The 72,089-nt window shown below is 42.1% G+C and overlaps 1 protein-coding gene and 1 pseudogene across 2 annotated transcripts; both read left to right on the top strand.

Moving 5' to 3' along the window:
* The first annotated feature begins 14,894 nt into the window (after window positions 1-14,894).
* Window positions 14,895-15,905, top strand: LOC144463589 (uncharacterized; annotated as a pseudogene).
* A 27,996-nt stretch (window positions 15,906-43,901) lies between these two features.
* Window positions 43,902-59,756, top strand: dnajc24 (DnaJ (Hsp40) homolog, subfamily C, member 24). Of its 2 annotated transcripts, none has more exons than XM_078168273.1 (5): window positions 43,902-43,983; window positions 45,576-45,679; window positions 46,761-46,896; window positions 57,567-57,635; window positions 59,032-59,756. In XM_078168273.1, the coding sequence occupies exons 2-5, from the start codon at window positions 45,578-45,580 to the stop codon at window positions 59,217-59,219; spliced, it is 495 nt and encodes a 164-aa protein (XP_078024399.1). In that variant the 5' UTR covers window positions 43,902-43,983; window positions 45,576-45,577; the 3' UTR covers window positions 59,220-59,756. The 2 variants fall into 2 exon arrangements, with proteins under 2 accessions (XP_078024399.1, XP_033491596.1); XM_033635705.2 differs by having other exon boundaries at window positions 59,010-59,756.
* Window positions 59,757-72,089: the final 12,333 nt, after the last annotated feature.

Raw genomic sequence — 72,089 nt, 5'->3', positions numbered from 1 at the left:
GGCAATATAAATCTGTTTTTATTGAAACGCAGACGTATTGGATATATACTTTAGACACTCTGTCCCCTAAAGGGCTCAATGAATGATCTACGGCCATTTTTGTAAATGAGCCCTGTAACTTGGTGTCTATGTGGAGCAACAGGGATAGATTCCAATTTTCCAAATTTTCTCTTCTCATTCTGTTGCAGTGCTCCTCATTCATCACCAGAGCGCTCCATCTTCACTCCTTTGGTTCTCAATCTGTAAAATTCCAGTGGTATTTAAGATTTCAGCATGGCTCTGTGTGTGCACGGTGAAATGACCATCCCTTTCGGTGGTAGACTTCCAGTTTGTACTCACTGAGCTACTGGAATACTTTTCCAGGGTTCTTTGTACCCCACGTTGATAACCATTGTTTTATTGCTGTGGTCTAATTCTATTTACACCTAAGTGTATACTTATGGGCTGAAATATGTGCCACCAGAAACTGAATTTGAATCATTTATATTTGAATTTGAATTTCTAAACTTGAATAATTGCATTGAAAAACTGAATTTGAATAGTATAATTTGAAATTGAATTTATTTATTATATATATTCACATTCAGTTCTCACAATTCAAATTCAGTTCTCAAAATTCAATTTCAATTTATTGTGACAGACATCCGGGTAGTTTAAGGATGAAGGAAGAGCAATCGAGCGCAGATACACAGGACTCCTCTTCGGCCAATCAGCACCTATGATTTTGAGCACGTAGGAAGAAGCGCTCGCCTTGATCCATAGACCATAGACAATAGCGCCATTATGTAAACTGTCAAGCTACTGCATCTTCCACAGGAAGTTCTGACAAATGTTTCAGAATAAAAGCCTATTTAGAAAATGGAGGGATTCTCTAGCCGAGGTTATAAGGGGCTTTTAATTTGAAACAAGTGTTGAGTTTGTAATGACAGTGCGATATGTTAACTTTACAAAGACAACAGAGAGGATAAAAAGTAAATATATAAACACACAGAGGGATTAATGAATAACGGACCCTCTATAATGTAGTCTGTTTCAAATGAAGCTGGTAGCCTCTGCAGTTGTGGTGAGTAAAAGCCCCGCCGCTATTTGTTAATGTTATTACTTTATGTCCGACCGTGAGGATGTACCATTGTTTGCTAGCTTGATGCTAATGACAGTAACGTTAACTCAGCGGGTTGACAAAGTGCCTCTGCTGTTTCACACCATCATTTTGTTAGACTAGAGCAATTTCTAAATCAAATTGGCTATCAGAAATAATTAATAATTATTAATAATACTTAATTATGTTAACCAATGTGACTTAATTTACATTAAATCACCTCGTGGGGCAACATTCCCGAAAAGGGAAAAATAATAGCCAGTTAATGACATCAGTCTCCTAAAGTTTACTAAACTATCAATTTGGAATTTTGATTAATAATTAAATAAAAAAACAAAATTAATAGTAAAGCCTGAAGGATTTTGGAGTTCTTGATGTAGCAGAGGTTGACTATTCATTCACTCTTGTGCAACATTAAACAGACAGCAGGTGATGATTCCAGAAATAGTTTTGTTCATAAAGGAAGCAAAGCAAAACAAAACACACAAATTCTAACTAACTAACTATCTACAAGCAAGTGTGTGTGCGAGAGAGAGACAGAGAGAGAGAGAGAGAGAGAGAGAGAGAGAGAGAGAGAGGGAGACAAAGGCAACCGGGACACTGCTAACGTTGCTGCCGGGATACAGCTGAGGAGGAGCCGGCTGCTAATGTTATGTACTGGGACACTGCTAACGCTGCTTGCCGTGTTGCTGTTGCTCAGTCGTAACTGTAACTGATGCTGAGACTCTACTGACTGCGTGACTGGTAGACGGCGGTGGGTGGAGCAACAGGCCAAAACACAAATTCAAAACATAAACATGATTTGTGGACTGTAAAAATGTTTTTTAAATGCGAATATTCTGGCAGTACTATTGTTGTCGGTCAGATCAGTACGTAATATGAACATTATTCCTTAGTCTCTGGGATCTGGGCTGGTCAAGCGCCCAGACGGAAAGAGAAAGAGTGTGTGAGAGAGCACAACTTTTCCTGAAGTTTGCTTGGAGACATCACAGAGGGGCATGTCACTGTAAAAGTACTGTCCAATCAAGTTTGACGACTGGTCTCACTTCGGTGTGACCATGAGGCATCCTGTGGAGATGAGTGACATGAGTGCTGTCTCTGTTTGGAGAACAAAGAACATGAGGTCTCTTACCATTTCAGATAACAAGAGGAGAAGCCTTCACATGTCCAGTTTAGATTTTTTTTTTAAAAAGGACAAATCATCTGTGGTCCAGTGAATCTCAACAATTGTCAGCATTTAAACTCTCAGTGGTGTTTATTAAGCTCTAAATTTACCGTCAGTAGTTCCAAAGCTCAACACTTAGAGTTTGCAATTTCACACCACAGTGGTGTCATTTGTAGTTGTAGTTGTACATACAGACTATAAAAAAACGCTGATTTGAATTTCATTTTTATTCTATATAGTGGCCAAAAAATACTGTGTTGAAAAATATTTTTACCCTTTATAGTGGCCAAAAAACACTGAGTTGAATTATATTTTCACTCTTTATAGTGTCCGAAAAAAAAAACTGTGTTGAATTATATTTTTACTCTTTATAGTGGCCAAAAAACACTGAGTTGAATTGTATTTTTACTCTTTATAGTGGCCAAAAACACTGAGGTGAATTAAGTTTTTACTGTTGAGTGTGCCTTTGAGAGTACATTTATACACTTAGAGTGGCAGTCATTTAACTTTAGATTATTGTATGTATTTAACTCTGAGAATAGTATTAAACTCTGACTCCTTGGACCCAAATACACTCCGAAAATAGTGTACATTATACTCCTATAGTGTTTTAAATACTCAATCAATTTTGTGGTGCAGTCACTGCCCGTGAACTTCGATCAAACTACACAATGCTTATCAAATATGAATTAAGATTCTGTTACTGCATTGCCGATTTCTCTCCTTAAATGTTTTCAGAAACATTTTTAGTGTACTGTTTAGCTGTAACATGAGAAATGTAATACCCTTACCCTATCAATCACCTCCACAAATCTCGACATATATATATATATATATATATATATATATATATATATATATATGTACAGTGTATATATTTACAGTGCCCTCCAAAAGTATTGGAACAGTGAGTCCAATTTGTTTACTTTTGTTGTAGACTGAAAACATTTGGGTTTGACATCAAAAGATGAATATGAGACAAGAGATCAACATTTCAGCTTTTATTTCCAGGTATTTACATCTGGATCTGATACACAACTTAGAAGATAACATTATTTGTAATGGAACACAAATTTTTTAGGTGAGCAAAAGTATTGGAACATATAAACTTAAAATAGATTAAAGTGAATGAGACTTAATATTTAGTTGCAAATCCTTTGCTTTCAATAACTGCATCAAGCCTGTGACCCATTGACATCACCAAACTTTTGCATTCTTCTTTTGTGATGCTTTTCCAGGCTTTCACCGCAGCCTCTTTCAGCTGCTGTTTGTTTTGGGGGGTTACTCCCTTCAGTCTCCTCTTCAGCAGGTAAAATGCATGCTCTATTGGGTTTAAGTCTGGAGACTGACTTGGCCAGTCTAAAACCTTCCACTTCTTGCCCCTGATGAACTCCTTTGTTGTTTTGGCAGTGTGTTTTGGGTCGTTATCTTGCTGCATGATGAAGGATCTCCCAATCAGTTTGGTTGCATCTTTCTTTAAATTAGCAGACAAAATGTTTCTGTAGACTTGTGAGTTCATTTTGCTGCTGCCATCATGTGTTACATCATCAATGAAGATGAAAGAGTCTGTCCCAGAAGAAGCCATGCAAGCCCAAGCCATGACATTACCTCCACCGTGTTTCACAGATGAGCTTGTATGTTTGGGATCATGAGCAGATCCTTTCTTTCTCCAAACTTTCACCTTTCCATCACTTTGGAAAAAAGTTAATCTTTGTCTCATCAGTCCATAAAACTTTTTCCCAGAATTTTTGAGGCTCATCTCTGTACCTTTTGGCAAATTCCAGCCTGGCCTTCCTATTCTTCTTGCTAATGAGTGGTTTGCATCATCTGGTGTAGCCTCTGTACTTTTGTTCATGAAGTCTTCTGCGAACAGTAGATTGTGATACCTTCACTCCTGCCCTCTGGAGGTTGTTGCTGATGTCACTAACAGTTGTTTTAGGGTCTTTCTTGACAGCTCTCACAATGTTTCTGTCATCAACTGCTGATGTTTTCCTTGGTCTACCTGTTCGTCGTCTGTTGCTTAGTACACCAGTGGTTTTTTTCTTCTTCAGGACATTCCAAATGGTTGTACTGGCTATGGCCAATGTTTGTGCAATGGCTCTGATTGATTGTCCATCTTCTCTCAGGTTCACAATTGCTTCTTTTTCACCCATAGACAGCTCTCAGTTTTCATGTTGGTTCCACCTCTAAATGCAGTCTGCACAGGCAAAACCTATCGTACCCAATCTGAAACTTAGCTCAGACATTCAGTGCTATTTATTGTTTGAATAATCAGTGTAATTGGGAAACACCTGGGCAACAAAACACACCTGTCAGTCACATGTTCCAATACTTTTGCTCTCATGAAAAATGGGTGGGTTCAAACAAAAGGTGCTATCTTCTAAGTTGTGTATCAGATCCAGATGTAAATACCTGGAAATGAAAGCTGAAATGTTGATCTCTTGTCCCATATTCATCTTTTAATGTCAAACCCAAATATTTTCAGTCTACAACAAAAATAAAGGAATTGGCCTCACTGTTCCAATACTTTTGGAGGGCACTGTATATATATATATATATATATATATATATATATATATTTAAATATATATATATGTATGTATGTACAGTGTATATATATATTATCAATACACCATGTTTTAGATTGAATTTATTATTAAATTGGTCATCAGTGTAGTAATTGCAATTAATCCCACTATTAAAGAAATTACTCTCTGGGTCAGTGTCTGAGTTTAAGTCCTGCATATTTAATAAAGAAGATCTGAATAACTATGAAATATAAATGCTCAGTATATGGGTCAATGACGTGACGCTACTTTTTTTGTGTCCATATGGTTTAGTCAAATTTAAAAGGGTTAAAATTTGAAAATAAATGTATGATTAACTTACAAACTTTAATTTTGTGTGGATCCAGTATAAAATTTCTGCTTTTAATACGTTTTGAGAGAATATATTAGAGGAAAGGCAAAAATGTCTAAGTGGTGTAACCATAAAAACTTGCACCAAATAATTAAACTTGCTTAAAGCAGCTGTGCGGAACTTTTCGTTTTTGTTGATTATAGCGCCCCTTTGGTCGAAGCGGTATGACACCCACAGCCTGGTGTTGTAAAATTCCGACTGCAGCCGGCAATTACCGCATGCATTTGTTTTGGAGAGCGAGAGGATTAACTAACGTCAGGTCAGTCCAAGTAATTAGTAGAAACAGCAAAATTACTCAGTAAATTCTCCTGTCGTGTTTCTGTTCTGATCTAGTCTAATCTGTTGTGTATTTTGAGCTACTAAGGCTACCGTAGTAGTGTGAGCCTCAAGTTATTCTGGGTAATGTAGTAACCATTGTTGTGCTACTGGAAACAATGAGAAGCAGCCGTGTACGTTCGGTGTAAGGAGGAATAAACAGTTAACAAGTCATCTGCTGAGTCCACATTAGTATGTGAAAAGAATACTCCAACGATTTGGGAGTTATGCCCTTTCTCTATCATTTTCATATTGAGACAGCGGTTAGCATGGCACTTGTAGGGGGTCAGTACATCCTGCGCGGAGGGATACACCGGTGAGCAACAGCTGCAGCTGGCTCTGGGACAGGTATGCTAGGTCACTTGGTCAAAGCAAACAAAGAGACGACACGGACGATATTACTCACCGACTGAAAGCTGTCCATCAGCTCCTGCAGGCCTGGAATGTTTTTTCCAGTTCATCATAGGAACATGAAAAAAAAGTTTCAGTCACGCCAGGATTAGGAACGATGGTAGCACCGAATCCCATTCTGTGCAGCAAAATGGGAGCGGAGGATTCAGCCTCTCTTCTTGCCTGCTCAGCATTCAACACATGGAGTTCTTCATCTGTGTACTCCGGCTCAAACAGGTATGGCTCTGGATCTGTGTCCTCTACAAGAAACTTCAAAATCGCGTTCAAAGTCATCCATTGCAGCTACTATAGTCTGGAGATATCGCTAGGCTAAATAAACAGCTGAGTTTTGTTTACAAGGTACGTCTGTGCCTGCTCACCGGTGTATCCCTCCGCGGATCACAGCACAGGATGTACTGACCCCCTATAAGCGCCATGCTAACCGCTGAGACCCAGCCACTGGACATACAGACACAAAAAAGATATCGATCATGTTGTCTCAATATGAAAATGATAGAGAAAGGGCATACCTCCCAAATCGTTGGAGTATTCTTTTATGTGAAGATACACAGTGAAGACATAACATAATCCTAACACAGCAAAGCTGTTACCTGCAGCCTTCGCTTGCAAAGCTAATGCTACTAACGTTAGGTCAGTCCAAGTAATTAGTGGAAACATGCTAACGTTACACACAAATTAGTAGTAAAGTAAGACCTGTTCATAAATGTTCTGGTGTAGCTCTGAATTTCTTATAAACTGAGGACAACTGCCTGCTGTATATTTGTATTCATGGTCACAGTCACAGATAATTTTTGATGATGCTCCTTCGTTATCCACCATGACATCAAAAGTACAACCAAGTCCTCATAGATACATCTCTGGTAAAACTGTTAGGTGTTATGTGTTCAAGGGGGGGGGGGTTGATATGAACTAGGGACAGTTTTATAAATGGTAAAAAGTTCAGCACAGCTGCTTTAAAAACACTAAAAAATTAGGGATGCACCGAATATTCGGTAACCGAATATATTCGGCCGAATATTGCAAAAAAACACACATTCAGTATTCGGTGGAATAAGTTAAAAGCAAGGCCGAATAATAGCAGCGCGGTTTTGATAACGCAATCAAACAGCGTGCCGTGACGGGCGGAGTAAAATGTCGGCAGTTTGGCGATCTGTCCATCACCGCACTCGCATTTGCGACTAAAAATAGCTTTGAGCAAGCAAAATAGGCTTAAATCATTCAGCACGCTGTGCGAGCAGCCTACAGATTTCAACCACCAGCAGAAACGAAAGACGAATCCCATTGGTTGTGGGTTGAACGGGGGTCACAGACACAGACAGTAATGCATTCCTGTCAATTACGGTGGCCATCGGCTTACCAGGCGACAGAGAAGTCGGCTCCAATAATATCCTTTTCTTGGCGTGTGGACTGCCCAGAAGTACCTGAACAGCCGAGCCAGCCCAACACAGACCGTACGTGATGTGTCAGAGGAGAAACGAGCCGTTCACGGCCCACAAACCTCACCGCACTTTAGGGACTGTTCTTTACTTATGAAGGGACTTGTCAGGGGAGGAGGGTGGCTGGTTGATTCTTATTTTATTTATTTATTTTATTTTGATCCCCCCTATGTTCATCACTCATTGATGCTGTTTTTGAAGTATGAATAAGTCAATAAGTAATTTATTCCATTGAAATATCATTGATGTATTATAGAAAAGTGATTTATCTTTTTATAAATAACAAAAAGCACATCTGCCCCTTTTTTACTGTGGTATCGTGATAAAACTCAGAACCATGATATTTTCATTGGTATTGTACAGTGGGTCCCAATTTTGGTACCGTGACAACACTAATCTGGAGGGGGTTCATCTGCAAAAACTAATGAAAAACTAAACAACGATATTTGGTATTCGGTACTCGGTATTCGGCCAAACGCTTAATATTATTCGGCTTCGGCCACAAATTTTCTTTTCGGTGCATCCCTAACTAAAATTCTCAATAAATCACCATGTCAACTAGTTTAGCATGATCTTTAAATTATTACTTTTTTATATTCAATAAAGGTAATGGAATACAATTGTTCTAAATATGAAATTTAATTTGGGGAATCATGAAAGTCAAGTAAACTACATGAAGTGTCAAGTGGTGTAACCACCATTTAAGAGGCCGTTTTGTTAATATAGTAAGGAAGGCCATGTGACAGGAAATGGTATTACAGAGAAGGACCTCTGATGATCACAACTGCTGCATGACAAGGTTAGAATCTCTTAAAATTACTAATAAATTGACGTTTTTAGACTCTGGTCAGGTTTGGTAAGTGTACATGTCAAATGGTATGACCCTAGAAAAACATTAATAATTCATAAAAATCATTAAAATGAATATTTATTTTAAAAATTATGTTTGAAATCAAGACCAAGGCCATGTGCTTACACAGGTGTCCATGGTAATGCCTGTCAAAATCTGACTTTAAAATGAAATGTCAAATGGTGTAACCGGTTACACCATTTGACTCCTATTTCTGTTATAGACAATTACTTCAAATATCAGCAGTTTATGATGGTAATTTGTTAGATATCAGTAGTTTATGATGCTAATTAAAGATGTATTATTTTAAAAAAAAAACAACTTTTGATCTTGTACAGTAGCTTTAAAATACCTAAAAATCCAATAATTCACTGAAAGTAGAAATGTTACTCAAACATTAAAATTTCTGTCTGCAAAATACAATTATTTACATTTCTGCTATTTCATTACTAATATATGATACATTTATAGAAAACTATAGTAATCAAACTTAATAAATAAAATCAATTTTCCCCATTAGATGCCAGTTTCTAGGAGGGCCACCTGACAAGCCCTAAGGGTTTTCTTTTGGCTCCTCCCGCACACTTTTTTTTTCTCTTTTAAGTCATCGTTTTTTATATGTGTGAATACTGTATATATTCTGTTTCTTCTTATTGACATCCTATACTCTTTTCTTGTGTGCAAATAAAAAAACAAAAACAAAAAAAAACAAGGAAAAAGTGTCTCGTCACATGCTAATGAATGCTAATGCTGCAGCAAGGGCCAATTACGTCCTTACGAGTTGTTGTTGTCAGGTGACTTTTTCCCTTATCAGAATTTAAAACACAAAACATGAAACATGAGTTAAATTTTAAAATTAAACGATTGTTGTTAGCAAAGAATTTACAGTAGAAGAAATTAGTTAATTGTTGTCAGCTGTTCCTTTTTCTGAACTGAAATAACATAAAAAAAAAAAACAAGTTCACTTAATCTTGTTGACTGTCATATTTGATTTTCAGTGTCAATTCCTTTACCATACAGTGGTGTTTGACTGTAGAAGGAACATGGTCTGGCAGTGTATCATATTTTTATGAAAAATACCAGTTACACCAATTGACACAACCCAGTGTCATTTGGTGTAATTGGTATTTTTTCATAAAAATATGATTATATACAGGAAAATAAATGTGGAGTAAAATGTGGAATAAACATAATCCACTTTTGCAGTGCAACACTTTTTTAATTTTACATAATTTGTCACGCGTTATTTAGATAAAAAGGGGTGTTTTCAGGAAATGTCCTGCTCAGTATTGCCAAAATGCATTAAAATTTAAATATAGAAATTCTCCAAAAATATCTTATTTCAATTTAATGCTCATCTTGCCAACCCTTATTTGTCACTGACCCATATTCGTATTTATTATTTTATTATTTAACCAGTACTCGTGCTCAGCTTGTGATTAGTTCGCACACACACACACACACACACACACACACACACACACATCTGTACACACCCAGCTGCTAAGGGATGGGACCCACCCAGAATGGTTGGCATAGGGCAGGACAGTCCTGATCATGAAAGACCCCCAGAAGGGAACCATCCCATCCAACTACAGACCATTAACCTGTCTCTCCATAACATGGAAGCTCCTGTCAGGCATCAATTAGGCATATGCATAGCACCACCTACTGGTTGCATAGCACCACCTACTGGTTGACAGAGCAATCGCCCGAGACTGCAAGAGCAGGAAGACCCACCTGTGCACCACGTGGATTGACTACAAGAAAGCCCACGACTCAATGCCACACACGTGGATACTGGAATGTCTAGAACTATACAAGATCAACAGGGGCCGGTTGCACCAACTGGTCTTTACTAAGCCTGGTTGTAACTCCTAAGACGGTCTTTGTTAAGGCCAGTCTTAAGGAGTGGACTTACGCCGGTTGCACCAACAGGGCTTACGCCTGGTCTTAGCTACGCTGGTTTTAGCTGTGCGCGTCCATGTGAATGCCCCCTGGAATGCCGCACCTGGCCTGCCAAGAGGAGCGCGGTGACGTCAAATGACGCGCCACGGATTCACCCCGCGAGCTTGACAGTTGACAGTTGACAGCCCGTTTAATCTGTGTTGACAGTTAATTTAATTTGAAGAAAACATGGAGGATCAATGAAAAAGAAAGGGTAACTTCACCGACATAGAAATTAGAAAAGTAATTGAGCTATACAGCCAGCACAGAGACGTGTTGCAGGAGAGGGACTGCCAAGCAGTCAAACGTCATCACGAATAAGAAGAAACAGTCGCTATGGGCAGAGATAACAGGGATAATCAATACATGTTCAGACTCTGGCTGCCTTCGTACAGAGGCTGACATTAGAAAAAAATGGAAAGATCTCCTCAGCAAAGCCAAAAAAGACGTCTCCTCCAAAAAAACCCATCCAACTGGCGGGGGTCCTCCCCAGAAAACCTCGATTTATAGCGACATCATTGTCGACGTATTTGGGGAGGACTCCCCTGCCTTCACTGGTTTGGATGGCATTGAAAGTGGCAGCAGTCCAGCAATCAGTCCACCACCATCACTGGACAAGCCAGAGGCAGAGCCAGAGGATGTTCTCCACCTTCATGAGGAGAGCAGTGTTTGCGAAGGTGTGGATTCTACATAAAACTATATCTATTTAGCTAGGGTGCTTGTTATTCTTGTTTTTTGTACCAAAGTAAAAAACACAGGGCCGAATTCACAAAGAATGAACTGCGGCCGCTGCACCTTGAATTGCACTTCACTTGCACCCGCAGTTTGCTCCGTCTTAACGTCCTATTCACAAAGGATATTGCGCTAATGATAGGCCTATACCAGCACAAACACGCCCACAAAGTTTGGCAGCTGAGTGCAGTTTGCCCCTGATTTGCCCCTGATTGCAGTTAGCCACATGGCAAAGTATAAATGCCGGCTTTGCGCCAAGAACACCGTGACAGAACAATGGCAGACTTTGTTTGGCAAAGTACTGAATACTGTATACCCTCATGTAGTGATGTCTGCTGGTGAGTTAGTCTAACAGTGTCAGATGGGTTGAGGCTGTGGATTTGACCAAGTTTGACCACTTTATCACTATTCCCTCTCACTTGTAGCTGTTTTTTCGTTATCTTTTGAATTTAATATGAATTATGGAACCGTTTTTGTTCACGTTTGTTTCCCCCGTTTCGTAAAATAAATTATTGAAAGTTGCTTTTGAAGTGCGTGACAGAAGTGCGTTTTGAGAACGGCCGCAGACTGTCACCTGTTCAACGCATCAATATCTTGGGATGCCATTAAAGTAATAATGATTACAATAATAATAATAATGATGTCAAAATATTATTTACAGACTGATTTAACAGACGACTGCTGCCACGATCGCTGGAAAGTCTGGGCGAGAGGCTTCCACAGAGGAGCGCCCAGTTTGCACCAGCTTTCTAAAGACATTATTTACTTCACTCAAACTGCGTGTGGCTATTAGCGCTGGTACTGGTATGGTGAATTAGACGTGGTTTATCAATGAGGCTCATTTGCATAGAAATGGGCAATTTTTCCGCCAAATATATGCATATTACCTCATTTCAATACGTGCAAATAACACCGGAGCACCGAGACGCAATCTGCTTGGCAGCGCAGTTAGTGGAGCATTTCACCCTCTGCGCGTGCTTTGTGAATTAGACGGTATCTGTTTGCTCCATTTTTACCAGTTTAGCGGCCGCAAAAGCCACGCAATCCTTTTGTGAATTCGGCCCACAGTGTTATAGGCATAATAAAAGCAAAAACAAAACAGAAATGTTCAAAAAGGAGTAGGAGTCAAACTGAGGCTATATATTCCTGCCCCTTTGTCACTTTTTCTTCTATTAACTTAAATTTATAGAGGAAAATAGGCTACTTATAATGCATTTCTAAATTATTTACAAACCGGAAATTCACCTTGTGAAACTAAATAAATGCGATTTTCCCTAATTAGCCTACTTATTCACTTTCAGACTCAAGCGATGCCAGTGCCACTCATGCCAGCAGCCAGGCACCACCACCACCAAAAAAAAGGAGCAGGCGGGATGATCTTCAACAGGTGCTGCTGGAGAAAGAAATAATCATAGTGGAGATGGAGACCAAAAAAATTACAGACAGAGCAGGAGAAGTTAGAGCTAGAAAAAGAAAAAATTAAATTAGAAATTCAGTTGCTCCAGCAACAACGTAATATGCCACTCTCTTCACCTGCACATATGTTGGAAGAGGGGGCATGGACCTATGTGTAAAATGAATTTGAATTTCTTGTATGTTGTATTGTTCTCCAGTTAAAAAGAGAAAAAGATCAACTATATTTGTTACGTTGTATTGTTATTGCTTGTTGTTTCCCCAGTTAAAAAGAGAAAAAATATCAATTTTATTTTATTTAACATTTATTAATCAACCACATGAACTGTAAACAATAAAGAATTTATTTGCAAAAAATGTAGGCCTATATGCATTCCTTTCTGTCGTAGGCTAGGCTATTTGTTTTAGAGACAACGAGCAGACATTTAGATGGGAATTATGCAATTGGGAAAGAAGCAATACATTGGAAATGGTCAAATGACAAGGAGCTGATTAAGATGTTTTGAAACTGTAAGAGAGGTCTGTCTGAAACTTATTATAAGGTGTTAACAATTTGTGTGTGGTCTAGTCAGTCACCGATGTCCCCATGCACTGCTGGGACCACAGGCTGCAGACCATCCTCCTCCTGCACCGGCTGATGGTCCTGCCTGGGGAGAGGGATCCTCTTGGTGACACAGATGTTGTGGAGGACCGTGCACGCAGCTATCACGGTGCAGACTCTTTCAGGACGCATCCGCAGCTCCCCGTGAAGGCAGTGAAACCTAAAACACAGATTATAGGCTGTCTCCATGTTCAGCTACATAACTGTTTAAAGTATTCAGCATTTGAAGACATGGAATTCATAGCCTATTATTATTATTATTATTGTTATTGTTATTGTTATTATTATATATTTTATTTAGGCTAATTTGTTCATTTTTAAGATAGCCTATGCAGCTTACCTGCGCTTGAGGACGCCTATGCATCGCTCAACAACTGACCTAGTTGCTGAGTGGATGGTATTGTAGCGCCGTTCTTGGTCAGTCCTTGGAGCAATGATAGGTGTCATCAGCCAGCGTTTCAGTGGGTAGCCGCTGTCACTGAGGAGCAGCCCGTTCACCCTACCAGCCTCGAAGTCCCGGTACAGCGCACTCTCCCAGAGGATGCGAGCGTCATGTGTGGATCCAGGCCATCTTGTCACCAAATTAAAGATCTTATAATTGGCGTCACAAGCAATCTGTACATTGATAGAATGATATCCTTTGCGGTTAACAAAGAGATATTCATGCTGAGATGGTGCCTGGATCTTGACATGGGTCCCATCAATGCAGCCCACGATTCCCTGGATGCCGGAGGCCTGGCGGAACCGTTGCTTCATCCCCACTGCCTCTGCCTCGGTGGGAAGGTGAACATGAAGCTCAAGGCGGCGGCTCAGTGCCAGTGACACTCTGCGGATGGCCCGACAGGCAGTAGATTTGTGGACACTGATCATGTCCCAGACGATATTTTGGAAAGCAGTCAGCAACTGTAAGGCCGGTGGCAGTGCTGCGTTACGGCCCGACACGAACCGTAAATCCGGTGACAGCTCTTCAATGAGTTCAAACAGATCTCTCCTACCGAATCGAAACCTCTCAATCAGCTCCTCGTCATTATAAATATCCAATGGATTGCTTCTGTCCCTAATTACTCTCTCCCGTCTAAATGCCCACTCGTTGTAGAGATGGTGTATGAGACGTGCCATTGTCAAGCTGCGCTCTCTGCACTCTAGAGCGCATGAGCGCAGCTTGATAATGACCTTACGCCTGCTCTTGACTAGGCGTAAGATTTACGCCCGGTCTTAGTGAGAGGAAGGCTTAAGCCCTGTTGGTGCAACCGGCTAACTATTAGGTCAGACTTAGAACGCCAAGTTACGACCGACTTAGCTTAAGACCAGGCTTAAGACCAGTTGGTGCAACCGGCCCCAGGACACTAACAGCCTTCATAAAGAACTCCCTGGGAATGTGGAAGACAACCCTAGAGGCCAACTCAAAGCCGACTGTCCAAGTCAACATCAAATGCTGCATATACCAAGGGAATGCACTGTCACCACTGCTGTTCTGCATAGGCCTGAATCCCCTTAGTCAGATCATCAAGAAGACTGGCTATGGATACCGATTCCGAAGTGAGGCAACAATAAGCCAACTGCTCTACATGGATGACATCATGCTGTATGCCAATAATGAGTGAGAAATCGACTCACTGATCCACACCACCAGGATCTACAGCAAGGACATAGGGATGTCATTCCAATTAGACAAGTGTGGCCGGACGGTATCAAAGAGAGGCAAGATGATCAGAACTGAGGGAGTTGACCTAGTAGAGGGCAACATAAGAGTTATCCAGGACAGCTACAAGTACCTTGGGATCCCGCAGGCTAATGGAAATCATGAGAAGGCCGCAAGGAAGTCGACCATGACCAAATACCTCCAGAGAGTAAGGCAAGTCCGTAGAAGTCAGCTGAATGGTCAGAACAAAGTCAGAGCCATCAACATGTACGCACTGCCAGTCATCAGATACCTAGCTGGGATCATAAGCTGGCCAACGGGGGAGATAGAGGCCACAGATATCAAGACAAGAAAGCTCCTCACAATGAATGGAGGGTTCCACCCCAAGTCCAGCACCCTGAGGCTATACACTAAGCGGAAAGAGGGAGGCCAAGGACTAGTGAGCATCAGAGCCAATATCCAGGATGAAAGATCCAAAATCCAGGAGTACATCAAGAAGATGGCCCCAAAGGATGAGTTGCTAAGTGAATGCCTCAGGCAACAGAAACCTGATGAGGCAAAGAGGTGGAGGAGCAAACAACATGGAGGGACAAGCCCCTACATGGTACATACCACCGTCAGATAGAGAAAGTGGCTGATATCAAGAAGACCTACCAGTGGCTGGAGAATGCTGGACTGACAGACAGGCACAGAGGCACTAATCATCACAGCACAAGACCAGGCCCTAAACACAAGGGCCATAGAGGCCAGGGTCTACCGTAGCAGATCAGACCCAAAGTGAAGGCTGTGCAAAGATGCCCCTGAGACGGTCCAGCACATAGTGGCAGGGTATAAGATGCAAGCAGGATCAGCGTACATAGAGAGGTACAACCAAGTGGCTGGGATAGTATACAAGAACATCTGTACCCAGTATGGACTCAAATTAATCAAATCCTGATGGGACACATCACAAAAGGTGGTTGAGAACAACAGGACTACGATCCTGTGGGACTTCAGCTTCCAGACTGACAAACAGCTGCTGGCTAACCAACCGGACATAGTGGTGGTTGACAAACACCAGAAGAGGGCAGTGGTAGTAGAAGTGGCGATACCAGCCGACAGCAACTTCAGAAAGAAGGTACACGAAAAGGTGGAGAAGTATCAAGGGTTGAGAAAACAGCTGGAACAGATGTGGAAGGTAGTAGGAGCACTCGGGGCAGTGACCCCCAAACTGGGAGAGTGGGTCAGCAGATTTCAGGAACAACATCTGAAGCCTCAGTCCAGAAGTGCGCAGTCCAAGGAACAGCTAAGATACTGTGCAGGACCCTCAAACTCCCAGGCCTCTGGTAGAGGACCCGAGCTTGAGGATGACACAAATACCACTGTAAGAGAGTGAGAGAGTGATTTAAAAAAAAAAAAAAATACATATACATATACAGTACAGGCCAAAAGTTTGGACACACCTTCTCATTCAATGCGTTTTCTTTATTTTCATGACTATTTACATTGTAGATTCTCACTGAAGGCATCAAAACTATGAATAAACACATGTGGAGTTATGTACTTAACAAAAAAAGGTGAAATAACTGAAAACATGTTTTATATTCTAGTTTCTTCAAAATAGCCACCCTTTGCTCTGATTACTGCTTTGCACACTCTTGGCATTCTCTGGATGAGCTTCAAGAGGTAGTCACCTGAAATGGTTTCCACTTCACAGGTGTGCCTTATCAGGGTTAATTAGTGGAATTTCTTGCTTTATCAATGGGGTTGGGACCATCAGTTGTGTTGTGCAGAAGTCAGGTTAATACACAGCTGACAGCCCTATTGGACAACTGTTAAAATTCATATTATGGCAAGAACCAATCAGCTATCTAAAGAAAAACGAGTGGCCATCATTACTTTAAGAAATGAAGGTCAGTCAGTCCGGAAAATTGCAAAAACTTTAAATGTGTCCCCAAGTGGAGTCGCAAAAACCATCAAGCGCTACAACCAAACTGGCACACATGAGGACCGACCCAGGAAAGGAAGACCAAGAGTCACCTCTGCTTCTGAGGATAAGTTCATCCGAGTCACCAGCCTCAGAAATCGCAAGTTAACAGCAGCTCAGATCAGAGACCAGATGAATGCCACACAGAGTTCTAGCAGCAGACCCATCTCTAGAACAACTGTTAAGAGGAGACTGCGCCAATCAGGCCTTCATGGTCAAATAGCTGCTAGGAAACCACTGCTAAGGAGAGGCAACAAGCAGAAGAGATTTGTTTGGGCCAAGAAACACAAGGAATGGACATTAGACCAGTGGAAATCTGTGCTTTGGTCTGATGAGTCCAAATTTGAGATCTTTGGTTCCAACCGCCGTGTCTTTGTGAGATGCAGAAAAGGTGAACGGATGGATTCCACATGCCTGGTTCCCACTGTGAAGCATGGAGGAGGAGGTGTGATGGTGTGGGGGTGTTTTGCTGGTGACACTATTGGGGATTTATTCAAAATTGAAGGCACACTGAACCAGCATGGCTACCACAGCATCCTGCAGCGACATGCCATCCCATCCGGTTTGCATTTAGTTGGACGATCATTTATTTTTCAACAGGACAATGACCCCAAACACACCTCCAGGCTGTGTAAGGGCTATTTGACCAAGAAGGAGAGTGATGGAGTGCTGCGGCAGATGACCTGGCCTCCACAGTCACCAGACCTGAACCCAATCGAGATGGTTTGGGGTGAGCTGGACCGCAGAGTGAAGGCAAAGGGGCCAACAAGTGCTAAACACCTCTGGGAACTCCTTCAAGACTGTTGGAAAACCATTTCAGGTGACTACCTCTTGAAGCTCATGGAGAGAATGCCAAGAGTGTGCAAAGCAGTAATCAGAGCAAAGGGTGGCTATTTTGAAGAAACTAGAATATAAAACATGTTTTCAGTTATTTCACCTTTTTTTGTTAAGTACATAACTCCACATGTGTTCATTCATAGTTTTGATGCCTTCAGTGAGAATCTACAATGTAAATAGTCATGAAAATAAAGAAAACGCATTGAATGAGAAGGTGTGTCCAAACTTTTGGCCTGTACTGTATATGTATGTATATACAGGGTTCAACGCTAAGGTTTTTTTTCACTTGCCCAGTCGGGCAAGTTGGTCAGAGATCTACTTGCCCGAAGTCAGTTTTTACTTGCCCTATAATAATTGTTTAATTTAAGTGGCTATCAAATAACAAAGACTGCAGTTATTTTTATGTTATGTAATCTTTATTCTGTATTTATTAATTAAAACAACATATGTCATGTATTGTAGCTTAATTCCTACACAAAAATGACTGTCAGGGCTTAAAGTGAAAAATTTGTCAATCATTCTCCATCTATAATTTTGCGCCCTACTTGAGCCATGCCCACCTCTATTTATTTTTCACCCCTCTCTCCAGTTCTGCTGTATTAACACTGGGTTTAATATATTTTGCTTCCATCTCTCTGCCCTGCTCTACTGTACTTCAACGCTACTTAGCTCTCTCTCTACTCTACCAGTAGACTACCATATCCACCTGTTGCACAAAACATACACAGCGGTGTTTCCCCTAGGATGGAGTTGTAGCAGCAGAGGTGAAGCACACGCATGAAAAATAATTTTCACATGCGTGAAACTTTTTTGTATGCTTGCAAAGCACAGCCTGCTGGGATGTTTCTATGTATCTACTGGCACCAGAAGGACTCTTGAGGACTAAGTACATACAGTACATATGTGCACAGTAATGAGCAGGTGAAATGTCTGTCTAGCTTACATATGAGGTGTCTCAAGATTTAGGAACATACAATTTTATTGAATATAATAAAGTAAAAAGTCACTTGACATGCTGTTGTTTTGTGCTATGACCTATTTAAGTGTTGGAAGTTGTTATTTACGTGACAACGCCTGAACGCAACACAAGCTCAGCATGAGTGCTTTGTTTGTCTGTGCGTAACAGCAGTCTGTTGGTTATTTACACACTGTCCATAACAATAACTTTGTCAGCTGACAAACTGCACCGGGCTCGGGGTCAGGTTTGGTCAGGAAAATGCGGTCCAAGCCGCTCTAGCGTGCTCACCTGTGTGTGTGGCGGAACTCCGCCGTGCGTGATACAGAGAGCAGAGGAGAATTGTTAACGCGTGACCATGTAGAGACAGAAATGACACAATGACATAACACCGTAAATGGTATATTGTTATGTTATTATATGAAGCGTCCGTCGCGCAAAATAATATCAATGGGTGCTGTGGGCAGGACATTGTTACACAGCTGTGCCTGTGACTTCAGGCAGAGAGACCGCTGCATCAGAGCAGAAGGAGCACATTTTAAAATACATTTATTTTATCAATTTGTTATTAACTTTTACTATTTTTAGCAACTTGCCCGATCGGGCAAGTGAGTTGTTAGTTTACATGCCCGACCGTGAGTTTTACTTGCCCCGGGCAATCGGGCAATCCTTATTGTTGAGCCCTGATATATATATATATATATATATATATATATATATGTATATATGTATATGTGTGTGTGTGTGTGTATATGTATGTATATGTACAGTACAGGCCAAAAGTTTGGACACACCTTCTCATTCAATGTGTTTTCTTTATTTTCATGACTATTTACATTGTAGATTCTCACTGAAGGCATCAAAACTATGAATGAACACATGTGGAGTTATGTACTTAACAAAAAAAGGTGAAATAACTGAAAACATGTTTTATATTCTAGTTTCTTCAAAATAGCCACCCTTTGCTCTGATTACTGCTTTGCACACTCTTGGCATTCTCTCCATGAGCTTCAAGAGGTAGTCACCTGAAATGGTTTCCACTTCACAGGTGTGCCTTATCAGGGTTAATTAGTGGAATTTCTTGCTTTATCAATGGAGTTGGGACCATCAGTTGTGTTGTGCAGAAGTCAGGTTAATACACAGCCGACAGCCCTATTGGACAACTGTTAAAATTCATATTATGGCAAGAACCAATCAGCTAACTAAAGAAAAACGAGTGGCCATCATTACTTTAAGAAATGAAGGTCAGTCAGTCCGGAAAATTGCAAAAACTTTAAATGTGTCCCCAAGTGGAGTCGCAAAAACCATCAAGCGCTACAACCAAACTGGCACACATGAGGACCGACCCAGGAAAGGAAGACCAAGAGTCACCTCTGCTTCTGAGGATAAGTTCATCCGAGTCACCAGCCTCAGAAATCGCAAGTTAACAGCAGCTCAGATCAGAGACCAGATGAATGCCACACAGAGTTCTAGCAGCAGACCCATCTTTAGAACAACTGTTAAGAGGAGACTGCGCCAATCAGGCCTTCATGGTCAAATAGCTGCTAGGAAACCACTGCTAAGGAGAGGCAACAAGCAGAAGAGATTTGTTTGGGCCAAGAAACACAAGGAATGGACATTAGACCAGTGGAAATCTGTGCTTTGGTCTGATGAGTCCAAATTTGAGATCTTTGGTTCCAACCGCCGTGTCTTTGTGAGATGCAGAAAAGGTGAACGGATGGATTCCACATGCCTGGTTCCCACTGTGAAGCATGGAGGAGGAGGTGTGATGGTGTGGGGGTGTTTTGCTGGTGACACTATTGGGGATTTATTCAAAATTGAAGGCACACTGAACCAGCATGGCTACCACAGCATCCTGCAGCGACATGCCATCCCATCCGGTTTGCATTTAGTTGGACGATCATTTATTTTTCAACAGGACAATGACCCCAAACACACCTCCAGGCTGTGTAAGGGCTATTTGACCAAGAAGGAGAGTGATGGAGTGCTGCGGCAGATGACCTGGCCTCCACAGTCACCAGACCTGAACCCAATCGAGATGGTTTGGGGTGAGCTGGACCGCAGAGTGAAGGCAAAGGGGCCAACAAGTGCTAAACACCTCTGGGAACTCCTTCAAGACTGTTGGAAAACCATTTCAGGTGACTACCTCTTGAAGCTCATGGAGAGAATGCCAAGAGTGTGCAAAGCAGTAATCAGAGCAAAGGGTGGCTATTTTGAAGAAACTAGAATATAAAACTGAAACGGGTGTGTTTGTGGACCCAAATGCAGTACCAGGCTCGCAGGAACAGTTGGTAATGACTTTTATTAGCACCACAGCAAACAGGGAATGCAGCAGGCAGAATAAACACAGAATAAAGTTCGTTCTTCGGGCAAGTTGCCCTCACACAGTCTCTGAGGCTCAGATGAGGGAAAGAGATCAAGCTTACGGCAGCCAAAGGTGGCGAGGCAGACGCACCGTAGGCTGAAGTGCCGGCTGATCGTGCTGAGAAGCCGACGAGGAGTGAGCTGAGGCGAGGTCGGGAGCCGGTGGGGGGGTCGTAGCTAGAAGAGCCGTCAGCGAAGGCAGAAGCACCGTTGAGGAGCAGGCAGGAGGGTAGACAAGGCCGGGCGGAGGAGTCGAGACCAGACGAGCAGGCAGAAACCAGAGACGCTGAAGCAAAGCACGAGGTCGGGGACAGAAGGCAGGTGAGTTTACCGGGAGGCAGACGAGGGGAGCAGGTCGGGGACAGGCAGAGTTGGCACCGGGAGATCAGGCAGGAGAAGAACGCTGGAGAGTCTCGCATAATGCTAAAGAACAATCTGGCAGTGAGTGAAGGTGCTGGAGAGGCTTATATGCAGGGCTGGTTGATGAGCTGCAGCTGTGTAGGCAGGTGAGCAGAGTTGGGCTGATGAGGTGGGCGCGGCTGGCAGGTAGAGTGAAGCAGAGGGAGGGGGAGTGGAAAAACACTGCAGCAGAGTGGCAGGAGAGGACTGAGAGACAGGGATTGTGACAGAACCCCCCCCTCAAGGGACGGCTCCTGACGTCCCAAACAGTTCCAGAGGAGCCGGGTGGGTGGCGGGGGCCTGGAGGAGGGCTAAAATTCCTCAGAGGCCTCTGTCCCAGTCTCTTCATCCTCCGAGGCCGGTCCCGCATCCTCCTCCTCAGACCCAGATGCCTCAGATGCAGGAGGAGACCGAAGGTCAGTGTTGGGGCCCCCTTGTGCCAAGGTGATGTTGGAGGGCTGGTCAGGGTGTTGGCGATGGAACTCCCTGATGAGCCGTGCATCCAGGATCTGACGGGCCGGAACCCATGACCGCTCCTCCGGACCGTACCCCTCCCAGTCGACGAGGTACTGCAGGCCCCTTCCCCGGCGACGAGAGCGGAGCAAGCGGTGCACCGTGTAAGCAGGGTCCCCATCGATGATGCGAGGCGGTGGGGGTGGCCGGGAGGCGGGCTGCAGGTGGCTCTCCCGACACGGCTTTAGCTTGGAGACATGGAAGGTGGGATGAATCCGCATGGAACGGGGCAACTTGAGTCGAACAGCCACTGGGTTTATGACCCTCTCGATGGGGAAAGGACCGATGAATTTGGGGCCCAACTTCCTCGACTCCACCCTCAAAGGCAGGTCCCGGGTAGAAAGCCACACCTTCTGTCCCACCTGATAAGGGGGGGCCTGGGAGCGGTGACGGTTGGCGGCTGTCGAGTATCTGTCGGCGGCCCGTAGAAGTGCAGCCCTGGCCTGTGTCCAGGTCCGGCGGCAGCGGCGGATGAAGGCCTCCACTGAGGGACAGACGGTCTCTTTCTCTTGAGCAGAAAACAGGGGAGGCTGAAAGCCGTAAGCGCACTGGAAAGGGGAGAGTCCAGTAGCGGAGCTGATGAGGGTGTTGTGGGTGTACTCCACCCACAGCAGTTGCGAGGACCAGGAGGCAGGGTGCCTGGAGACCATGCAGCGGAGCGCCGTTTCCATTTCTTGATTCATCCTTTCTGACTGACCATTAGACTGGGGATGAAATCCAGACGTCAGGCTGGTGGAGGCCCCCAGGAGACGGCAGAATTCCCTCCAGAAGGTAGAGGTGAACTGGGGGCCTCGATCGGAGACCACATCAGACGGGAGGCCGTGAATCCGGAACACGTGTTGCAGAATCAGTTCAGCAGTCTCTTTGGCCGATGGAAGCTTGGGCAGGGGCACGAAATGAGCCATTTTACTGAAGCGGTCCACAATAGTCAAAATGGCGGTGTGGCCCCCTGACAGCGGCAGTCCAGTGACAAAGTCCAAAGAGATGTGGGACCAGGGGCGGTGAGGCACAGGCAGGGGTTGCAGGTGGCCGGCAGGGGCCTGCCGAGGGGTCTTGTTCTGGTTGCAGATTGGGCAAGCGTTAACAAAGTCTCTGGTGTCCTCATCCAAAGTAGCCCACCAGAACCGCCGTTGTAGGACCTCCTTGGTACGGAGGATCCCCGGATGGCAGGTGAGCCGGGAGTCGTGGGCCCACTGCAGAACCTCCGTCCTTAACTCCTGCGGGACGAATAGGCGGTCTTGGGGGCAGGAGCTGGGCCCGGGCTGGTCCTCCAAAGCAGCTCTAACTCGCTCCTCCACCCCCCAGGTGAGAGCGGCCATCAGACGAGAAGTGGGGAGGATGTTGTCAGGGCTGGGGGAGTCCTCTTCCCCGACCATGAACTGACGGGACAGGGCGTCAGGTTTGACGTTGCGGGAGCCTGGACGGTAGGAGAGAGTGAAGTTGAATCTGGCGAAGAAGAGGGCCCACCGGGCTTGACGAGAGTTCAGCCTCTTGGCCGAGCGGATGTACTCCAGATTCTTGTGGTCAGTCCAGACGAGAAAGGGGGTCTTGGTTCCCTCCAACCAATGGCGCCACTCCTCCAGTGCCAGCTTCACCGCCAACAGTTCTCGATTCCCGATGTCGTAATTTCTTTCAGCTGGGGACAGACGCCGGGAGAAAAAGGCGCAGGGGTGAAGCTTCTGGTCCCTGGCAGCACGTTGGGAGAGGACGGCCCCCACCCCCACATCCGAAGCGTCGACTTCTACGACGAACTGTCTCTCGGGGTCAGGGATCAGGAGAATGGGGGCTGAGGTGAACCGCCCCTTCAGGTGCAGGAACGCCTCCTCGGCGGCCGAGGTCCACCTGAAAGGGACCTTGGAGGAGGTGAGGGCGGTGAGAGGTGCTGCCACCGTGCTGTAGCCCCGGATGAACCTCCTATAGAAGTTGGCGAACCCCAGGAATCGTTGCAGCTGTTTGCGGGAATCAGGGACGGGCCAGGAGGTGACAGCTGATACCTTGACGGGGTCCATCTCCATGCGGTCCCGGCCTATGATGTACCCCAGGAAGGAGACAGAGGGGGCGTGGAACTCGCACTTCTCCGCCTTGACGAACAGTGAGTTCTCCAGTAGTCGCTGCAACACTGTCTGGACGTGATGAATGTGTTCTTGCTTGGAGCGGGAGAAGATGAGAATATCGTCTAGGTAGACGAACACGAACTTATTGAGCATGTCTCGGAGCACGTCATTGATGAGGGCTTGGAACACAGCAGGGGCATTGGTGAGGCCGAAAGGCATCACCAGGTACTCGTAATGTCCAGTAGGGGTGTTGAAGGCCGTCTTCCACTCGTCTCCCTCACGGATCCGGACCAGATGGTATGCGTTGCGGAGGTCCAACTTAGTGAAGATGGTGGCCCCTTGGAGCAGCTCGAAGGCTGAGGCGATGAGGGGGAGAGGGTAGCGGTTCTTCACCGTGATGTCGTTGAGCCCTCTGTAGTCGATGCAGGACCTTAATGTCCCGTCCTTCTTGTCGACGAAGAAGAACCCCGCTCCGGCAGGTGAAGAGGAGGGTCGGATGATCCCGGCGGCCAGGGCGTCGTTTATGTAGGTCTCCATGGCTTCCCTTTCAGGTGCAGACAGGGAGTAGAGGCGGCCCTTGGGAGGGACGGAGCCGGGAAGGAGGTGGCACAGTCGTAGGGCCGATGAGGGGGCAGAGAGGTGGCCCTAGCCTTGCTAAACACCTCCCAAAAGTCGTGGTAGTCAGGGGGCACCATGGAGAGGTCTGAGGTGGAACGGGAGCTGGCCGGTGGCGTGGATGCCACTGCTGGTCTGAGGCAGATCTGTTGACAGGAGGGGCTCCATCCCAGGATGGACCCCGTGGACCAGTCTATGTGGGGGTTATGACGGCGAAGCCAGGGGTAGCCAAGAATCAGGGGAAGGTTGGGAGATCTCAGAATGTGAAACTGAATAGTCTCTTGATGTGTGCCGGACAGAAGCATCGAGATGGGAGTGGTTTGATGAGTGACAGTCCCCAGGAGATGACCGTCCAGGGCGCTGGCTGGCACGGGATGAGGGAGAGGGACCCTAATGAGGTCCAACTGGCGGGCGAGCTCCTCGTCGATCAGGCTGACGTCCGCCCCCGAGTCGATGAATGTGGCGAGGGTGTGGGACCCCCCTGGCAGCAAAAGCTGGACGTGGAACAGAGGTCTTGGGTCGGGGGCAGAGTTCTGGGAACGGCTCAGCAGAATGCCCCTCTTTACTGCTGAGCCCTCCCTTTTGCTGGACACCGGGAAACAAAATGGCCGGCCTGGCCACAGTAGAGGCAGAGATTTCCCCGGCGTCGTCGCTCTCGCTCCTCTGGCGTTAGGCTGGTCCGCCCCACCTGCATGGGCTCCGCCCCTCCATGTATGGGTTCAGGAGGTGGGACAGGAGGGGCTGGGAGTCGACGTTGACGGAAAGATGGCCGGTGATCTCCTCCCTCGTGGCGTTGTTCCCTCCTCCTTGTCTGAATCCGCCTGTCCAGCCTCGTGGTCAACTCGATGAGTCCGTCCAGGGAACTGGGGAGGTCGAACGAAACCAGCTCATCCTTCACGTACGGAGCCAGCCCGTTGAGGAAAGCGTCACATTGGGCGGCAGCGTTCCAATCACTGAGACGAGCCCGGGTCCTGAAGTCAATGGCATAGTCAGCAACTGTCCGATCCCCTTGCCTCTGGCTCATGAGACCCCCTGTAGCATCAGGACCCAGGGAAACGGGACCAAAAACCTTGCGAAGCTCCTCTGAGAAGGCCTGGAAAGAGGCGCAGGCTGGTGTGCCTCTCTCCCACTCTGCCGTTCCCCACAGACGTGCCCTTCCAGTGAGGTGGTTGATGGTGAAGGCGACTCTAGCCCCCTCTGTGGCGAAGGTATGAGGTTGCAGGGCGAACAGAATGGAACAGTTTGTCAGGAAAGGGTTGCAGCCCTCAGGATCCCCTGCGTAGCGTTCTGGCGCCCCCACCCGGGGCTCGGGTGCAGTGCTAGAGGACGGCCCCGGGGTCGGAGCAGGAGGGGCTGGAGCCGCAGCAGGAACGGCGTGTTGTGTCATGGCGGCCGCCATCTGTTGCACCTGGGCGGCTAGCGAGGTTAGCGCTCGTTCCAGAGCAGACGCCGACTGACGAGCCTCCGCCGCGTTGGAGGCTAACTGAGCCTCATGCTGCTGGAGCATGCCCTCCACCCGGGCTAGGCGAGACTGAGGTGAAGCAGGGTCTGCTGGGTCCATTTCTGGCCAGATTGTACTGAAACGGGTGTGTTTGTGGACCCAAATGCAGTACCAGGCTCGCAGGAACAGTTGGTAATGACTTTTATTAGCACCACAGCAAACAGGGAATGCAGCAGGCAGAATAAACACAGAATAAAGTTCGTTCTTCGGGCAAGTTGCCCTCACACAGTCTCTGAGGCTCAGATGAGGGAAAGAGATCAAGCTTACGGCAGCCAAAGGTGGCGAGGCAGACGCACCGTAGGCTGAAGTGCCGGCTGATCGTGCTGAGAAGCCGACGAGGAGTGAGCTGAGGCGAGGTCGGGAGCCGGTGGGGGGGTCGTAGCTAGAAGAGCCGTCAGCGAAGGCAGAAGCACCGTTGAGGAGCAGGCAGGAGGGTAGACAAGGCCGGGCGGAGGAGTCGAGACCAGACGAGCAGGCAGAAACCAGAGACGCTGAAGCAAAGCACGAGGTCGGGGACAGAAGGCAGGTGAGTTTACCGGGAGGCAGACGAGGGGAGCAGGTCGGGGACAGGCAGAGTTGGCACCGGGAGATCAGGCAGGAGAAGAACGCTGGAGAGTCTCGCATAATGCTAAAGAACAATCTGGCAGTGAGTGAAGGTGCTGGAGAGGCTTATATGCAGGGCTGGTTGATGAGCTGCAGCTGTGTAGGCAGGTGAGCAGAGTTGGGCTGATGAGGTGGGCGCGGCTGGCAGGTAGAGTGAAGCAGAGGGAGGGGGAGTGGAAAAACACTGCAGCAGAGTGGCAGGAGAGGACTGAGAGACAGGGATTGTGACAAAAACATGTTTTCAGTTAGTTTTGTTAAGTACATAACTCCACATGTGTTCATTCATAGTTTTGATGCCTTCAGTGAGAATCTACAATGTAAATAGTCATGAAAATAAAGAAAACACATTGAATGAGAAGGTGTGTCCAAACTTTTGGCCTGTACTGTATATATATACATATATATATATATACAGTACAGGCCAAAAGTTTGGACACACCTTCTCATTCAATGCGTTATGTACTTAACAAAAAAAGGTGAAATAACTGAAAACATGTTTTATATTCTAGTTTCTTCAAAATAGCCACCCTTTGCTCTGATTACTGCTTTGCACACTCTTGGCATTCTCTCCATGAGCTTCAAGAGGTAGTCACCTGAAATGGTTTTCCAACAGTCTTGAAGGAGTTCCCAGAGGTGTTTAGCACTTGTTGGCCCCTTTGCCTTCACTCTGTGGTCCAGCTCACCCCAAACCATCTGGATTGGGTTCAGGTCCGGTGACTGTGGAGGCCAGGTCATCTGCCGCAGCACTCCATCACTCTCCTTCTTGGTCAAATAGCCCTTACACAGCCTGGAGGTGTGTTTGGGGTCATTGTCCTGTTGAAAAATAAATGATCGTCCAACTAAACGCAAACCGGATGGGATGGCATGTCGCTGCAGGATGCTGTGGTAGCCATGCTGGTTCAGTGTGCCTTCAATTTTGAATAAATCCCCAACAGTGTCACCAGCAAAACACCCCCACACCATCACACCTCCTCCTCCATGCTTCACAGTGGGAACCAGGCATGTGGAATCCATCCGTTCACCTTTTCTGCGTCTCACAAAGACACGGCGGTTGGAACCAAAGATCTCAAATTTGGACTCATCAGACCAAAGCACAGATTTCCACTGGTCTAATGTCCATTCCTTGTGTTTCTTGGCCCAAACAAATCTCTTCTGCTTGTTGCCTCTCCTTAGCAGTGGTTTCCTAGCAGCTATTTGACCATGAAGGCCTGATTGGCGCAGTCTCCTCTTAACAGTTGTTCTAGAGATGGGTCTGCTGCTAGAACTCTGTGTGGCATTCATCTGGTCTCTGATCTGAGCTGCTGTTAACTTGCGATTTCTGAGGCTGGTGACTCGGATGAACTTATCCTCAGAAGCAGAGGTGACTCTTGGTCTTCCTTTCCTGGGTCGGTCCTCATGTGTGCCAGTTTGGTTGTAGCGCTTGATGGTTTTTGCGACTCCACTTGGGGACACATTTAAAGTTTTTGCAATTTTCCGGACTGACTGACCTTCATTTCTTAAAGTAATGATGGCCACTCATTTTTCTTTAGTTAGCTGATTGGTTCTTGCCATAATATGAATTTTAACAGTTGTCCAATAGGGCTGTCGGCTGTGTATTAACCTGACTTCTGCACAACACAACTGATGGTCCCAACCCCATTGATAAAGCAAGAAATTCCACTAATTAACCCTGATAAGGCACACCTGTGAAGTGGAAACCATTTCAGGTGACTACCTCTTGAAGCTCATGGAGAGAATGCCAAGAGTGTGCAAAGCAGTAATCAGAGCAAAGGGTGGCTATTTTGAAGAAACTAGAATATAAAACATGTTTTCAGTTATTTCACCTTTTTTTGTTAAGTACATAACTCCACATGTGTTCATTCATAGTTTTGAAGCCTTCAGTGAGAATCTACAATGTAAATAGTCATGAAAATAAAGAAAACGCATTGAATGAGAAGGTGTGTCCAAACTTTTGGCCTGTACTGTATATATATATATATATATTAGGGCTGTCAAAGGGAACAGGAGAGACCCCAAAGTGAAAGCTATCTTCATACAGTTAGTCAGAGGGCTTATCAAGCAGTTTGTCAGTTATTTCTTCAAACTGACAGCCTGTCAACCAATCAACATGCCAGCTGGTCACTCAGCTGGCCTCTAAACAGCAAGCCAACCAGTGGTGTAATGTAATAAAGTAATAATACTTTACAATATCTAAATATTTTTGGGGAGTATCTGTACTTTACTTCAGTTTTTATATTTGTCTTAACTTCCACTTTTACTCCACTATATTTTTTAAATAAAATGTATACTTTTTACTCCAATACACTTCTATGTATTGGAATAAAACTATTTTATTCCAGTTTTACGGCAGTATCTCTATATTTCTATGTCCTAAGCATTTTCATTACTTTGTTTCTACAAAATAAAATCAGAGGGTTTGGTGAATCACTGCTCCTAGCTTGCAAGGTTATTCACATAGCAAAGAAGTGCTCTCAAAGCTGCAGTTACCTTTGGATTTGCAGTCAACCCCAGGCTGCATGTCAGATTAGCTGCTACATGCTAGTTGTTACATTCCACTTGACGATAAGACCAGGTTAATGATGGAAACAGAAAGTGGTGTCCCACAGCAGAGAGATTGAGTAATGATTCAAGGAGATAAAAATTTGTGACAGGTAACTGTGTGGTGACTGCTCCACTGCAGTGTGTCAGCTCTGGATAGTCACACGTTTTCTTTAAATCCTGTAAACTGTGAAGAAGAACTTGTTTTTCGTCAAGTGGAACACACTCTCCATTTTTAAAGTGGTGTACATGTTAAGAAGAAATAAACTTCATAATCCTCAAAATTCTGACTGCTTGCTTTTTTATTACCAGCATTTACTTGTACTTTTGCTTTCAATACTTAATTACATTTCATATAAAATTATTTTTGATACTTAAGCACAGTAAATATCAGATCCTCAAGTGATGTTCTAATAGTTAATTTTAACTTCTACTGAAGTCATTATCTGGTAAGATATCTGTACTTTTACTCAAGTATGACTTTCAAGTACTTTATCCATTGGAGCCAACAAGGTGGCTCAGTCACTCTATCAATGACCTCTGCGAATCTCCCCTCTCCTGGCCCCTTCAGCAATTGATCAACCAATGTCATTTTTTTATAATAAAGGGTATTAGGAATCAGATGCATATGAAACAGTGACCAAGAAAAATAAAAATAATTGTTAAATGATTTAGTTGCAATAGAGACTGAAAGCAACTTAGATTCAGCATACAGCAGACTGTGCAATTACAACTCTTGCTATGTTTTTTATCAAACCAATAGCAAAATAATCCTCATTTACTGACAAAGTTTTGTTGTCTTTTCATGTCTGGGCCAAGTAATTTTGTAAGTTTGAATATTAAATTAAGGATTATTTAGGTCCCATGTCTGTCCAGGACAGGACAATGTTTTTGTTACCTAATAGACTATTTGCTTAAATATTATCTAGTTGCAGTGTTTTATGGATGTTTCAGCTGCTTCACATTATGGTTGGTTGTTAGTTAATAAGGTTGAGTCCCTCCAGCTGTCACTGACCTCCCAAATACAGTCCAAGCTAAAACAAGCTGATTGAATCAACCGGCCCAGCATGAAATGGCAAAGAGCCGAAGTGAAGGAATGGAGCACAGAGCCAGCCAAACAGAGTTGGATGGGTTTCTCAGGACTGTAACCAAACTAAACAAAACCTTAATGTTTTATTTATTATAAATTTAGGGCCAGTAGTTTCCAGATATCTTTATTACTAGCTCTCCAATGCTTGGAGCATTCTGCTGTGCAGCAGTACAAGTTGAAATTTGTACAACTGGATGAATAAGTGTAAAAACCTGCTAAAATAGCTGGCAGACTTGCCGGCGTTTGAAGTGCACCGAAGCTTTATTTAGGGAGCAGCTGCCTGGGAACTTGTGTTGACCAGCTGTGTTTCTCTGGCTCAGATACACTGCGACACACACATGCATAGACAGCCTCTCGCTGGTTCAGCAGCGTAAATCAGTGAAGTGTTTCAGAGCACAGCAAGATGCGACCCATCATCAATCACACACACGGACTGACACACACTCACACACGCACGCACACACACACACACACACACACACACACACACACACACGCACACACACACACACACACACACACTCCTTGACGGCTGTGTGTGTCACCAGGCCAAGAGAGGGAAGCAGGTGGTGGGCAGACAGCCTGTGTGTGTGTGTGTGTGTGTGTGTGTGTGTGTGTGTAAAACAGAGCTGTGGTGAGGATGAGATGGGGTCTTTTTCCACACGAGTGTGTTTACATGCACTAGTAGTTTGTAATCGCCTGAATTTACAGTATGTGTGTGTGAGTCTGAGGCATGAAGTGTAAAGCAGTGTGAGGTGGGGTCAGTGTGCGAGGCAGGGTGAGCTGGGGCCAACAAGGGTTAAGCCGAGTTCACACTAGACACAGTAGTGCCATAAAGTGCACCGATTTCCTGTGGAGTGTTGCCCACCTCTTCTCATCAACCACATTAACCAATTGGGCCACTCACACTAAACAGACCTCAGTTCCGAGCTCGTAATCTGCAGCGGTAGTTTTGACATCTTGTCCAATTTTTTTGGGAACGAATCTGGCAAAAAAACACATTGATAATCTATCATGAATGCTATAAAGGATATATAACATGGATGATATAAATTATCTGATTCTTATAAATTATAGAATATGCATCCCAGGCTTACTAATTCCACATATTTGTCAGTTGAGTCGAGACAGAGAGAGACACAAGCAGACACCCACACACAGACAAGCAGGTAGACTGGGTTGTCCTCCAGTCTGCATGTCGTGGGCAAGATACTGAACTCCAAATTGCTCCCGAAGGCTGTTCGATTGGTGTGTGAGTGTGTGTAAATGTTTAACTGAGTAGCAGGTGGCACCATACAGCAGGCTCAGCCACCAGTGTGTGAATGTGTATGTGAATGGTTGAATGTGGCATGTAGTATAATACTGCTAGGCGCTATACAAATTTATATCCATTTACCATCTACATGTGATTGGTAAAGTGCAGAGAAGTATAATCCCTTGCTCACCTGCGTGGAGAGATGCGCTTCTGGTTTGAACAGCCAGGTGTCTGCTCGTGGGACAGTTAACAAATCTGCGTCCAGTGTGAACCCAGCATTAAGCAACACACAGCATCACTAAAGAAATAAGAAATTTGGGGGCAGCCTCTTGCTCAGTGAGTAGAGCGTCTGCCCCACTGAAGGCTGAGCCCTTTGCAGCGACCCATGTTCATTTCCAACCTGCAGCCCTTTGCTACATGTCCTCTCTTCCCCCTCACTGTCAATCTCCAGCTGGACTATAATAAAGGCAATAAAAGCCCAAAAAATTATCTTGAAAACAGGTCACAATCAGATGTAATAATACTAGGATGGAAAGTTTATTTGCAGCTCTGTTGATCTTGAAATCACTGATTACTTTTACAACTGCTGTTTCAGTGCTGTGGCTGGTTCCAAAGCCAGATTGATACACTTCATACAGATTATGAAGTGATAAGTAGCTTTGTAATTGCTTGAAAGCAACCTTTTCAAGTATTTTACCAACAAAAAGGTTAGAGGAGGTTGGTCTGTAATTGCTAATTATGGACGGGTCTATGTCGTTCATTTTCAGTAATGTTGTAATGATAACACACTTGAGAGAAGAGGGGACGAGGGGACGACTCCAGATTCTACAGAGCTAGTAACGATATTGAGTATGTCAGATGACAGGCAATTGAACAAAACCACCTTTTCTCCAGTGACTTGTAACAGTTTTTGAAGGCATAGACAAACAATGTGATCATGCCGATAGGAGCGGCAGAACACCTCTGTGCGTTGTTTCAGAGAGCAGACAATTGCTTTTCCTTTACCGACTTAGCAGTTGTAAAATCTTCAGTCTTGCCATATTGCACAGGCTAGCCATCAACATCATCCAACCAGAGGTGGGACCGAGTCATTGAGTCACAAGTAAGTCTCAGGTCTTTGCACTGAAGTCCCAAATCAAGACAGGCAAGTCCAGAGTTCAAGTCCCAAGTCAAGTACTAGGTTCAAACTTTGAGTTTCGAGTTCCAAACAAGTAATAATTAGGGGTGTGCCCTAATACAAATACGTTATTCGTATTGGCAGGAATAATGCCTTTGAAACAGATATTTTTTCTATGCAAATATACCAGTTATTCGGATGGGAAAAAACATGCGTGTCATGCACTTTTTTTTTTGGTCATGTGGTTGAGAAACGCCGCGCTGATAAAACAAATCAAACACTGGCTATGCCTGCTTACAGTGAGACGGTAAGACACATTTTCACTCACCCGTTGTCTGCCCGATAGCCTAAAGTTGAACGGTCATCAAAGCAGCAAGTTCCTTAATCCTGTGTAGGCCTAATGTTAGCTAGTCTTTCTTTGGTAGGTATGGAGTTGAAAGCGCATTCCACCAGCAGACGTTATATCCAATTATGCATTGCTGTTATCCACAGCGACCGTTATGGCGTGAGCATTTTACTTGCATTTGAGACTAAAAATAGTTTTGTGTGTGCAAAAGAAATCATTCAGGAGCATGCTGTGCGAGTACAGATTTCAACCAGCAGCAGAAACGAAAGGCGAATCCTGCCGGTTGTGGGTTGAACGGGGGTCACAGACAGGAATACGGCGGAGCACTACGGCCACTACTATAGCCACTACGCCAAGCTCCAGGTCCAATAATTTCTTGGTCGTTGGTGTCATGACTGCCCAGAAGTACCTGAACAGCTGGGCCGTGGTGGCACACAGGTATGTGACATGTCAGAGGAGAAACGAGCCATTCACATTTCTCTCTTCATGGCAGGTAATGGTCCACAAACCTCACCGCACTGAAGGGACTGTTCTTAACTTATCAGAGGAGGAGGGTGGCTGGTTGATTTTTATTTTATTTATTTATTTTATTTTGATCCCCCCTGTGGCCACAAATATTTTTCCTTGAGCTTTTTGAAGTGACTGGTGGAAAATGCATAACCCTTCACTATGAATTAGATTTTTAAAATCTAAAAAAGCATGCCAGGCAACCCAACTACAATATATACATATACTTATATATATATATATATATATATATATATATATATATATGTATATGTATAAATATATATATTTATTTCCTAAAAAAGAACAGGCTTGTGCAGAAACAAACTTACAGCCTGAAACTTGCTTTGGAGTCATGATCCAGTTGTACATTGGCATTTGCAAGCTGTAATCTTTATAAAATGATATCTTGCACACATGTCCAGTCTGTTGGGCTTACTTTGCTTCAGACACTAAACACAAAAATCAGGTTCACTAATTTCTTTTGTAATCTTCTACATAAAAAATGCCCAAACACTGAAGTCATAGACCAGTAAGTTACATCACCATTCACAGAGCCAGAGCCATGCTGCTTCACTTTAGTCACTGGTCTTAAATAACTGGGACTATTTTCAGACATTCTGTATTCTGAGCCTTTTCATCCAACACCAAAAAAATTCAAATAAAGAACCAAGACAGTTGAGGGTCTTTTTTTTTTTTCGGATGTGGGCGTTTAGTCTGTGATAGTCAATTAGAGACAATAACAGCAGCAGTGGATTCAGTTAATGAGAGAGCTCTTTATCTAGTTGTTGTTTATTCATTGTTGATTATTATTATTATACTTAACATCTGTCTAATGAACAGCTGTTCTCCATTTGCATTATGTGTATTTGTATGGAGTCAGATAGGCTGCAGAGGAGGAATCTGATGTGTGGGTCACTGATTCGCTCTGACTGACATGTTGTAGCTGCTTGTATTATTCTGCTTGTTTATCATGTTTTTATTGTCTTTATTAATTAACAACAGCTTTATGATCACAAACAGGTAGATAGGACTGTGTGTGTGTGTGTGTGTGTGTGTGTGTGTGTGCATGCATCATCTCTGGCTGGTTGTTCTTTTCTGTCTTTAATGAGCCAGAGATTGCTGTTTTTATCATCTGTGTTGTTTCTTCAGCTCACACATTTCTAATGAACAGCTGCTCTATGTCTGAGAGTGCTAGCCACACACACACACACACACACACACACACACACAAACTCCAAGTTTGACAGGCTTTGTGTGCCCTGGGGCAATAGTGAAGGCCTTTTTGGACTTAAAGGACCATTCCAGTTTTTTGTGTTACCAAAAAACACATTGGAAAGGTGTTACTGTTTTGTTGAAGATTTAAGATACCACATTTGTGCCAGTGCCAGTCCAATTAATGTGTTACAGATACCAATACTCATTTGATACCTTTTGTTTTCTACTTCATGCAATACCCATTATGTGAATAGAAGCACTGAGTTGTGAAAAATGCCACCACACTTTCAAAACTCCATCAGATACCACCCTTGACTTCAGTACACACTGGCTGTTTGGCTTGTAGCAGCTGCAGTAGTGGGCTAATAACATGTTGCATTAAATTGAAGAATGCTTGCAGTGATTGGCTGTGAGCAAAAAAAAGAGAAAAAAAAACACTGCGTTTTCACAGCCCACAAATTGTTAGCCAAAATGAGGAAACATACGTTTTTTATTTGAGGAACATTTAAAAAATGCATGAATTTCTTAAAACAACACAAACAGAAATACGGGTATACTTGGTCCATTGATGCCAATTGCTGTAATTTTAGTTACTGTGCATCCCTCTACTGACCAGAGTTGTAATGTATCTAAGTACATTTACTCAAGCACTGTAGTAAAGTAAATTTGAGGTGCTTTTGCTTTACTTAAGTATTTTAACCTCATGCCACTGTCTACTTTTACTTCACTACACATCAGATGGAAATACTGCACCCATTTCTCCAAAACAATTATTTGATAACTTAAAGGGATAGTGCACCCAAAAATGAAAATTCAGCCATTATCTAGTCACCCATATGCCAAGGGAGGCTCAGATGAAGGTGTGAGTCCTCACATCACTTGCAGAGATCCAAGGGGAGAGGGGGTGGCAACAAAACTCCACCTAATGGAGGCTTACAGCGCCCCAGATTCAAACGTCCAAAAACACATAATTGAAACCACAAAATATCTCCATACTGCTCGTCCGTAGTGATCCAAGTGTCCTGAAGCCCCGACATAAAAAGTTGTTTGGAAAAGCGTCATTTGAAGTCTGTTTTTAGCCTCATTGTAGCCTGTAGCTCTAACTTCCTCCCTGTACACCATGTTCACATATGCGTGCTCGCGCGAGACCAGCGAAAGCATGTGAACACACATGAACGTGGTGCCCATGTCTCACAGTCTCGTGCAAGCACGCACATGTGAACGCGGTGTACAGAGAGGCAGTTAGAGCTACAGGCTACAATGAGGCCAAAAACAGAGGGTGAGTAGATAATGGCTGAATTTTCATTTTTGGGTGCACTATCCCTTTAAGGCACTAGTTATTTAACAAATTAAGATTTTTGCACATAAACCACATAAAAACAATACAAGCACAGTTAACACGATTGGTCGATTGATCAGAAAATTAATTGATGGCTATTGAAAAAAATCGTTTTGTCATTTTTCAAGCAAAAAGCATGTAATGGCTGACACGGTAAATGTTTTGTCATTGCTGGGTTTTTTATTTTCCTGTAACACCAATACAGACACTGGAAAATCACATTTCCTTTGTTTAAGTGTAACAGTACATTGATTTCATGACTACACAAGTTCTTCTTCTTTATAGAGCCTTTGTTTGGTGACATCTCTCCAAATCTTGGCCATGCATCAGAATCTTTGTACACAGCTCAACACCTGCCCTTATATAGCATTTAGGGGGTGTTATCTGGCTAACAGGTCAGAGCAGATTTGGATTGGTATGTTGCATTTGGAGCTGACCTCTCTTATTTTTTTCTCTCAAAAGAAAATTAAGAGAAAAGATAAGAGATATTTAAGAAAATGTTGCTGCATGTGGTCAATTGCCCTATGGCTAAGCCACGCCCCCACCACTCACTCGAACAAACTATCAACATTCAGTAACCGGGTGCTATGGCAGGTACATGGCATTTCGCAGGAGGCAACTGATGATTTCTGGGGACATAAAGATCAGATGTCATTGAGAAGTAACCAAAAGGGCCTAAACTATGCATTGGAGGAATATATTAATCATTTTATTGTTGAGAAGGTCGATGAAAAGCTTAAATTACAAGCCAAAATTTACAGGTCACAGTGTACGCTTGTAAACTGCATCTCGTTGCCGTTGCCATCAAAGACAGCAAGTCAAAGTACCACTGAAGCTAAGCTCCCAAAGTTAACGTTAGTTTAACTAGAGCCCTTTGGACAACAACTAACAATGATGTACGATTACCAAAGTACAAAACTAGAACAAAATAGGCTAATAAACTCCTAGCAAACAAGGTGACATGATAAACAATGCAGCTAGGAGCTAACGTTAGGCTAACTTTAGCTAACGTTAGCTAGAGATGTTAAAGATAACTTTATATTTCTTTCCAGCAAAGTGACAGTATGTTGCCTCAAACATGATGTTGACTTACCTTAGAACAGATGTAGGTCTAACGTTACCACACAACTTTATCCAAAGTAGACCCTTTTCTTGGTTGAGATGTGGTTTAGGAAAGGGTAAAAAATACAAAAATACACACCCAGCCTCTCAGGATACCTTGTGTGGGAATTGCATGTACCCCATGCACATCGTTTGACCATTTTTAAACTTCAAATCTCAGAAAAAGCTCATAAAACTGAACAAAACTGACTTTCTGTAATGCATTTCAATGAACGTCCAGGCAGAGAATGTCCGAGTGTATGGGAATGGCTATACGCACTGTGATTGGCTCATCGCGTTTGAGGGCGGGACTTAGCCATAGGTCAATTGTGCTTTCAGTTTCCTAAAACAGTGTAATCCTTAGCTTTCACCCACTGTAAGCATTGCACCAAACTGAATTTAGAAAGATTGATCATTATTATTAACATCATTTAGGTGGTGGTTATGGCTCAATAGTGCTAGCTACATAAATTTGAAGAGCAAAAGGAACCAAAAAAATCCAGTCTCTCTGGCGGCTGCAGGCCTGCAAAGAAATTGACCAATCACAGCCATCCGGTCTGCATGGGAATTACTCCCTGCTCAAATTTGCACTCTGAACGTCGATTTAAATTCTAATTTTGTTTTTAATGCAGTTGTAAGTAGGGCTGCCAAGATTAGTCGACTAATCGATGACTAATCGACTATTAAAATAATCGGTGACTATTTTAGTAATCAACTAATCGGTTTGAGTTATTTTTCATAGAAAAGCACTATAAAAGTACCCCAAAATACTCTTACTGCAGCTTCTTATGTTCAGATATTGGCAGCTTTACACACTCTCCCGCGACAGTGAACTAAAACCCTTTGGCGTGAGTACGAAACAAGACATTAGATGACGTAATTTTGGGGTTTGGGTGAGACAGGCCGACATTTTTCAACATTTTAACACATTTTTCGATGAAATGATTAGTCAACTAATTGAAGAAATAATCGACAGATTAGTCAACAATGAAAATAATCGTTAGTGGCAGCCCCAGTTGTAAGTGCAAATCATTGTGTGGGTGTGGACTGCTTTGCCACACTATTATGTCCTTCTTATCTACATAAATGTGGGAGGACAAAACATTTCAACATCTTTCAAAAAGCCTTACATTGCATGAGACTGCACAGACCTGTGCATTTAATAAAGTGGTAACTACAGCCCCCCATTCTGGCAGTGAATATTCTGTCACTTGACTAACTGACCCTTAATTCACCCTAAATTAAGAAATAATTAAGTGCACAACAATGTCAGTTACTGCGTGTCTCTGCTTCCCTCCCACCCCCCTCTGTGGTCTCATTAAAGAACCATAAGTGAGTGACAGACAGGAAGTCAGATTGTAAAGGTGTTATGGTGTCACCTCATGTCTTCTGCTCCCATTTCAATTAACAGATCACTCCTGGTCTGTATTGCCAGGACAGATTTCCCAGCATGTGGTCTTGCGCTGCTCTTCATTGGCTGCTGTTTCAGAGGTTACTAATCAAAATGTTTTTACAAAAGGGGTTACATCCATATTCTTTATGGAAAAACATATATGTGGTATATAATATTCATTCTGTTGCCTTGCGTCTTTCCGATGTGCAGGAATGTCTTCTTTTGCCAAAGCCTTCTTTTATTGCCTGGTTGGCTGAATGTTAAGGAGGCTACATCATCTAATCTCGCCAAAGCACTGTTTCAATGTCAATGTCAATCCTTCGAATTCACCAAGGACTAAGTCCTCTCTTAAGAGAATTTTCAAGGATGCATGCATGTCTTGTCAGCAGGCATTAAGTACCCACAATTCTCTGCGCACGATTTGCCACAGTTGAAGGTGGAGTCACTTCAGTGACGCGCACCTGGTCTGAGTTTGAAATCATTCAAGCGTTCACTACTCCCTACTCACTATATAGGGAGTTCTATGTAGAGGACTATGGACCCTTTTACTGTAAGTACGTAAACAGTATAACGTTTTATGATGGGCGGGGCTTAGTTGGAGGCAAATAATTCTTCATTAAGGTTAACTAGCACTAGCTTGCAAGCTTTGTTGGCTTGTTTTCAAGAATGGAGGACGATGAAACGAGTCCTTCTGAATATGTGAAGTCACTGTAGGGATTTGCTAAAGGCAAGTTGGTTATTACTAGAGAGGACCAAAAAATGGCCTTTCCTGCATTTAAACTGTCAAATAATAACATTGCTCCCTGTAAAAAGGTCAAATACCTCGGCCATTTCCTTACAGAAGATATGACAGATGATGATGATATTCATAGGCAGTGCTGCAAACTATATGTACAGGCAAATACTCTTGCTTGCAGGTTTTATTCATGTTCAGATGATGTTAAAATATCTCTGTTCAAAGCGTACTGTACTCGTCTGTACACCGCACACCTGTGGGTTAAGTACAAGAAAGCAAGCATGAAAAGACTACAGGTTGCGTATAACGATGCATTACGGATTTTATTAAAAAGACCTCGCTGGCTGAGTGCAAGCGAATTGTTTGTAAATGCACATGTCAACACCTTTAACTCGGTACTCAGAAACCTTATGTATAGATTTATGTGTCGGCTCGATGTCTCAGAAAATCATATAATTAACAGCTTGACTCACATCAACTGTAGCTCCATCAGGTACCAATCTCTGTTCTGGAAACACTGGTACAGCTGTCTGTTTTTAACTTTATAGAAATCTCTATTTTTGATACCAAATGTGTAAATCTCTATTTTTATATCTTTAGCTGTATTCTTTTTTATTCTATGTTATATGTTTGCTGTTGTGTCCATGTATGTCTCACTATGGACCCTGAGTCTGAAATAAAGATATATATATATATATAGATTATTAATTACTAATTGTAATTAAGACAGAGAGAGAGAGAGAGCGCTCATAATCAGCACAAGGTAACAGTGGCCATGGAGGAACACAGTGGTCACTTTCCTATCCCTCAGAGGCCAGTAGACTAACTAGGTCAGCCTACCGTCCACTGGTCTTTGTTGCAGATAGGAATGCGGCGTATTGTGAGTGTGTGGCCAGCACAGCTAATGGCGGGTTATCCACCGAATTGCACAATCAATTTGCTCTGGCGAGCACAACAACAAACAGCAATCGATCAGATTATCAAAGGGAAAAGGGACACGGCGGTCCTCAAAGTTCACAGTCACACTTAAATCACACGCTATGCAGTCTCTGCCCAGACTGTAGCTCTCCTACTTGAGTCGCACGGCGCGACGACGTGTGTCCCGTCTGTTGCTCCGGGATGAGTGTGCAAAGCTGCTGGCCTCGGTGTGGCAGAAGAGGGATCAGTGGAGACGACTCGTTTGAAGAAGCGGGGCCTCGATGGTTCCGTCTTCCTCGGGAGAAAAGGGGGTTTCTCCAAACTCTGCAAATGTTGAAGAATGGTGTTGTTGTTCTCCATGGAGTGTTAAAAACAAAAGAAAAAGGTGTCTTTCCTCGGCCAGTGAGTCAAGAAACAAAAGGGCGGCCTTGGTCGGTCAAATTCAAATGTTTGTGGTGCTCCCTAGCAGTAACTTGCGCACAGAAAACTTTGGCTTCCTTCCAGCAACTCATCACTTGGGGATTGCGAGGGGTGTAAGCGTGCAGCGGCAATTAAAGTCTCAGTGACTTCAGAAGGGGTTCTCTCTGACTCCATCTGAACCTGGTTGCAGTCGCCCAATAGGGAGCAAGAGGTTGAATTTCAAAAGTGATTTACACTTTGATAGTTACAGGTCCGATGGAAGCTTGGCGTGTTTCCTTTGTTCTTAGACTGGCTGGTTTTGTTAAGGCCTCTCTATTGTTTAAAACATGTGGCTGAGGTCCCAACTTCACTCACTGTCCGGGGCCGTGAGTGTTACTTGAGTAAGTTAACACTGACCAGCTGGACAGGACAGGCCGACGCGTATGCTGTTACTTAATGGATGGATGATTTGATGAGATAGCCGAAAGTGGAATGGCCAGACATATACTGTACATTTACCTGAAAGACAAAACCAACTGTGTATAGTCAAGACAAACTCAGGGCATGTAAGTCCTTAGATGGCTATAACTATGTCTTAAATGGCCATGTACAGGACTTGAAATACCATGATTTAACTCATGAGTTTTGTATCTTGTGGTCTGAAGTTCTGCCAAGCCAACGGCAAGGACAGAAGACAGCTATGTACCAAGCCTGGGCCATTGTGAGCAGAGCAAACAACTTCATCTTGATGGAGAACTGCACGTGCAAGGCTGGGTAACTAGCAAACCTGCAACTTACATTTGAAAGGGTCCATGTGGTCCGACAGCCCATTGGTCCGACATCCCATTAGTCTGACGGTCCGCGGTGCTGAATGGCTCCCGGTGGGCGTATTTCTGCCTTGATGGTGCGCTGTGACCGGCTCTGGGTCAGCTGGGAAAGGCTTGAGGCGAAGCAGGCTCACAGCTTATGTTTTTGTCACTTTCTTTTTCATTTTGACCCACACCATGATCTTTTCCTAACCCTAACCAAGTGGTTTTTGTGCCTAAACCTAACCAGACCTTAACCACAGGGCATCATGATGATTTTGGAACAACGGGAATTTCGGAATCGGAACAATGGGTTTAATATAGTCAGAACAATGGGATGTCGGACCAATGAGCAGTCGGCCAATGGGCAGTTCCCCATTTGAAAGTGGTTGCCAAACACAGCTACATAACTGTTAAATTATCTGTGTGACTTCTATGGTTTATATGTAATGAATCAGCTAAACATTTAACAACTATTACAATCAACCACACTTGTTATTTTAGCTATGTTGTTAGGTTACCTATGTTGCCTTTAAAAAATTCACGAGTACAATGTTCTACTTGCCTCTCTGCCTGCTGCTTTGTTGCTAACCTGTGAGGTTAGCAACATGTTATTACTCTGTGTCATACTCCATCTAACATTGCAGACTAGGGTCTCGTTACAGCCATGCAGCAGCAATACTATTTAAGGTGGAGCTGTATGTTAGGATGGGGAGGACTGAGCAACCAGCAAGCTCATCACACCACCAAAAACAATAAGTGATAGCATGTGCTCCATTTTCATAAGATGCCCATCATCCAAGATAATGTGTCCCAAATAGACCTATTGTTATCTGTCCTCTAGAACTCACAGATGAAGACATGATCCAAGAACTCTGCTTGATTGCCCCTGATGCTTCTATTTTAATCTGGCCTACTAATGTCAGTAATTTTCCACTTTGTTGTCTTGAAGTTTGTTTTACCAGTCAGTCATGTAATAGCTTGTGAATTTAATGTATAACGTACTGCATACACCATTACGGCAATAATCAGAAGTAGTGGCGACCCAGCTTGCTAACATTAGCTAGCGTTATTAACCCTACTCTGTACAGTACTGTTAAGCACTAGAAAAGATCAATTGCTGATTTATTTTTATCTTTTCAGGGACCGACAACAGTTTATTACATGGTTAAGAAAGTGGTAAAACAGACTTCAACATGTCATTATAGGTTACACATGTACAGCAGGTTGTGATTGAGTAGCTCTCTTTCCTCTCATCCGTCTCGGTGTCCATTCCAAATGGTCCATCTATTCCTTTAGCTCAATGCATGATGGGGTACATTGCTTGGTGAGTGACCATCAGTTGTACACTACTTTTCACTGTGCATTGTGGGATATTTTGAGTCCACTATATGGTAGGGTGACCATATTTTGATTTCCAAAAAAGAGGACACTCGGCCCGGCCACGAGATAGCCTACTTAAATGATACTCGCAGTTTACTCAAAGATGCCTTATAGTTTTAATATATTTAAAATTTATATGTATGGATAGAATATTCAGTTATATTACAAAATAATATCTCTCAAAGACAGAAATTCAGATAGGCCCCTATAGATAGGGGACACATACACACACTAGAGGGTCCCGACGGGTCGGGCCGGGCTCTGTCAAAAATGTATAAATTTTTCTTTCGGGCTCGGGTCGGATTCGGTCAGCTTTCAGTGAAAATGTAGTGTAAAAATAAATAAAATCCTATTGTCTGTCCTGTTTATTGCTTGGGGACTGTTATTTACGTGACAACACCTGAACATAACACACACACACATACACACACACACACATTGGCTGTTTGTTTCTACCTCTCCCCTCTCTGGAAGTCTTGGACCTCCAGCCGCCCGCCTCCGCCTTGATTAAACACTGAAAATAAAATAAAAGAGGGAGACAGGTTTTTCCTATTTTATCTTATTTTGTTATATTTCTCCCTCTCCCCTCGCTGGAAGCCTTGGACCTCCCGCCGCCCGCTCCCGTCTGAAACACGGAGGTCTCCCTCTCCGCGGAGCACCCACAGCGCATGCCCGGCCTGTTAAATAGCTTGTAACCATAACAACTGTGTGACACAAACTCAGTGCTTTAGTCATTAAATAATGTTGGGCTCGGTTTGGTTTCGGACATAACAAAACAGAATGACTGTCGGGTTTGGACAGAAATATGCGGCCCGTGCCACACTCTAACACACACACACACACACACACACACACAAGGAAAACCAGACATTATCATCAATTTATAAACACCCCCCGGACACCCCGGACAGGACGTCAAAAGTGGACATGTCCGGGCAAAAGAGGATGTTTGGTCAGCCTGCATATGGGAATAATAATTCCCACATATTCAGAAATGGCAAACCCACTATATAGTGGACTAGAGTGAGTAGTGAGTGATTTTGGACACTGCCCTGGTCGCCTGTTCCAATGTGCATTCACTGAATGCTCGGAAGGAGTGTTGCCTAGACTCTGCAGGACCTGACTTGGATGGATTTTTCCTACCAAGGAAGCATCCTTGACTTTGAGAGGCACCAAGTATGAAAATTGCTTAAGTTGTGTGTAACACTAAGCAAAACTTTAGTGACTTTATTCTCTAGCTGGCTTTTGGTTATATGCCTCAACAATCAGGTGTTAGGAATTAAACTTGTACAAACTGCATATTTCATTATATATTTTGTTATCTTTTGTTGTAGTTGTAGTGATGACGCCTGTATTTTAAAAAAGAAAAAGACCGGAAGTCTTGATTCTCGCCAGCGGAACTCAGGCAGCAGGCGGAACAGAAACAACACTGCATTGTTCAGGGGGAACCATAACATCGTCGGACACTGTGTGGTCTCTAAGCTGACAGCGTTTTTGAAGGTATGTTCAATGCCTTACACCCACAACACAAATGTTAAATGACAGCACTGATAAACGGAAAGAAATGTTTTTATTGCGCTTTGAGCAAAATTACCGCATTTCCAGCTTCACGTGTGTTTGGCTCACTGGCTCATACTTAACGTAGACTCACACACTATGAATCCACGAGGGTGTATTTTGGTTTATGTTCGTGGCAGACGACAGACAGTCGTAGTTTCGTCCAGTAAGCAAGCTGCTCCCTCCACTCATGTCAGAGCAGTCTGTAATGTGTAACTTACCAGTAGCTTATAGCAACACATTGTCTGTAACTTACTGTCATCGTAGCTCTTGGAATTAGCAGGCCTTAGTGAGCCTTGCTTGTATGTGTATGAGGTTGTAAAAACCTCGATAATGTAAGTTAGATTAACGTTAATCGTCGACCTCAGAATTGTTAAGATCTCTAAAAAAGAGAGGCTCAAATTCAGCCTAGCTTTGCCGAGAAACGTCAGAGTCAGTATAATCATTTTCATGTATTGTTCAATTAAATTGCTTTTAATTTTGGTTGTTTGGTTGTGAGCCAACTTCTAAGTCTCATAAACCCAGACATTTGACTTGTGTTACTGTCGCCTGTTCTCTCTCTCTCTCTCTCTCTCTCTCTCACTCAGACGTTAACCCAAAGATATTTATTATTATATAAAATATACCATGTAAATATACAATATTCACATTTGAGAAGCTGGGTTTAGAGAATTTCTGCTAATTACAAAAAACAATTAATAGTTGAATGAAATGGTTGCCGATCAGTTAACATTGACTAATGGACTGATCAGATAGTAGTTGCAGCTTTGCTCGCAATTGGCTATGCTGTATAATAGTCTAACAGCAAGGGGCATTCAAAATTATGATGTGAATATTATGTTAGTGAGCCTCTTCCACAGATGTCCATTCAGTTTTTTTTTTTCCTATTTCCATTATTAAGTGTTGAGATTCAGGAGTCATATTCTCTCACCTAATCCAGCTGCACAGTGTACACTTACTCAATAATAATAATAATAATAAGTAATTTAACACACATATTTCAGATAGATGTTTGTCAGCTGACTCAGCTCACTGATGGTGTATACATCCCACCTCTTAACTTAAATGATTTTTTTCAGTGTACTGTAGCCTGACTGTCTTGTATGTTTTGTATAATATTTGTATGAAGCTGTGGATGAGGGGTTGGAAAAGATCTTCAGCTCCTCTAAAAAAAGAGACATGTTTCTGAAGAGGCATGGATGACCATGTGATGATTGATTGGTTAATGAGATTTGTAGATTGCTCCTCCTCTTGTGCTGTTCATTCATTTGCAGTTCTGACTGTTACAAATACACATATTGATGCTTTAACGGGGGGGGGGGGGGGGCTTGAGCATGTTTAGAGGACTTTCAGCTGAATACCTGATGCTAATCTTGCAAAACAGTGACTCATTTGGCAGGTTTACATTGCACATATGCTTTTAATGAAGCCATCTGATGCTTCTGTATGAAGGCCTGAGGGAAGAGCATGAGCTCTACCAGTACAGGTTTGTGGTACTGATATGTCAGTCTGATGTCAGCATTGTGTTGGAGCAGGGATGTGTGAAGCAGCAGAGAAGAACCTGTATGCTGTCTTGGGAGCCAGCCCCTCAGACTCAGTCCAGCAGCTCAGACACAGGTACCAGCAGCTGGCCTTACAGGTAAAAAACTGCTCTGTCTGTCTCTGTATCAGTATGAAGCAACACAGCCACCACTGCATACTGTTTGAGAGCAGGCCTCTGTCTGTTGGTCTGTACAGTTCTGGGCTCAAATTAGACAATAGGCACAGCCGGAATGAAGCCCAAACAGAGCAGTGTTTCCCGTATTATATTATTAAATATCCCTATGTTATTTATCTTATTTATACGACGGCATGTCATTTCTGTCTCTACATGGTCACGCATTTACAATTCTCCTCTGCTGTCTGTATCACGCATGGCAGAGTTCCGCCCCACTGCACATACACATGCACAGACACGTGTGCAAACAAACACACAGGTGAGCACACTATTTGGGCAGCATTTTCTTGACCGAACTCGACCCAAGTCGGAGACAGTTATAACCGAACCCGACATGAACCCGACACAGTTTGTTACCTGACATAGATATTGTTATGGACAGTGTGGCTGCTGTAATGCACAGTCAAACACGCCGCTACACACAATCAATTGGAGCGCAGTTTATAATGTTGTGGTCTTCAATGAAGTTGACTGAGAAAACAAAAAATCAATTGGAGCAGAGCCTGTGTTGCGTTCAGGTGTTGTCACGTAAATAACAAATTCCAGCACTTGAATAGGCCATAGCACAACACAGCAGCATGTCAAGTGGGCTGAACCCGAGCAAAATTTTTGAGTTGCTATCTGACAGCCCCCCAAAAGCTGTAAACTTAGGGGAAACACTGCAGAGGGTACATCTGACTGATATCAAACATTATTTGTCTAAATGTGTAAAACTAAATGTTTATCCAAACCCTGACTTGTTACAGACCAACTTCACATTTTGTCAAGGCTGTCCTAATACAACAAAACATGCCTGTGTGTATGCTGAGGAAGTTATGGTCACTCCTGTTCATACTGGCCGTAGAGTGATCCTTTCACAGCACTGTTACATGGTAGCAGCAGATGGGGAACAACATCTGTGGTAAAATAGATAATAATAATAAAAAATCCAGCTGAAAATGTATTTCTAGTTTGAGTTTAACAAATCCATTTGTCTGTGTTGTGTGTGTATGGGCATGTACAGTACCATCCAGATCGTCTCAGAGGTGAGTGTCCTTCAGAAGCAGAGTCTGCTGTGAAGAAGTTTCTAGAAGTTGATGAAGCTTGGAAGATCCTTAGTGACCAGAACACCAGGAGACAGTATGACCTGCAGAGGAGAGGTAAGAATACACGTTTCACTTTATCTGCTTCTGTGTCATGGACATGGTCATTGTTTAGTTTCTAAGACATGAAAAACTTTTTTCTTTTACTTTCTTTTATTTGTGTTGATATGCAGAGGTGGTCCTAGCACATTTGATGCCCTTCTTTTGTGCTAGGAAAACACAGAAATCTACACTATAAAGAAAAAAGTATTTTTTAAAGTCATTCAGTCCTTCATTACACTACCTTTGAACGAGTGCAAATTTAATAATACACATTTATGAAACAACCTTTAATATAACCTTTTACATGAAAAACATAAAAAAGTAACTGCTTCAATAACCTTTTTAATATTTAAAATATGTCATACTTCCCTCTGTAATATCTATTGGAAAACATCAGCAAATTTCTCCCTTAAACAGATGGATTTATTCAAGTTTCTCACCAAAAGCTTAGAAGATTATGCTAAAAAGATTACGTTAAACACATGAAAACATTTTGATTTACCTTCACCTAATACACATTTTTTCTGAATAAAGCTTGAATGCATTATAAAGTAACTCAATGCAACATCCGTCAGTAGTTATTTCTGAACTCCAGCTACTGACAGCCAACGTTAACTAGCTCTCCTCCTGCTGATGTCAACACGGATTTGTTCCTCACAATGAAGCATTGTCAGGGAAACGGTAGGTTGCTTCACCTGACTCATCCATAAGGAGTTAACTGCGTCCTTTCGTCCTGATGATGTCCCAGGGAAGATTTCTGTTTGTCCTTGTTTTCTATTGTCCCTGAGACAACCAGACGCTATCAGTCTTGAGCCCCGCTTTTTAGCCTGCACAGAATTGATGTTCCACAGTAAAAAACATTGGCCACTGCCATCGATGAATGTCATCTTTTTTTGCTGATAGGTCTATAGTTAGTTAACAAGGCAAAAATTGGCCGTTGTGCGGCAGTTAAATAGGCACATCCCTCGTATCTCATGTGGATCTGTCATGTGGTTGGCAACACCCCATTCACAATAAGGTCAGAATCAGCTCTGATACTATTCCAGTGTATTGGATCAGTACATCCCTACACTCTGGCCCATCCATTCATATACCAATATTTGTGGTGTCTTGAACACATGAACCCCTGCATAAATACTGTTCTAGAATATGTATAATATCACAAATCTGCTGCCTGTTTTATAACATCTGACAGTGCAGAAATGTTGATTGACAGGACGTTACTTTGGGACTTTGGTTTTAGTCCTATTTGCGGACATACTGGTATAAAGCCTTTTATCCCTGCAGCTGGCATGAATAAAAATATAGGGAGGGAGTGCTGGTCAGTTCATTACTGTGGTTGTACGAGGGTTTTTAATCCATTTTGCCCTGGTCACACTAGGGATGGGTACCAAAACCTTGTATTAAACGGGCCCCGGGGCCAAATTATTGAAGACCATAGTATTGATGCTACAAAGTGTGGTTAAATTTTACAAGAGCTGATGCTGACACTGCTTGTTACCACAAGTTCAACAATGCCCTTGCATGTAAAGGCAGAAACACGAGCAATCTTTCCAAACATCTAGTGAAAGTGCATCACATACAGACAGAGAAATGCACCGTTTTTGATGGCCTATCTCATAGTTCATCTCCGGTTACGCCATCCTACTCGGGTATGTTATAGTATCCCGAAAAGCGCTATATACTGTAAATCCAATGTATTATTATTATTATTATTGTTGTTATCATTATTATTATTTTTATATTAATTAATTCAGGTTGCTTTGGTTCCTAGCATTTTTTTCCCCTGTTAAAGGGTTTTTGGGGGAGTCTATCCTTATCCACTGTGAAAGTCCAAGGACAGAGGGATGTTGTATGCTGTAAAGCCCTCTGAGGCAAATTTTCATTTGTGATATTGGAGTTAATAGATAAAATTGAAAATTGAAATTGACTTCAAAACAGTACTGTCGTAGAATGTTAATTTATGTACTGAACTTACATCCATAGAAAATAATTAGTTACATTTTTTTTCCTCATAAAATCCCCCAAAAAGAGCTGACAAGAGTACCGCATGGATACGCAGTATCAGTGAGAGTAGTAGTATCACTAAAATCCCATTCCTAGGTCACACTGTGAGGGAAATAATACAAATACAATACAGCTTGTAGTACTTGGAAGTTTTTATGATCAGTGGTTCAGACACTTCTCAGCCAGAACCACAAAAGTATGAAGGTTTGATGCCCAGTTCTACTTTTAAGTTTTGTAGGCTGGAAAATTTATATTTCACATTCCAATATTGACCCAAAGTCGCTGTGAGGAAAAAAATGTCCTGATATAGATAGATTTTCAGCTGTAAGAAATAAAATAGATATTTGTTTTCTGTTGTTGTGTGTGCAAGCCCCATGCTCTCCCTTATCATTAGTCCTGTTTTGAGTTATTACCAGTTCAGCAGCAATTGAGATGCATGGGCTTACACAGCATACGTACTGTCTTTCTCTCTTGTTTTTAAGTGTTGTGTCAGTTGCTGTTTGTAGTGGTTGTTTTATCCCTGAGAAGCCTAACCAGGGACAAGCATTGCAGATTAGTTACGGCAAAAAGTCCCATATACATTGCATTGGTTGTATTGTAGTGATGTGTCGGTCGCGAACGAACCGGTTCAAAGAGCCGGCTCTATTAAGTGAACGATGGGAGCCGGCTGTTGTATGCTGCTGTTTTGCACATTGCAATTTAGCTATTTCTTTTTATTATGTTATTTATTTATGATTATTTGTGTTTAAATAAAAATTGAAAATGTCAATAGCCGTCCTTTTTTATTTCTGTGCTTAAGTTTTTAAAGGTGTTTCTATCTGCTTTGTGCAGCACAGTGGTTCTACAAGCAAGTCAGTGCATTCATTGGGTGGTTTCGGAGAGTTACAAGGGTCTGTAAATGCAATGAAAACAATTGGCTACAGCAATTTATTGATATTAGAAAATGTAATTTTTACTTGTGAATACTTCAGTACAAAAGATGTATTGAATTATTTAAGTGATATGTGTACACATACATATGATAAGCCAAACAGCGCTAAATTTGGCTGAATTATAAAATGTATAAGTGGTAAAATGAAGAGCCGTTTGGGAGCCGAAAGAGCCGGCTCTTCATGGTGAGCTGGGCCAAATGATCTCGCTCACTAAAAAGAACCGTAATTCCCATCACTATTGTATTGATATGTAACAAATGAAACAATATTATGTATCGTCCTTGTCACAAAAGTGAATAAGACTTTTTTTTTTTAATTATTCCACACACAGTGTAACACTAATTAAAATCCAAGCAAAGTTTAGCACTAATTATTCATGGTTCAAGTCATTATCACTGTCAAGCTGCACAACTTGATAATGACTGTTTCCTCAAGAGTGAACTGTAAAAAAAATTAAAGTGTGTGAAATCCATCTGTTAACCTGTCTATCCATTGTTCTATCTCTAGTCCATCTGTCAGTCCATCCATTTATCTGTCCTTACATCTATTTTCATCCATCTATCCACTGATGGCTGAGGTTCTGTCCTAGATCTGTTAATTTTTTTTTAGAATGTAGAATATTTGTTAATTCATTAAAAAAATCTCAGTTACATAAGTATTGAGGCCCTTAATTCAGTCTGTTGTAGAAGCACTTTTGGTAGCAGTTTTAAGCTTTGAGTCTTCTTAGGTAATTCTCTACAAACTTTGCACTCTTCATTGGAATGTTATTCCCATTCTTCCTGGCAAATCTTATCTTTTTTTTTTTTTTTTTCACTCGCGTTATTGAGTTTTCACAGATGTATCAACAGTACAAACATACTGACACAAAAATAATACAGTGTGGCACAAACACCAAATAAAAATACAAATAACAATAATTCGTTGTCTGGGGCGTTGTCAGTATTCAAATAAGTGTCTTCAAGTTAGGGATTCTTTTAGTTGGTGTCTTGTCTCATATGGATGTTCCATTTTTTCCAGTTCTTTTTAAATGTATTCTCTTTAATTTTGAAAACACATGTCAACTTTTCCATCACTAAAATTTCTTGGTCAATTTCTAGCCAGTGTTCCTGTTTTGGGGGGCTTACCTTGAGCCAGTGCCTGGTAATAGCTTTCTTATTTGCTCCAAATAAAACTGTAGTCAAGTAAATATCTTTTCTTATCACAACACCTTTAATGTTCCCGAGATACATCATAAGGCAGGTATTTGGGATTTCATATCCCAAAACATTTTGAACAGCCACATGAATATTTTCCAGTATGACCAGATCTTTGTACAGTTCCAAGAAATATGCGAGTGGTAGGCCTCCATGCTCCTACACAGCCTCAAACATTGTTGCTGTGTACCAAGCTGCCTGCTATTTATTTTGGGTGTTGTGAAAAAGCAGGGTAAATTCTTCCAGCAGAATTCCCTCGACACTAGTGAGTTTGTGAATGTACATTGTGTCTCACACATTTGGTATCAGTCTTTCTCTTTTATTTGAATCTTCAACTCTGCTTCTTATCTTTAATTTTTACTTTTTATTTTTTTCTCTTTAATCTTATTCTATTTAATGTCCTTTGATTTTGATCAATAAAGTATATCTTATCTTACCTTATCTTCCAGTATTGCTTTGATGTAAAGTGTTGAGTCCCCTCTACATCCCCCAAAGCTTGGTAGGAAGCAGAGATGAACTGAGAACCCTTCTGTTTGTATACTTCTGCAATCACCTCAGTCATATTTTTTGAGATTTCCTCTGATCCCTGGCTTAAACTTTGAATCATATGCAAACCATCATAATGTATGAATCGCTCTTTTTAATTTGCATTTTTCCATGATAACATTCCATATTTCTAGAGTAAATGCTACTACTGGATCCATTGCATGTCTCAAAGTTTCTGTCAAATATTTGTCTCCCACTAAGATCTGGATCTGGTAGTCCTGTATCTCCGTTTCCATTTCTTTACATCGAAAAATGGAAAGTGTGTGGTCTACACCAACAGGCCAGGGGTCTAAGCTGGGCTCCATAAAAGTATTCCCTAAGATTTAGTAAAGCCATTTTACCTCTACTTTTAGGCAGCTGAAGAGTCATTAGTTGCGATTCCAAATGAATTGAGAGATCATCTTATCGCCGGCTATAAAATTGTCTTGGGGAACATTGATTAGGAGAGATTGAAATTAATATAGTAGCTTTGGTAGGATATTCATTTTAACTGTCTGAATTCTGGCACTGAAGTCTAAAGGAAAATATTTATTTATTTATTTTAGTTTTTAGGAGGCAGATCTCCTTTGTTTCATAGGGATGTGCATAATTAATATACTCAGAGGTGGAGAAATTATTCAGACCATTTACTACAGTCTAAGTACCATACTATTAAAAAAAAACTTTGTAAGAAGTTTTAGCCCTGCACTAAATTGTCGCTTAAGTAATAAATATTGTCAGGAAAATGTAATTAAAGACTATAAGTAAAAATACTCAAAAAATTCTCAATGCATAAAAGTGTCCCCTGTGACTGTTATGTATGATGTCATTAGATTATTGTTACTCATGCAGTAATATAAAAGCAGGGTTTTGCTGTTGTAGCTGGTTTAGGTTAAAGTTAAATTTTTAAACTATTTTGTATGGGATTGCAATTAATGATCATTATCTCATTATGTTGGTGGGTATTTCATTTATAACAAAACCTCATACTTTACAAGCTCTCTCTCTTTGTATGTTTTGTGTGCAAAGTCACTAGAGCTCTCAGATAATTGTATAGGAGTAAAAAGTACAATATTTCCCTCTGAAATGACGTAGAAATATAAAGTAGCATGTAAAGCAAAGACTCAGTTACAAGTACAGCACTTAACTGTAGTTAATTACATTCCACCATCGAATATACTGATAAAATAGCGTTACTGTGAGTGATCTTACTGCAAACAATCGTTTTGCTTAGCATGGTAGGCCTGGCATGTACTTTTTTTCCCAGAGTCATTTCCCTAAACACTGCACTCACCAATGGCCAGGTGAAGTTGGTGCCCAAAGCACTGCACTAGCAACTTTTTAAAGCCTTTTTGTTCCACTGTTGCAACAGGGACCATATGTTTAGCGATGTGGTAGGACACCGCATTAGTTATATTGCGCCACTTGGCACTTCTCTTTTCATAGGGCACACCACAGGTAAACGAGGCCTGCATCAGGCTTTGTTTCAAGGCAGTAGACTGCGAGGGTTTTGCAGCCAAGGCAGAGGCCACAATGTTTAACACACTCCTTGTACAGAAGTTTATGGAGCTGTTATAAATGGTGATAGAGATTTGAAGTGCTTCCACTTTTGGATGTAACTAGTGCTGCATGATTAATCTAATCGCAATCGCGATGTCAGGCTGTGCGATTACATAATCTCATAAAAGGCTGGATTTAGTGTAAATAAATGTCAACGTGTGTGCCTGTGAACGTGACTGCCTCTCCTGTAGTGTGTGGAGTTTGTTGACATTACGTCCACAAGCTAACCTGGTGTGTGCAGCATGTATGGTGAGGTGACCACCCGGCGTGCAGCAGTGACCAACATAGACATGACAACGCCTGAATGCAACACAGGCTCGCTCTGCTGTAGGTACAGTGACGTGCTGTGCTGCTGTGTGAGCAGCATGTTTGACTGTGAATAACAGCAATCTGTTGATGGTCATTTACACTGTCCATAACAATAACTATGTCAGGTCAGGTCAGTGCCCCCCTGATATAATGTAGGGGAAACACTGAATCAAGCAAGAAGACTAATGATACCATTTTTTTGTATTATATTGTAATTGCAATCGCAAATAGCGATATTGTCCACTCAAATCGCAATCGCACATTTTTATCAGATCGTGCAGCACTAGATGTAACCCCTTTGTGGCATTCTCTACAGATTACTTGGCTCAGCTGCTCATCAGATATTTTAAATCTGAACCAGCTCCAAATAATTGAACCATTGTTTTTCTTTTTACAAACCAGTTCTTCAGCAATAGTAGTGTAGACCTGTGCTTCGGCTCCCTCCATGTTGCAGGACTTGAGCGAGCAGGGCCGTGTTAGCGAGCATGCACAGAGAGTGGGGGGCCGGGGTTGCACAGTGAGGGGAGAACTGCAAACACTGGCAAGGCTCAATATCGATATAAAAGGTATTTCTTCATCCTATACCTTATTTGTTTTAGCTGTAATATTAGTTGTTCCACTCCATAGACTGTAAAATTAATGGATGCAACTACCATTATGTCACCCATTAGGAGTTCCATTTTGAAGCCTCGAGTTCTGCATTTCAGCTGTTGCCATCTTGGTTGGAGACTGAGAAGCCGAGGGCACTATCAGCAGACAGCTTGTCAATGAAAGCAGCCTGCCCTCAAGTATGCGTAATATTAAGTCTTAATAAAATGTAGTCAGATGAGTTATATATAAATTTATCCCCCATGCAGTTGTCATGAAGGGGGGAATTAGCTAGAGAAAACAGTTTTTTTTTTTGTACCAGGCTGTAAACATGTTTATATCTACTGTAAAGTTAGACATTTTAACATGGGGGTCTATGGGGATTGACTGGAGTAAGCCTCAAGTGGCCATTCAATAAACTGCAGATTTTGGAACTATAGTGTTGGCTTTTATTTTTCAGCCCTGGAGGTAACTGCTTGTTCAAAACTCTGTATTTCCATTGTCCAGTGTACTCTCTGTTACTTTACACTCATTATTTCTTTTCATTGGTTTGAGGTTTGACTGGGGCTCTTTCAGTCACATTATCTGCACCCTCTTCTTTGTGGCATCTGACTTGAGAATTAGTGCCTCCTCCTGGTTATCTCAATGAACAAACGTCCATTTTTATTTTATTTTTGCAGATTCTCTGACAATTTGGTTAAAATTTGCACAACCTTAGGATGAAAACCCAACTAGAGATTTGTCCTGAAGCCACTCCAGCATTGTTTTGGCTGTATGCTTTCCAACTGGACAGTAAATCAAGGGGGCTTGTCACGACACCTGTCACTCATGATGTGACAACAATGATTGGAAGCTGATTCTAGGAGTATGGGCTGTAAAAAATTGGCCCATTTAGATAAATCCTGTGTTTTTGTGACTACCAAAAACAATCAGTTCTAAGGTTAAGTAACTAATATTTTAATATTTTCTTTAATAATCTTCTTGTCTTTATTGTAAAAGATAGGCAGGGCTTAGCCCTGCTAGCCCATTTATACCAGCCGTCTCTGATTATTAGGGATGTCCTGATCCGATATTCGGATCTGTATCGGCTGCCGATATTAGCAAAAAACGGGCATCAGCATCGGATCGGACTGTATGGAAAAATGCCGATCTATGAACTCCGATCCAGTTTTTCACAGATTCCGTGCCAGGCTTTCCGGCCAGGCCAGCGCTCCGCGATTCAAGCAGTCTATTCCAGTGATCCGCTCCAGCTCTTACTATCAGTCCACCAGGCCAGCATGCAGACGGCAGACATACATGGAGGGTAGGAAGAGTAGCGGTCAATTTAGTTAACTATTTGTTTTCTGCTCTGGTTTTTTGAGAGTGATATTTTTATTTGGTTTACACTCTTACTGTTTAAGTAAAGAGCACTGATAGCATTGTTTGGGGCACAATTAGTGAAATTGGAGCCATGGATGAACTACAAAAACACTACTAAAATAACTGAAAAGGAAAGGCTGCATTGTTTGTTAAATGCCAACAGTGTCTTGTGGTGTTAATCTATTTTTTATTTATTAGGGGAGCAAAGCACAAGTGTGTGGAGTCTTGCTGCTATTTTAATTTCATTGTTAGACATTTTAAAGATTTCTTGTGTTGATTCATTTTCTATTTATTAAGGGGCCAAAGCAGCCAAAGCAAACCAGCTATATTTTTTATTTAATGTTAATGTTCAAGTTTAAAGTTTGTTTATTTAACCCTGTTAACAATAAACAGGTCAGTTTCTCATACCAACTGTTGTGGATCATTCTAACTAACCTGATTAAGTAGTTGTTCTTTGCTTGATCAAACCTTTTCTAACATGACTGACAACAAAATAAGTGAATATTTATAATACGTGCTTGGATCGGATCGGTATCGGTCAAAACTCAAGGCTGTAATATCAGTATCAGATCGGAAGTGAAAAAGCTGGATCAGGACATCCCTACTGATTATCATGTTACAGCTGAAATAATAAGACAGCTACAAAATAACTTACCACTATGAAACGTCCTGCTCCGGTCTTACTGTGCATTCACACCAAAAGCGTCATGAGCGTCATAAGCGGCCGGCAGCCATTCATTTTCAATGTACGCTTGCTACGAAGGGCGTCAGGGGCATCGGCTGCAGCGAGCGGCGCGATGCCAGTGACCAGAGCATCAAGTAGAAGTTGAGAGAAGCTGAACTTTATGCAAATGAGCAGCGCCGCTGCCGAAGCAGCAGCCAATTGCAGACCGGGATTCGGGTACGGAGGTCTAGCCTCCCCCGGAGCTGTACGGTGAAATTCACCGTGGAGTTGCTGGGTTTGCAGGACTCTGTGGACCCAGACGGCCAGAAGGCTCCGGGCCCTGTGTTTCCTCAGCAAATACGCCGATGCAATACAAAGGAGGCTTCCCAAAGTGCGATTAATGAGCTGCCGCTTATTTACCACCAATTACATTTTTCAGTGGTCCTATGTGCCAACAGGAGAGTAAAATCATAATTATAAAGGACTCATAAAGGCTATATGACTGTGTTCATTAGCGTTATTTTAATTGTGCAATGAAAGTCATGGATAATACAAAGTGAAGACATAAATGATAGTATATTTGTTCATCCTTGTAAAGTGAACAGCTGTGTCAGCCTTGATGGACACATCTGCAGCAGCCGGCCCCGCCCCTTTGGCCGCTGCAAGCGCCTGCTGGAGCTGCTGCCAGGCAGCGCGATGCCAGCGACCTGAACGACCACTGGCGCTCATGACGCTTTTGGTGTGAATGCACAGTTAGTTGCGAAGGAGCTTCGGAGTCTATCGGCTCGTGTTTCTTCACTCAAATTGATGAGGGCCAACGGCTGCCATTGTTAGCTTAGCCTCAGTTGTTGTTCTTTTCGGCAGGTGAAATCAGATAAGCTAAGGGGTGTGATGTTTCCGATACACGCTCTAAGCATTGCACCAGTCACAACGGACTGAGTGAGCTGACCAATCAGAGCATACTGGGCTGCTGGGGAGGCGGGACATAAGTCAAACACAGCGTTTCAGACAGAGGTGTTGAAGCAATGAGCAGTACAAGACAGATAATGTGTGTTTTAAACATTAAAGCACATTAATCTATTCCACCTGACCCCAATATTACATATTTATATCAATATGACCCTGAAAATAAGCATAACAGGTCTCCTTTAATTGGACCTCATGGCATGGTTTTTGACCTGACAGGCAATTGTGAATTGTGGGACATTAAATGTATAGGTTTGTGCCCTTTTGAATCTAAGTCCAGTCACTAAAGTTGTCTGCAGATGGGCTCCAATCAAGTTTTAGATATAAGGATGAAGGATAATTAAAACAAACAGGATGCACCTGACCACAGTTTGGAGTGCCATTGCAAAGGGCCTGAATACTTAAGTAAATGAGAGATTTCAGTTTCTGAAATTGGCAAAAGATTCTAAAACCATGTTTTCACTTTGTCATTATAAGTTATTGAGTGTATGGGTAAAAATAGTAATTTTATCAATTTAAAGTTACACTTATGCTTGTCCTCCTCTTGCTAAAATAATGATGTAATGCTTAATGCTTCACCAGCACTGGAACTGAAACAGGATTGGCCTGTGGATTCTACAGTCTATCTGGACGACATGACCTGGGATCCAGGTAACTACACGCCATGTACACGAAAACACTCATGCCTCAAATAAGGTCTCTGAAAAACTACCTTTATGATGTTAAAGAGTGTCAAAGTCAACACCAAGCAACAAAGTGGTGCCAGTGGCAATCCATCATTTGAGAAACTGTTCAAGGTTAATATAATAAGACATGAATGTCTGTTTTGGATAATCCAATTAACCCATTTAGACTGGCACCAGCATTTGTGTGTATATACCTTTAAGACTGGCTGCAGCATCCATGCGTATGCACCATTAAGACCGGGATTGACGTTCATGATAATCATGCCCTCATGTATTGCAGGTAAAGGTAACTGCACATACAATACCTAGCATGCTCAGTGTCAATGTAAAGTAAAGTCTGTCACAGGGAATGTGCACCTGGTGTAAATAGCCAATAAAAAAATAACGTCATTCGTCCTTCCTCTTCTTGCAGCTATTTCCAAGAAAACAGGTGAAGAGGCATGTCAATTGATTTTTCAATTGACAATTTCAATTGATTTTACATTCCAACTGACTTTAATGATACAACCTGCTTTAGCAAAGTAAAAGCATTGCATACCATAAAACTTTACTTAATAGCCCGGGTTGTTATTTGATTAAATTACTGAACTCAACAGGCTTTGGGACAAGCGTCTACAGTATATGAGACAGGCCTTTAATTCCTTTTACACATACCTTTTAATCAGCAAAGATTGGGAAATACAATCAGATTGTTTAGGCTTCAGATTATAAATCAATTATGAATCATTCATTTGATCTAGCTCCGACAGACAGCGCATCAGAGAGAGAGAGAGAGTTACAGTACTCAAGGATTATGGCACCCAGCATACCAACACAACCCCACTTTATCCAGTTAAAACAAAACTTGGATACATTTTTATGGAAAACCCTTTTTGATTCTTTTGATCTGAGGACGCTTACAGACTAAAGGAATAGGAATAACTTACAGGGTTATGGTGGTCTGGACACATCATTTTAGGTAGCCAATAACCTGCTTTTATACATTCAAAGACCTTCTATAAAACAAATGAACTGCTTGGCAACCAGACCAGGCGTCTAATTGAGACAGGCGTTTATTTGTCAAAATGTGTAGTCACACTGGGCTACTAATAGGGGCTGGACTTTTAAGTGAGGTTTAATGGTATGTTTGTATGTATGTGTATATATGTATCATTTTCCTATATAAAAATGTATTTCTTATAATAGCATGAATAGCAAAATAATCTTGTCATCATATGTCGTCATTTACGATTTGGGTTAAATGTCAGTCATAATAATGGAACATGGTCATGCTCACTGTCTGATTGGGGCCGGTAAATCTATAGTTTTCCCTCTAAAATTGGAGTGTGTGTTATTTCAGATGAGTGTGTGTATACATACAGCTGTCGCTGTGGAGGAGGATTCAATGTCTCTGAGGAAGAGGTGGAGGAGGAGACACAGAGGAGGCAGCTGGATAATGAAGAGGAGGACACAAAGGACGAAGAGCACAGAGGAGTGGTTGTTTGCTGTGATACATGTTCCCTCAGTGTGTATGTCACATGGTTATTACGTAGAAAGACTCAAATGTTAAAATGCCAATAATAATCCTTGTTTGGAAACCTGCCGAGCCTGGCTACCTCACAATTGTGTCAACATTACCCTCTATGGAGGAGGACACCAAATCATCAATGTGTTGGTCAGTCGAAGTAAAAAGTGGAAGAGTTCTCTCAGTGTCTCAGACTTTGCCTTCACTGTCTCCATCACTTCTGTTAAGGGCCCCATGAAGCAAGGCACCAATAAAACCGCTTACTCATGCTCTTTTTCAACCAACATGGAATCGGTTCTGTTCCTACACCTAATTATGAACCGTTCTGAGCATTTTGACTAATAAATAAATTGGTTCAGACCCTGAAAAGTTGGTTCTCAGTTGGAACCAAAAGCAGGTTTGTCTTCACTGGAGTTTGAACCATGATGACATCAATGGCCATGTCATACTATACAGGTTGGAAAGAGGATGGACAGGGCAACAATGGAGAGGTCAATGGAAAGCACTTTGTGCTACATTTTTGTATGAAAAGTGATTTATAAATAAAGATTGATTGATTGATTGAAGTGAGAAATCATCAAAGAGAGTGCAGTGGTCTCATTAATAGTTGGTTCATGCTTGTTTGTTTGTTTTTTTGCATAAAAACAAATGTATGTACCAAGAACAAATGTTCGCAGGTAATTGAGATAATCTGTGATTTTGCTTCTAATGCTTATTTCTGTTGTGCATTGTGCAACACCCTTCGCTGGTGACACATCCTTGATTAAAATGGTTAAGAGTAAAACTAGTGGAAATGCAGGCTGATTGACTAAAGAGCACTGAGGTTCCAAGAATCCTGAACGGAACCAGTTCAAGAACCAGAGCTTGGTGGGAAATTGGAATCACTAAGAACACACTGTGTATGTGGGGAAGTTTGTAAGTTGACTTGTTAAGTGAAGCTGCTTATAGCCAACCTTCTAATAGCTAAGAATGTGAACATGTCTCTGACCAGGGCTCCTCAGCCATGGCCTGACTTATCCAGGCTAATTTTGTTCTTTAAACACAAGTTTGACTAATCTTAAATTTACTGTTTGTCTATAACAGTAGAAAATGATGTGCTCTTACTTTAACAGTGTTTCCCATACATAGTCTAATTTGCCCCGCCATAGTCTCCAAAAATCAGCCAGATATAAAATGCCTCAGGTAAATGAATGTCACTCTGTAGTGCACGGACTCGAGCACCTAGAATTTTTTTTGGCTTACTTTACTTTGCAGGTCAAAACTGATCTCCGCAACAGGCTGCAGGGAGAGCATCTAGCTGCCTACCTGAGGGTTGCCATAAATGGGCCTGTCCTGTCCTGGCGTTCAACTACGGGTGGGGACGGATAGCAAGTCAAAAATTTTGCTCGGGTTCGGCCCACTTGATATGCTGCTGTGTTGTGCTATGGCCTATTCAAGTGCTGGAATTTTTTTATTTACGTGGGTCAGATTTGGACAGGAAAATGCGGCCTGGGCCGCGCTCTAGAGTGCTCACCTCTGTGTGTGTGTGTGTGTGTGTGTGTGTGTGTGTGTGCGCGCGCGCACGCGTGTGCGTGTGTGTGCGTGCACATCGGGGCGAAACTCTGCTGTGCGCGATACAGAGAGCAGAGGAGAATTGTAAAGGCGCGACCATGTAGAGACAAATGACATGCCGTTATGTAAATAAGATCAATAACATAAGGCTATTTAGTTTGTTTAATAAAAGGACAAGGTATAGACCTGTTATATAGGCCTGGATATGACGCATCTGTAGCGCCAAATAATATAACTGTAGTTTCTGAAGAGCTAAGACAAAAAAAAAAAAACCCAGCAGCGGCGGTGCGCATATTCTGCCATCATAACTTCACCTGATTGATGCTTTTAAATCAAATATATACAAAATTTCCTACCGGAGGAGAGTGCCTCCGGACACCGCTAGAAGGTTTGGACACCCCCCATAGTCTCCAACAATCCTGTGGGAAACACTGTTTGAAATTAAAAAGGATTCATATGATTGTTTGGGAAGTTTTTAAATAACTTTGTATCTTAAATCTTATCTTAGTGAAATTGAATTGGTCTTTGAAGTGCATTGTTCTGTTTTACTGTATTATTTGTATTATTATATTTTTATACTGTATTATTATCATTGATTAGTATGTAATGTATATGAATTGAAAAGGTTACTGTTAAAGATTGTGATACATACTAAGATAAAACATTTTTCTATAGGTTCCTGTAAAGAAAAGTGATTTATATCTAGAAAATGAGTTAATGTATAGAGTTCACCTTGAAAAAAAAAGGTTTTGCCACAGGTTCATGCTCAATGACTTGTTCTGTCAGCTCAAGATCAGAAAGACTTGTACCAGATTATGAACTGACTCAGTTACTTACAAATGCAGATCTGTGCATTTTCTCCTACAAACCGTTTTACTTAAACCCCAGTAAAAAGTGTTTTGTTTTTTGGTGGCCGGGGGTTAGCTGAAGTCAAAACAGCTCTCCATAGACATTAGCTGGTGCTAGCTAGCTAGTTCTGTTGGCTTGTTTTCGACAATGGAGGAAGATGATACAAGTCTCTCTGAATAGGGTGCGTGCAGAAATACTAATTCCAAGTGCCGGAGCACATTCTGGCACAAACTGGCCTGTTTGTAAATTCAGAGCACTGTCTGAATGTACCGTTCGGTTATCCAGAGCACCGCACTTTTGGAGTGGCAGAGCACAGTCCAGGCAATCTGTCTGGGAAGATGGAGCAGCAGAGAGTGAATTAATGATGAACTTAACTGTTTGTTAATTCATGTAGAAATGGAATGCTACATTTTTTCAATCAACAGGACTCTCAATTTAGTGTAGGTCATCAGGTCACTCACTCTAGTGGATGGATGGATGGATGGATGAATGGATGATTTGACAAGATATTTTTATCCTTCACACTGCTGCAACTCTTAAAATCTCACTTTATTTTATTTATAGTTTTACAATTCTATGATTCTATAATGTTGTGATTTTTATTAACTTTTTATGATTTGTTTCACCTATGAGTTTTTTAAATGATTGTAAGATTGATGGTTTTGCTATGATTAGTGGGTTAGGGATTTGACGGAGAAAGACTGTGGTGAGTTCTATTTGATCCACAGTGCCACTACAGGGTGGTAGATTCTGGGGCAGCTGTGGGCTGTACCCGACACAGACAATACCTGCAGTGAGGTTAACTTTTGAGAAGACATTCGGTTAATCTATGTCTGTTGGTGAGTCTGTGCCTGTAGGGAATTGTATGTCCTGATTGTTAATGACAGAAGGCCTAAAAGGTGAATGTTGTAAGGGTAATTAGGTCATTGAAAAGTGACTAAAGACTCTGTGGCTTGTGACAACCTGTATTTTTCCATTAGGTTGCACCTCCCGTATAGACCCTTTTAAGGCAGACGTCACAATGACATCAGTTTGTTAGCTGGAGGCAAAACACAACTCGCCACCACAGGGCTGTAGGCTACATAGGAGTCTTGAAATGTCGTCTTGTATTATTGGGAGCCAGAGTAGATGGAGTCATGGCTCAAAACTTAGATTTTATCGCATACCAGTTGCCATTGCCCATCAACAAAAACTTAGACAACTATGGCTAAATGCAATAAGACAAAGGAGTGGACAGAGGTGATCATCAAAAATGTTTGCATGTGCAGCACACACTTCATATCAGGGTAGGGGGAAAAGTATTTACTCTTGTAGGGATCAATAATGTTATGTGTATTAAGGGTTATCATGTCCACCTACTAAGAAATTGGGGAGTTATTGACAGGAATTTTGGACTTCTCTGTTATGCTAACTTTCTAGCACACTAGTTTGTTACGTGTAATAAGGGTTATCATGTCCACATAATCAGAAATTGGGGAGGTACTAAGAGGAATATTGGATTTCTCTGTAACGCAAACTTTTTAGTGCATTAGCTAACGTTTGCTTTGATGGCAAAACAAACTGTAGGTCAAGTGTCATCCTCCTTTGTAGGATTGGCATAGTAATCAACCACAAAGCCTGCCATCCCACCTTCAGCAATCCTGTCAATCATCCATCCACTGTGAGAGGGAGTGAGAGCACACGGTAAGGCCAATCTGGTCCCGTTGGTCAGTGTTTACTGATTCAAGTAACACTCGCGGTCCGGAAAGAAAGAACGGAATGGCTGGAATCGGGTAGGAGGTGTATACAAGACAGAAAAATTCTTCCATTCGGGTTCTGAAAAGGAATATTCCACCCCTGTGCACCCGATTAGATTTTCTTTCGGGTTGGCTGTTTTCATTCAGGTTGAGGTGTTTACAAGGAGCATTTCTATTCGGGTAGGGCTTCCAACCCAAATGCAAAAGGAATACATGGCTCCATGTAAACGAACGTATGGTGCATTGTAAATTCAGTCTGACGCTCTACACGAAGATTAGAGCCCTGATGATAGAAGAAACAGAGCATTATATTTCTGTGTAAATTACAGAACGGGTAAGTTAATCACGCACTCTGCAGAGTGCCAAGAGTGTGCTCTGCCACCTAAGAGTGCGGTGTTCTGAATAACCAAACAATACATTCAGACACCGCTCCGAATTTACGAACAATCTAGTTTGTGCCAGAGTGTGTGCTGGCGCTCAGAGTGAGTATTTCCGAATGCACCACTCATATCATCTTCCTTCATTGTCTAAAACAAGCCAACAGAACTCACTACCTAGGCTGGCCAATGTCTGTGGAGAATTGTTTTGCCTCCAGCTAACCCCCACCCACCAAAAAATGTCATACTGTTTACTAACAGTAAAAGGGTCTATACACACCCCAAGAGCTCCCACAGTCACACCCACCTACTCACCAATTTGTTGACTGATGGCACCATTATTCAACTTCCCTATATCAGTCATTCATGTCGGGGGCAGAGGCAGCAGCAAGAAAGAGTCTGTATGTCGGTGCAGCACACCCATTGATAAGATAAGAAGCTTTATTGTCATTGTACAAAAATATACAACGAAATTTCTTTTGGCAGCAATCTCTTGTAGCAGCATTGTGCGGTATCAGAAACAAGGCTAGGCCATTAATCCCTTTCACGTTTCACCTGCCATCCTCTGATCAACCTCCACTCCAAAACAGAGTTCGCATTCTCTGGATTACTTGCCATTCACAGCCTGTCACCTGTTTCTCGAAGTCGGTCAGTATCCACACACCAACAGCCTGCAGCAGCAAAAACCCGGACTGGATCTGCCGACTGACTGGACTGGACTGACTTTGACGGACAGACTAAACTAACAGAGAAGTAACAGACTGTAAGGACTGTGAGTAAACTTTATTCTTTTATTCTAATTTCTTTTTTAAGTTTTTTAGGCTAAGTGAGCTACATTTGTGTTACCAACTAAACTGAACAGATTTTTTTATTGTGTTGGACTGTGGGGGAATATTGGGTTCTAATTTCCCCCCAAATATAATTTACACTCCTGGGTGTTGAAATTGTTGTGTGTTGTTGTGTTATTCTTTTTGTGCCGTCACTCAATATAGGGTGTATGTTCTTGGTGAAGTACATCCTTTGTGAGGTTTTGTGTTTAAAACAAACAACTAAAAGGCAAACAAAAAAAAACCCATAACTAACTAAAACTTGACTATCTTACATGCTGGGAGGGAGACATGGCTGGCACCCCAGAAAAATAAGACTAACCTAAACTAAACAAATTAAAACAAGAATAAATAAACTTCTACCTCAAACTGACACAAGCTGAGATTAAGCAAATTAAAATACGTCTGTTTAACTGTAAGACCCAAATTTAATTTATTTTGTCCACCAGATTTTCTTTCTTTACCTGTCAACACCATTCCTGTGTAAGTTATACCTTGTGTGTGCTGTCAGGCTCTCAGCAGTGATATTACAGTGTTGCGGATGGATGTTGTACGGTAGACCAGTGACACCATCATGGGGATTGTTATGAAGTGATGTGATGGTCTGAAGAGGCTACTTGTGAGGTTTCACTCAGGCAGAGTGAGGGGTGTCTGTACACTCTGGGGTCCTCGTTACATGTCTGAACCTGCCTGATAGCTGGCATGATGCAGCATACCTGATGCTCATCAAATACATCACACGCAGATAACCAGCAGCTACCTGTCTCTCAGGAGTGGGGTTTAAATCTCATACGCAGCCTGAAAAAGTCACCTAAAAAGCCTATCCAAGGCATACCCAAAGTAAACTGAAAGCTGTACTTGTTCCATCTTTCGTACATGTACAGTACATGCATAGTCTCATTTGGAAGGTCACACTCCCAACAGCCTCACATAGTCCAAATTCAAAGTAGATTACAATTAATATTTTACACGTCTCTTTAAGGTTTTGTACAGGTGCTTTTCAAAAAAAAAAAGGGAAAACAATAAACTGAATGTGTGATTACGAGAGGAAAAACTAATTTACACAGACAGAAATGTTTTAGGAGCTTACTGTACACAAAAACACTTTATAAAACCTGCTCTTCAAACACCTCAGAACTATAGGGAATGTGTTCCTTGAGGGCAGCCCTGGTTGGCAATGGAGGCCATATCAACAGCACTGGAAGCTCCTATTGGCTCAAGTGAAGTGTCAATGGAAAGGCCAGAAGCTCGCCTCCATTTTGAGACATGCCACTTGCTTTGTTTATATATTATAATTATTATTATTGTAAGTAACTGCTAGTAATTGTGAAAATATCCTCCCAAAATAACATAATAATATTATATTAAGTTTATGTGACATTACCTTGTGTCAAAGACAATTTACACCTCAAACTGTCATTTGTGTCAAGATACATCAATATAGCGTCCCTCCAAATTGCAGATATAACACTGCATTATTTAAAAACACATTTGTTATTATTTTCCACATATCTTCAGTGGTGATCAGTGAAACTGAGGACTAAGTGTCTGTTTTTCACAAGGTTTCATTGTAATTTATTATCACGGACGGTGGAAAGAAGACAACAAGAAACAAAAATAGAGGGAAATCAAGAGGGAGGCAAATCATAGTAAAACTATATCCTATGACCCTGCAAAATGATCCTGTGACCACCTAGGGGTCGTGACCCCCAGGTTGAGAAGCGGTGCCCTAAATGACAGAGCTATTCTCCTCTCAGCGGGGCTGCGACAGGCACACAAAGGGATAAAGGCTGGTAATGACTCTGCTCTCTCTCTGGTCACTCAGCCTGCAAAGGTCACAGCTGACAGAAGCTCAGAGTGATGATGATCTCTCATCTATTATCCCCCCCTAATCCATCCATCCATATCTGCCTTCCTCACAGAGAGGAGGTGAAGAAGAAGGGTGGAGAGCAGAGAAAGTCTGGGACTGACAGAAAAGAAGGAGGGGGTGTATTGTCTGAAATCTGCACTAATTATTTTCTCTCTACAGTGTCGTCAGAATCAGCAAAGGTGGTCAGCAGTGAAGCAGTTTCTACTGGTACACAGAGAGGGGTGGGGGTGGGGGTAGACAGGTGATGTTTAAATGAGGGGTTGGTAGAATATTGATGTGACAGACACAGAGACGTGCTGGGACACAAAATCACTTTCACCAACACACCATCTACAATTAGAGCGCTTTAGATCACTTTCTACCAACCTCCCCTCCAGAGCCCGCCCCTCCCCTCTTTTACACTGTAAAATCTTATAATCAATCTAATTAAATCAACTCCGCTTTCATCAGTAACTCATAATTAGTTAAGGATAATTCCAGTTTCTTACAATTTGGGAGTTACTTTTGTAAGGTTGGCCATTTTTCTCGAAGTGATATCAATAATATAAGTTAATTGCAGAGAAGCACTTAAGATGATCACCCAGGTTGTAAAATTTCCAAGGAAGCCAAACTCATTTAAAAAAAAAAAATGAAGGTGGGACTGTGAAGGCAGCTGCAAACTTAAACATGGTCTTCATCAAATGGGCTATGATGTACTGTTTTCCTGGCTGCTGTTCAAATTTAAACTCCATAGTAAATAGATACTATAGACCCTTTTACTGTTAGTAAGCAGTAGGACATTTTTTTGGTGGGTAGGGCTAAACTGGAAGCAAAATAATTTTCCATAGACATTAGCTAGGGCTAGCTAGCAAGTTATGTTGGCTAGTTTTAGACATTGGAGGAAGATGATAGGAGTCTCTCTGAATAGGGTGCATTCAGAAATATACATTCCGAGTACCGGAGCACACTTTGCCACAAACTGGACTGTTTGTAAATTTAGAGCACTGTCTGAGTGTAACGTTCTGTTGTCCAGAGCACCACACTCTCAGAGTGGCAGAGCACACTCTGGGCACAACAGAGTTGAGAGAATGTGTGATTAACTTAGCGGTTTTTAATTCATGTAAAAATAGAACGCTCCGTTTCTTCTACCAACAGGGCTCTCATTTTAGTGTAGAGCATTCGGCTAAATTAACGAACGCACCATGTCAGGTCACTCACTCTCCGGGACAGCGAGTGTTACCTGAATAAGTAAACACCATTAGACTACCATTTTTAAGCCTCGAGTTTGGCATTTTGGCTGTTGCCATCTTTAATTTCTCGGGCCAGACATGTAAAGTTTTTGGATGAGAGGGTGAACCTGATTGAACGCTACACCGGGCTTGCCATGCTAAATCGGCACTAACAAAAACAGCTTCCATAATTCAAGGTAAAATTTAGATGTAAGTATTTAAGTCATCTTAGTGATGTTAGCTAATTGCATACATGTCCACCTATGGCAAATATTACATATAAAAGCAATAATGTTAACCTTGTAAAGTTATTGTAGCGTCAGCTTAAGTTAATGTTTACGTGTATAGGTTAATGTTAATAATAATAATTAATAATTAATTAATAATGCGGTGGTTAACACATTAGGTGTCTTGGTGTGCTAATAGCTCAAGGCCAGCAGATGAAATTTAGCTTATTTAACCAGTTAGTACATTACACCACACAAACTGTTATTGATTTATGTGTAGTATTCATCCACCTAAACAGAGTAATGTTACAGTTCAACGTTTAGTGAGTGTGTGTTAATATTAACATGTTTTCTTAAAGGTCAGAGTTTGTAGGCTATGTTTTGCATGCAGGTCCTGTTCATTTCAGTGTTGATGGCAGTCGTCAAAAACATCTGTTGGAATGATTCTTTCTCTTTCAGAAAAGGTGACAATATTGAGTGCTGCACCATTTCATGTGCACCCACACAAAGCCACAGAAGTGTACTCACTTCTCAATAACAGTTTGTGTAGTGTAATGAGAAAAATAAGAAAAGAAACAACACCTATTAGATGAGCTCCACACAGTTACCTGAAAATACACTGTTCCCTCAGTTTAGATGTAAAGAAAAAAAAAAAAAAAAAAAAAAAGTCTGCTGTATTATTTTACACTAAACAGCAACAGAAAAGTAACTATAGTCTCACACACAAGGAATTATAATGAATAGTGGCTCCTGTACATTTTACACCTTACCTCCATTACGAAGGAACCGCTGCAATAGCTTTTTCACTGACTGTTGCGCTATCCTCAAATTAATTGTAAAGGCAGCTTTTATTCCTTCACCCATACCAGGATTTGGACTCTACTAAATGAAGAGATGCTGCACCAAGCACTGTAAGCTATACATTGAGTATTATTTTTATATTGTGGTTTCTCATGTCAACCATTTTTACTGTAATTTTTACTTCTTACTAAACTTACAGTATGTTGCACTGGAAATTCAACTACCACTTTTCATTTTGCAAACTTGTCTTGTTACAATTAAGTTCACCTTTTCCTTGATCCACAGCTGCAATGTCACATTATTTAAATAATCCCTTTAGTATTAATGAAGACCATGCCCTCAGTTTGTTGATGGTTTTTATGGTGCATATCTGGTCTAAATGTAAACAATAGCCAACATGTATAGTATTGTAATAATGCAGAAACACATTGATGGCTTTGCTAGAATTTGTAATTAATTAATTACAATGCTATTTCTATGTTAGCTTTACTCAACATCATAAATGATAGAACAAATGTTGCTGCCCATGTACATTTGACAATGAAGACACAATAGATATTATATCTTGTTTAGCTTCTTTTTTTTCTGACATTTATTATGACACTGAAAAACGCTAATTCACAAAAGCGTCCAATTGGATTCATTACGAGGCATACAGTAAATCTGAAATAAACCAGACGAGCATTCTGTAGTGATTAAAAAATAAACTTAGTACTGTTTAATCACGGTGTGTATATTCAAAATTCAACAAAATAGAAAACTATCATCACAAATTACAAAGGCCTTAAATACTTTTTTTCTTTACAGTTGTAATTACTGTAATTTGGAATAAAACGAATGTACATACGCTGTACCATGCTGACATCTTACAGGTCTCAATCAAATGAAAAAACGTACAAGGACATGCAATATGAATTACTAAACCTATCTGCTTCGAAATTAAAATCTAATTGTCAAATCTTATTACACACAACAGAGTTTGTATGCCTAATGAATACTCAGCACACATCTATTACAGGAGTCACATTTTGCTCCTGGATGCACTTCTGGTTTGGCCATTTCCAGCTGTTTCCTAATGAAGACCCTTTTGATGTTAAAGGGAATACCTTCACATGTGAAGGAGGTGACCGTGAGTTGATCCATCACTTGATTCACATTTAATGTTTTAAGAAAACTGTTTTTTTTTTTTTTTAATGTTACCACTTCCATCAGCTATCTAACAACAGCAGAAATTAAGTCAAAGGTAAGAAACAGAATCTCTGAATATTAAGGACAGAGAATAACAAACAAACCGGTAAAACGTGGTCTGTCCTTTTATCAGAGGAAGATGAACTTGAAGAGGTTTTCTGGCATCAATGCCAACCTATTTGAGAACTTGAGAGCCAAGTACACCATTCCATACATGAGGTCTGCCTTCTGTTTGCACTGGTCATTCTGGTTTCAATAGTGGGGATACCTTTCAAATTACAGTAAAAGACAAACACTTTTGTTGAGACATGGTGGATCACAATAAATCATATACATATACCAGCCTGACAGGACAGGTGCATGAATGGCTGTTTCAGTTGAAGACTAAGTACCTTGTATGGACTTGCAGTATTTGGTGAACAAAACTCCTAAATAAAAAATAGTCTTCTAAACAATGTATTGTACATGATGATGATCAGTACTTCATCAATTTAAACGAGTGAGTTGCTTGATTCTTTATGAGGTATAAAAAAGGTCTTTGTAAGCACTGAAGTGAGGAGTCTCAAAGTGCTTACAGCACAGGCTTGAAGACACAGGCTGAGCATCCACTGGGCCACCTGGTCCACTGAACCACCTAGAGGAAAACTTTAATCAGACAAATAGATATGTAAAGGAATATTTGTGTTAGGTTATCTCCCTCACAGATTTTTTTTTTTTTACATGAAAACATTACATTTCTTAATGTTCAACAGGTCAACAATTTATTTTAGCTTAAAAGAGGTGGTGGACATCACAGTCCTCATATTCAATATTCATACCACATTCACTCATGTAACACATGATTAAGTTCAGTAAGTGTTAAAGACCATGTAAAACATTGAATGCAGCGGACAAGCTGCAAACGTTACATGTCAGCGTTACAGCCTACAGACGACCACCGTCAGTCACCTGTTTTAGTAATGATGTTAATAAAAATAACAACGTTGGGGTTTGTGGACCGTCAAATTTTATGTTAACTTGCTGTATAGCCTCAATAACCAACTCCAGCTTAAGCAAAAACGCAACATCTAGTTAGGATAACGTTAAAACCATGCTGAAACGTGACATTAATATGTTTAAGTTACACAGATACAGCTTATTGTAACTGCACACAGTCTGCATCACTTTAACCAAGTCTATCATTAACATTATCTTCACATTATATTGCCCGTATGGCAAGTGTATTGCTTACATAGCATAACTTGCTTTTTTTTTCCAACCACACACAAATGCCCTTCATTAAAAAGTATTATCACCCTAAATACTAACAATTCTGTATTACACTTGGACTTTGGTGTATGCCAGTTAGCAGGTAGATAGGTGATAACAAGCTAAGCTAACAAGCCAGGCAAACAACGATACGCTAATTAGTGCTAACATATACATAATAGAGCATAATAGAATATCACACACCAAAAAACTGGAGCACTGGTGTCTTCGACGGTTAGTTGGTACAATTATCTGCACAGCAAAATATATTATTTGGCCAATATTTGTGCAAAAAACTCTGCAAGGCTCTGGGCAGCCGGCTCCAGCACCTCAAAACACGGTATGGAGGTCAAGTTGAGTGGCCTGCAGTGAGGCAGAGCAGACAGCCTGGCAGTCAAACTGGCCACACCCTTAATTATGCCGAATTTTAAGCCTTAATAACATTTAAATGGGATTGTTGTTAAAAGATTCACCCCATGAACAATTGTCATGAATAATGAAATAAACCATAGAGATCAAAACTGTATTTTGTTCGACAGGACTGCCAAAGATGCTACAATGAGTACCGGGCCATCAAATCACAGCATCTGCAGTGAGAGGACATGGAATTGTGTGCGCTTTTACGCACGCGGGTGTAGGTGATCACGGATATTTGATGTGGGAAAGATGTAGCCAGATGTAGGCCTGTTACCTGTTTTAGATACGTGGTTGTCTGTCCGTCCGTCCGAAGCATGAGTCATGTGCGCCACTTCACCACCGACCTGTGCGTAAAAGCACAAACAGTCCCTCAGCCCTGCAGGCAGGGAGAGAGCAGCCCTTGCGAGCTGCTCTCTCCCTGCCTGCAGGGCTGTCCCTCCTTGAGGCAATGAATGAGGAAATAAACACCCTGGCATTTAATCGTACCGGCGTTTAATACGCAAAATGGGGTCAAACCCCTGGCGGCTATTTGGTGCCCAGCGGCTATATGCCACTGGCCGACTATTTGGAAATATACGGTATGTGACAATAATCATATGTGTATAATAACAGTAGA

This window comes from Epinephelus lanceolatus, chromosome 5 (genome assembly GCF_041903045.1).
Source record: "Epinephelus lanceolatus isolate andai-2023 chromosome 5, ASM4190304v1, whole genome shotgun sequence".
Classification (NCBI taxonomy): Eukaryota; Metazoa; Chordata; class Actinopteri; order Perciformes; family Serranidae; genus Epinephelus; species Epinephelus lanceolatus.
Note: the sequence above shows the minus strand (reverse complement) of the source record. Positions and strands in the feature narration are given on the sequence as shown.

What these genes read in the sequence shown, in the direction of transcription:
- dnajc24 (XM_033635705.2), top strand. Translation starts at nt 45,578, where the DNA reads ATGTGTGAAGCAGCAGAGAAGAACCTGTATGCTGTCTTGGGAGCCAGC. An exon ending in ACCAGCAGCTGGCCTTACAG is followed by an intron (nt 45,680 to 46,760) that starts GTAAAAAACTGC and finishes GGGCATGTACAG; the next exon opens with TACCATCCAGATCGTCTCAG. An exon ending in CGACATGACCTGGGATCCAG is followed by an intron (nt 57,636 to 59,009) that starts GTAACTACACGC and finishes GTGTTATTTCAG; the next exon opens with ATGAGTGTGTGTATACATAC.